Raw genomic sequence first — 62,598 nt, 5'->3', positions numbered from 1 at the left:
ATATCCATTATTTTTTATTGTTCTTTTCCTCCGTCTATAGAATCCATCTCTCCTTACTATCTCCGTATTATATTTCTCTTCTTATTTTATGTTAATATCACATTCTCTTCCAATTCTACCGATCTCCACTGCATCCCAACAAACATGATAACAATTTAAAAACTTATTACAAATAACAACCAATAAAAAAAAGGAAGCTGATAATTGTACCCCAAATAAAATACCCACGCGCGTCCTCCAGCCTTCTAGAATGTCGGTGACAAACCGAGTAAGTTTTACTTCATACAGTGCAATAACAGTACGAATATTTCTTTATTGTATAGCATTTCACTGCATAAAGCGAAAAATACTCTGTTCAAAAAGTTAACAAAAGTAGCGCCAATTGCAGCGAAACAATCGTATAATTTAAACATGTAAACAAAAGCGTTTCGTCAACTACGTTCTAGTGTTTAACTTTCATTGTAAATGAGTTAAATTTTTTTTTTTTTTTAAAAAGACGAATCCCCGAATTCGTCCCCGAGCGCAAATTTTTCTTAAACATTCTAGAATGTTGACAACTCTAAATTTCAACCAATCCCCGAACGCGTCCCCGAGCACAAATTAACAACTCTAAATTTGTATCAATCCCCGAGCACGTCCCCCAGCACAAAATTTTTTCATACATTCTAGAATGATTACAGCTTTGAATTTCTAAGCATGCAAACTTTTATTAAATAGCAATGAAACTAGTACTTTGAAACAATCATTCTTACCATACTCATCAATTATTTTAAGTTGTCAAAATTACAGCTTTTCACAATAATGACAATTTGTAACCAAGGAAACCTCTATCAAATAACAATGAAACTACTACTTTGAATGCTTCGAGCACATATTAAAAAAAAATTATCACATAAACAATGTAAATCTAACTCATTATCCACCCTGTGTAAACAATTAACTATAACAATTTAGAAACATTGAAAGCTAAACTACATAACATTGAAAGCTAACTCATAATCTCCGTATTTAGACCATTCACTATAACAAATTAGAAGCATTGAAAGCTAACGTAAATACCATTAAAAGCTAACTAATACTCCACCTTTTTAAACCATTAACTATAGCAAATTAGAAGCATTCAAAGCTAACGTACAAACCATATAAATCTATTCACTTCATAATTTAAACATCAATTAACAAACAAAAGTGAGGAATAAAAGTATTCAGTAAAAAATGCTCAAACTTACTATGCTGTAAGGTTTGAAACATCGATCAACGATGGAAATCACGAAGAGAAAGAAAATAGAGAGAGAAGAAACGAAGCAAAACAGAAACAAAATGAAGTTTCAAAATGGAGACTCTTTTTTTAGTTATTAAATATCAAAAGCAGTTAATTTCCATCATTAAAATTTGTGATTATCATTAAAATTAGAACCAATTCCCGGGCTAGTCTCCGAGCTAATCATTATAACTTGTACTTTAAAGTACACTAAAGTACTTTAAAGTACTTATAACTAGTTAAAGTACTTAAGTAGTTAGCAAATGATTAGAGGACCGTTAACAAGCTGGAGGACTAGCTCGGGGATTGGTGATTACAACTGCTCCTAACAAACTGTTCACGAAATTAAAACACAGTACAAAAGCATGCAAAGCTAACGTTTAAAGCAATCAAATTAAAACAGCGTTGCGTTAAAATAGCGATGCGTTAATTAATGACAAATTAATAAATTATCGTTATTAGCGGACAGTTAAACTCAATTAAACCAGTTCAAGAATAGGCTCGGATTTGGTGGCTCGGAGTACCAGAACATTTCTCTAAAAAAAAATGAGAGGGGTACTACTCCAGCGGAGAAAGATACCACTACCATTACCATTTTAGTTTTGTTTTTTTTATAGAAAGATACCATTACCGTTTTAATTTTTTTTATTAAAAGTTGTAGACAATTATATTGATTTAAAGAATTACAAGTTAGTTGTTACAAAATATTAGATAATGAGTGTCTTCAAAAATATATAGCTATAAACAAACTAAAAACGCACAGGAGATATGTGCATCATGTAGACACAAATTTGATCATCCTTGCTTGATTGTAAATATAGAAGCCTAGTGATTGTTTCATCTGTGCGCAACCGAGAAGGCATTTAATCAAGCCAGACCGGAAACTAAATCAACCGAATTAGGACTGTCACCACTCAGAGAAAAAGAAGGCATTGAATCAAACCAGACTGAGAACTGAATTAACCAGATTAGAACAATCACTACTCAACTGAGAACGAGCTGAATCAAACTGGAATGGAAACTGTATTAACCGGAACAGGACAATTATCACTCAAAGAAGAAGAAGAATGAGAGAATGAATGAGACAACGTCTTTGCATCATCGTAATCAGCAACAACCACAAAACACGTACCTTGTTCGTATATAGCTATAGGAGATACTACGGAAGGAGTGAGACGAATTCACAACACCCTTATTTGAATCCAGAGAGTCGAGACGGATTAAAAAACAGTGACCAGATCCGTTAGATACCTACTCGGTTTTGATTGATTCATGATAAATATTTGTATTATACTATTATTTTTGTTTCTCTCTTTTGTTCTTCGTTTCATTGTGAAAAAATTGAAAAGGATCTCGTACAGTTGTACTCTGATTTTTCAGTTGCATTAAGAGGCTTCTAACCAATTCTGCTCCAGGTCCGAGCTTAATCAAATTACTTTTATTTCTATTAGAAAATCGACCAGGTACTTGGTACTTTGAGATTGGTATAGTGGAGTGTCAAGTATTCCTTTTGTTCTGTTTCTCATTTATTCAACAACATTTGAATTATGGTGAAATTCGGAGCTAAAAAACAAAGAAAAGCGCTGTTATAAAATTGCTCGTAGAACTCAGTGTTCTTATTTTCTTTTTTTGTTTCCGAAAGAATTGAAGTGTACATAACAAGAGACCGAAAAGTTGAAATTAGAGTAGAGCTAGGGTGTTCTTAAGTTGACCAATTGTCTTGGTGAATTCAAGTCTAAAACTCATTGAATCGATCTTAAATAACGAATCTAAACCGTTGAAACCTGCCTACCTTACGAGTGATGCGTCTACATATAATTTTTTTTAAGTTTTTAATTAATTTTGCATAAAGTCAAGTGGTAAAAAAAAGTTCAAAAAATGAATGCATTAAAATTAATTTATTAACACTCTGATTTTGACCGCTTGACTTTATACTAAATTAATTCGAATGTTTAAAATTTTCACACATAGACGCATCACTCGTAAGATAGGCGGATTTCAACGGTTTGGGTTCGTCATTTAAAACTAATTCGATGAGTTTTAGACTTGAGTAATTTTATATTTAAGTTCACTAAGAAGCATGGTAAACTTAAGGACACCCTAGTTCTACTATTGAAATTATATAGGAATTTTTGAATGATTAGTATTGAAATTGTAAAGACATAGTATGACCTTTATACTCAAATCCAAACATTCAACATTCAACATGACCTTTATACTCAAATGTACTTGGATGGCAAATTTTACAAATTTTTTACTAATTTTTTGAGACATACAAAATCACACTATTTTTGAATGGTCCATAATTTTCTAAAAATAATGATTTTGTACTTGTCTTAAAAAATAGCAAAAAAATTTAAAAAATATATAAAATGCTGTATTCAAGCACATTTTAATATGAAGATCGTATTAAGTGGTTTAGATCGACTGTTTAAACTTTGAAAATAGAAATAACGATGTTGGGGCATGATAGAGCACAAAACCAATGAAGCATGTTGACCCTACTCTTCTTTAACATATTTATAAAATGAGGAGGGTTCAAATGCCTCCATGTTTTTGTGCCTCCATCATGCCTCCATCTCTCTCCATCATTTTCAAAGTTCAAACAGTTGATCCGAACCGCTCAATCTAACCTCCATACTAAAATATGTTTGGAGACCAAATTTTATATTTTTAGAAATTTTTTTACTATTTTTTTAGATAGGTACAAAATCAGTAAATCTGAACCATCTAAAAACAGTATTTTTGTACCTATCTAAAAAAATAGTAAAAAAATTCCTAAAAATATAAAATTTGGTCTCCAAACATATTTTAGTATGGAGGTTAGATTGAGCGGTTCGGATCGACTGTTTGAACTTTGAAAATGATGGAGAGAGATGGAGGCATGATGGAGGCACAAAAACATGGAGGCATTTGAACCCTCCTCTTTATAAAATAGTGTATGGAATCATCAACCTTTAGTACGGGATCAGTAGAATTGAGAGATGAGATGATATTAACATGGCACAAGAAAAAAGACAGTGCAGAGATGGTAAGATGGATTTCATGGCGGAAGATGGAAAGAGGACATTAAAAAGGAATAGAAAAATATTGTTAAATTGGAATGGAGATAGTAGATATTGTGATTTTTTTGATAAAAAAAATAACTATTTCAAACATTTAGATTGGCACACTAGAAATTTTCCTTTTGTGTGTGTGTGTGTGTGGGGGGGGGTTTTTTTTTTTTCCGGTTAAACGCCTTAAATAATATAAAGGAAAGAATCTTCACTGACGCGCATTAAATACATCACAACTTTATTCAAGTTGTTTTAAAATCACCGGCTCACTAAAAAATAATAGATAAAAAAAAAGTCACGAGAGATGGTGTCAGTAAGTTATTTATAACGTATCATTATTCTCATAAAAAAATAACAAATAATTATAAGATTATAAAAAAATATGAATGTATGGTTAATTGGTTATATATCTAAAAAGTACTTAATAAGTTACCTTTCACAAAAGTATTTTGTAAAATGTTTATATATTTCATTTTAACATGTATAATTATGATACATTTCATGATATGGAGGGATTCTCTTTGTACTCCGTATCAGTGTTGTAAATAACAGTATGCAGTCGTCGGACATATATGATACTGTCAAGCAATTAATCAGAAATAATTAGAAATAATTGGTAATAATCAGCCAATTAGTTGGAAAAATCTATGACGATTTGGTCATCGCCAAAGACTAATCGGCCGATTAATCGGTCGAAAAAACATTTTTTACAACACTGCTATGTACCATCACCAAATAAGTTTTGAAAATTAGGAATATAAAAATATTTAATATAACTGAATGTAATATTTTAAAAAATGTTATAATATTTACATGATATAAAATAATTTAACATAGAGTTACTAAATATTCAAAGAATAATATTTTATTAAAAGTAATTAATTTAATGTCAGAAAATACAGTCATTGTTTATTTATTATGTATTAAAAACAGCTAATTAAAATTTATGTGTTCCTGTTAAGCAATTTAATTAGTCAGATCACCACATTTCTCAAAATAAAAGAAAGAAAAAAAGAAAGAAACACTGAGTCTCTGGTCGATTCTCTTTGATCCCGAGTAGATCAGAGTTTGCTGTTCGGAGAACTGTAGCGGATGTAAAAAGTCGTCAGAGAAATAAATGCTTGTCCGCAGCGGACTGGTGAGGGTAATAAATGAAATGATCAGTAAAATTTAATTATCACGACACGTGGCATGATTACAGTGGTCGACAGAGGAGGAATGCTGTGTCAGTTTCCCAACACGACGATTGCGGTCTCTCCCGGCAAAAGTAGTTGCGTTTAAACATCCCTAGCTATTGCCCTTATTCTTATAACAATTCACGAAATTGCCATCTAAGTCGGTTAAATACTTAGATGTGATGTTAACGGTCAGTTGACTCAGTTCAACTTCTTTTGTTGATTACTATATTTGAGTATTCATAAATTTTATTAATAAAAACTAATTAATTTTAGATCAATATGCTGCAAAAAAATGGCATATCTTAATTATTTGATAAAAATAAACTCAGCTTATATAGTGAGTGAAATGACCAAATATTATTATAATTAGAATAATCTGTGGTAGAGATTTGTTCCCGGGTAGGGTACGGGTACCTCGGGTAAATCCGAGACGGGTAACGGGTAGGACGGGTAGGACGGGTACTCGGGTAGGCGGGTACTCGGGTAGGACGGGTACGGGTAGGCAGTTTTTTTTTAAAACTCTACCCTATCCGTTTCATACCCGTGCCCGTCTCGGATAGGGGTAACGGGTACCTCGGGTAGGGTCCGGGTATTTTTTTTTTTTTTTTTTTTTCTTTCTGTTTTTTGTCTGAACTGGCGGGATTTTTTGAAAAATTTTGAATTTCAAATTATAACGGGTTAACGGGTAAAGGGGTGCGGGTACAACGGGTAAAAGGGTGAGGGTACAGGTACAACGGGTCCGGGTAGGCGGGTTTCGGGTACGAGTACGGCAGGTACGGGTTGGGCGGGTTTTATTTTCAAATGATGGTGTCTGGTCCGTCTCAAACCCGTACCCGTTTACCCGCCTATACCCGGGCACGGGTACGAGTACCTCGGATAACGGATACGGGCGGACCGGGTTCGGGTAACCCGTTAGGGGTTTTAGCAGAACTCTAATCTGCGGTACATCATATTTGAGGAAGGAAGAAAAAATATTATAAGTTAATAATTTCAATATTCAATTTATTATTGTTTCTGGTGAGAAATAATACATAAATTAGATCATACTACGACTAAAAACTAAAAATTATATTTTCTTTGTTTAGTATCTCTAAAATTTAATATTAATGACACTTTTCACTTTTAATATTTGCTATTAAGTTATTTTTTTGACAATTCTCAATTTTAATATTTGCTGATATTTTCTTCTCTTCTTCTTTTTAATTATAACCTTGCAAAAAGTAAAAGCAACCTTATTCTTAGTGTGCTTTTCAAAATTCTCAAACACATGTTGAGAGCAGTAGCGGTGAGCACACTCCCCTTTTTCTCCACACCAACCCAAAACATCTTGAACAAACACTTTTTTATGCCCTTGTGTCGGTCAGATATCACACACATGTATCTGTTTCACCTAATTACAAACTCCTGCACCCACTCCATGAACCATCCCCAATTCTCAAAATCCTCGTTCTCTACCAGTCCAAATGCTAACGGGATTAACTGGTTCTCTGCATCATATCCGGTTACAATTAACAGCTTACCCCTGTATTTGCCAGACAAGAAACAAGCATCGATACTGATGACAGGTCTGAGGTGACCGACTGTGGCAATACATGGTCCCATGCCCGTGCTGCTCTCATGAAAAAATGATACCCTGGCTTAGTTGTTGGTTTTGAAACAATTTTATATTGGGTTTCCGGATTTGTTCTTTTTATTGCCTCCAACAAAGGGACAATCATGTTGGGGTTTCGGGGTGGTATAACCAAAACCCCTTTTAGGCTTAAGTTGCGGAATGACCGTAGAACAAAAATTTCTACGGCCAACTTAAGCTCAGGATTAAACGGGGTATGTCAGGAAACTTTCCAAGGCGGTCCACCTTCAGTATTCCTTTGGCATCAAAATCCAATTTAATCCTTTTACAGATCTACTCCATGATTGATTTCTAAAACTTTAATTTACTTACAAATTAAATAGATTAATATAACATATTTATACCTTGTTTCCAAATCACAGTTGGAATGCAGACCGAGCGAGTAGAGCCTCACCAGGGAAGGAATCGACTCGGAGTATCACACGTGTGATACCTCTATCGGTTATCCACCAGGACTAACCGGAGAGCGGTTTATTTCTTCTGCCAGAAATACCGTAAACCGCGGAATTCTGCAAAAACACTATTCACGGGGAAAAGACGAAAACCCGTAAACACGAATTTTCGGTTGCTCAGTTTCATCAATATGCAAAACTGACATACCGCTAAATTCGGTAAAACACTATTCATCGATCCCGTAAATATTCTCCACAATAACCCGCAAGATTATACATCAACTACGTATGACTTTCTTTTCTCAACCGAAACACTATTTGGGAGAGAAACCGAGAAAGAGAGAAAATACCGATTCGTTTCTGCACGAAAAGATACATGTGAATGTGCATATGTATATATGTGAATATATCTTTCTCTCTCTACCCCTCCACCCCTATTTATAGTGTTTAGATTCGGTTGCAAAAGACCAAAATGCCCTCCAAGTTCGGCCTATTTACAAGATATGCCATTGACACCTCATCCTTTTATATGTGAAATGACCAAAATACCCCTTCCACACCCTTCCACATTCTTCTCCATGCTTCTACACATGCAAGGTGGCATAGGTGTGAAATGACCATTTTGCCCTTGTGGATAGGATTGATGACATGTCATCTGGATAGGATCAATGACGTGTCATGCGGATAAGCACGAATCTGAAAAGACCCGAATGCCCTCGGCCCGAACACAAATAATATTCGTATAATTATTCTGAACAATTATATATATATTTTTCTTTCGGTTATTTGTTTCGGTATCGATGACGTGTCATCTGGATAGGATCGATGACGTGTCATGCGGATAAGGACGAATCTGAAAAGACTCGAATGCCCTCGGCCCGAACACAAATAATATTCGTATAATTATTCTGAATAATTATATATATTTTTCTTGCAGTTATTTGTTGTTTCGATAATTTATACAATGTGTCCTGCACATTTATAAATTAACCGGTTAACTTTTATACAACGTGTCATACACGTTTATAAATTAACCAATGTTTTTGCTTGTTATTTTTACATAACATTTATAATTTAATTATAACACGTATAATTAATTATAACCATCTTAATATTAATTATAATCAATTTATAATTAATCAGTAAGATTCTCCGAGTAGCTCCTATATGGTGTGACCCAATAGAATCTGTGTTATGTTGGTAAACAGAGTTAAAACTGTTTTAACTTCTGTTAGTCATGGGTGGCATCTGGCAACACATCATGACCATCCAATTACACAGATGATGCTGTACTGTACAATATCACGATCCAGTAAACAATTTACTTGTGTCTGTTCTTCTGTCTCATAGCTATCAGATTAGTTTCAAGGTAGATGTGTGTCATCCTTGCTAACTTAATCTTTTCTTGATCTTGAGCAGATTATCAAATATAATTACTCTTGTAACTATACCGCTAGCAGATAATCTTACTCTATCAAGGGGCCCAGTGATGCTATAGCTCGTATAGAGATACGAGGGACAAATAGTATTCTTGGTAAACTATCACTTCCTCAGCTAAGCTATACATATGGAAAAGCTACCGTTATGACTGCTTTTTACGGACAGCGGTGGATAACAATCACACATACATATTTCTCAGTGGGAACGATAAATACCTCATACTGTAGAACGTGACACTGAATGAAAACATAAATGACACGAACACAATTCTATTTAATGTTTCATTCGGGGTCTGTCAAATACCATGTTCCTAGAACATGTATCTATGTGATTAAAATGACATCTCGTGTCAGGTGGTTTGTAAAACTTAACCATCTTTTAATCCACATACTAACCTTATAGCGGTAATTAGTGTTCCTGCTAATTACCTTGGTCAGTGACCTTTTAAGAGTATATATCATCTATATTATGGAGTTTCACAATTTCAGTCATGAACTCGAAATGATCCATAAATTCAATAATACTCAAGGCAACAAAATGATATTAATCATCCAATTCATGAACAAAGCTTTATGATAAATTATCGTATTATTGACTTCTAGATTATTACAAACTAACAAATCAGCCAGTAAGACCCCTCCCAACTACAAAAGGCCCGAGTAATTGCTAACTCCTTACCACGCTATAATTTGTTGTACTTTGGAACAATGCCCTCATACCTTTCAGCTCATAAGTCAGCGACTGCCCGGATAGAAATATCAGCATTTTTTTCCAATGACAATTTCATACAGTTGGCGACCATAGCGGACGTTAACTGTGCATGATCTAACCTGGATGCCAATGCGTGGCATGTGTGCTTAGACATATTCTTTGTGATGGCCCAAGTATTACTAAAGCCTGTAGCCCTCGCAACCAACGCCCACCTGCACCAGGCGCTAACACATTTGTACCTTAGCCTGGTGATATCGCTGTGTGTATTTTTTATCTCCTTATTTTGTTTGATGTGCCAGTGGTTAATTGCATCTTTCATCTTATCCTTGCTGTCATATGTCATCTCCTTAGACAATTCATGTCTTTCTCCCTTTTAATTTACAAAAGAAACAACAAAAATTAAACAACATCAATTTAATAACAATAATTTAATAATTAAATTAAATATAAATATAAATTAATAGCATACCTCACATGTCCCAAAAAAAGAGCTATCGGCCTCTTCAAACCCTGATGTGTCTTGAAATTGCTTAAATGGATGTCTTTCCCCACAACCCAATATAGGCCACTTCTGCCTACCAAGCACAGGAATACCAGTATCCTCATCACTGTGATATGATACCCCACCGTCCCTATTATCATCCCAATTAGCCTCTACCTTCCTTTCTTCAGGATCCTCGTCCGTATTGTCAGCATAATAAAGCCGTTTTGGGGTTTCAAATCGGTCCCTTTCAGATTGGACTTGGCTAGATGACGAGGATGGAATCTGAGATCGACCCCTGTCAGATTGGACCCTACTAGGACCCGCTACAGATGGGGCCCGGCTAGGACCCGTTACAGATTGCTCGAGCCCCAAACCCTGAGTCAACTGCAACAATTGTCTAGTGTTCTATCTGGAGTTATGTCTAGGGTTTTGTCTGGGGTTGGCTACCACATATAACTCTAGGAACTTGAAAGGAGTGGTCATATTCATTGTCATTTAGACATATAACCCCCAACTGCTATCGTCTTGTACCGAAAGCTGTTGGAACCATGTTTGGTTGCCTTGACCAATATTGATCTTTGTGGTAATTACCAGTTTATAATTACAGTGGCCAATATCGAGTTGTTGGTACACTTCCCTATTTATACCTCTAAAATTCAAACATAAGTCGATATTGGCGAGTCGAGAAGAATTAAGGATGCAAATATGCAATAACCCAATGGCAAAGGTGTAATTTTTTGCCATGTCTTAGTCCGTGGTTTTCCACTTTTCCTCCATCTCCATTTTATTCTTCACGCATGTGCTACCAGAGGGATTTAAGTCCTCTGCATTAACTCAAAAAGGAATTTTTTTAGTTAATGTATATGAACCGTCCAATCAGATTTAAGATTCGTGCTCATTAGATCCGCACTAATATTAAAGACCCCTTATATTATAGGCGGGTCTGGATGGGCTCCATTTACAATCAGACGGTAACTCAAAAGATGCTCTTTTGAGTTAATGCAGACGATGCGGGCTCGAAGCCGGAGGTAGGCCGTACCAACTAAAACATAGTAAACGGAATCAATCTCCTTCTCGTCTCTCTCTCTCTCTTCTCTCTTCTCTCTTCTCTCTTCTCTGTGACTTAGACTAAGGCACGGACCTAGTTACAAGTTACAGCACCCAAAAACGAATGTGAATCACTTCACTTACACAATTCACACCACCCTCTTTTTCTAAAACCTCTTCTCCTCAAGACGTCAACCCTCAAAAGAATTCACTATGGGTTGTATCCTCAGCACCAAATTTAACCTCCATCCGACCAAACACAGCCCCGCCACCGCCACCGCCTCTGCCCCGACCGTCGCCGTCGTACCTCCAGACCTGACGACCTTCCGTCGGTCACCTGGAGACCCTGTTGGATGGCCTCCGTGGCTTCTGACCTTTGCTGGAGAGGCATTGGCCGGCCTCACCCCTCGCCGTGCCGACTCATTTAAAAAGCTCTCTAAGGTACTTGTATATTTGCAAAAGTTCACAGAGGAAAATTCTATAGTTGTGGACCCACAATTCAGTGATTCGGTTTTGGAAATTATTCTACTGTTCTTGTAAAGGAAATTGGAAAATAATGCAAAATTCTTAATCTTTGTTATTGCGAAGCATGCATGTTTAGTCGGTAACTGTCGAGATACTTACAGTTAGATTTATAACTTTAGTTTGTTGCATGATATAATATATTATACTGTTGAGTGTTGTCTGTGTTGAGAACCCTTTGCTTGTACAGTGTTATACCAGTTGGTCCAGTACTAAATTCTGATCACATTTTTCTTGTCCCTGTGCCAGATTGGTTCTGGTACATATAGCAATGTATACAAAGCAATGGAGATGGACACGGGGCGGATTGTGGCAATGAAGAAGGTGCGGTTTGAGGCGGGAGAGAAGGAGAGTATTCGATTTATGGCAAGAGAGATAGAGGTCCTGAGACAATTAGGGGACCACCCTAATATTGTAAAATTTGAAGGGGTGGTGGTATCCCGTGTGTCACAATCACTGTATCTCGTTTTTGAATACATGGAGCATGACCTTGCTGGTTTAGCCGCTGCTCCAGGTTCAAATTTCTCTGAACCTCAGGTAAATTTTGGAGCATCCGGCTGTTTATATAATTCTACTTGGTTTATTACATGCTTAAGTAGGATTGCTGGTGTTTGTTGTATTATGACAACAATGGGATTGCTGGTGTTACAACTCTAATTTTTTGCAAATCCTTTAAAATAACTCTTCATTGTAGCATTCAGTTACATGATTTTGCTGTTTTTTATGATCATTAATGGCCAAGACCAGTAACAAGCATGTATTTGCTTCAGTAATATTGTCATTTATTTTACTTGGTTATTTATTTTTTTATATGATGAAAACTTATTAACAGATAAAATGCTACATGAAACAACTATTTAGTGGCCTAGAGCATTGCCACAAACATGGGGTGCTACATCGGGACATAAAGGGCTCCAATTTGCTCATAAATGATGAAGGGGTCCTCAAAATTGCTGACTTTGGGTTGGCTGTTACCTTTGAGCCAGATGGGAAGCAAGCCATGACTAGCCGGGTTGTGACCCTCTGGTATCGGGCACCTGAACTGTTGCTCGGGTCAACCCGCTATGGTGTTGGGATCGACTTGTGGAGTGCTGGCTGCATTTTAGCAGAGTTGCTTACAGGGAAACCTATCTTACCAGGTCGAACCGAGGTATTTATCATGCATAAATACATAATAGTTGTTTGTAGTCTTGGTTGGGGTTGGTACCAGAACAATACCAGGAGACATGGGCAATACATCCCTAATTAGTGCAGTTTTGATCTGGTAGGCACTAATTATATTTTCCCCTGTTTCTTTTTTGAGTTCAAATCAGAATCAAATCTACTTTCGAGTCTTAACCTTCAAATCTAAATTCATACTCAAGCAGCACTGGACCAACATGGTAGTTATGGTACAGTACCAAAATTCAATAAATATCTATTATTATTTTCCCCTTTCTTCCCTTGGTTCCATTGTTCTTTCTTTTTTCCTCTCGTTTCTTTTTGTTTGTGTCTGGTTTCACTGTTTCTTCTTCTCTAGATGATATATCTGAATCAAATTAATTGGCACCAACAAAATGCAATATATTGGTAATAGATGTAGCCAGCACCATGGATCTCCCTGATATCCCAAGAAAAAAGATCAATCAAAGAGAAATCATGCTTTATTAGGGCTATTATTTGATAATCATACCCATGACAGGTAGAGCAATTGCATAGAATATTCAAGCTATGTGGGTCCCCCTCTGAGAAGTACTGGAAAAAATGGAAGCTGCCGCATGCAACTATTGTTAAGCCCCAAGAACCTTACAAGAGATGTATATCCGACATATTCAAAGAATTTCCTTCGTCTGTCTCCCTCATAGATAAGCTCCTCTCTATCGATCCGTCAGATCGTGGGACCGCCACCGATACTCTAAGTAGTGATGTATGTCAAGTTTGTTCTCTCTCTCTCTCTCTTCTCTATATCATTAATCATCTCGGGTTTTAAATTCGCTGATTATATCAGAATGTTAGATAATCTTGGTAACAATCTGTTCGGTATGTAGATACCATAATTAGGCCTCAATTGTGCAGTTGTGTCTTAGGAAAACATCAGTAAATGCAGAAGTAAAGCTGCAATTACCTTCAACTTCCAATATGTAACCAAAATAAGTTTCATTTTTTACCTTAAATGGTGCCATTTAAAAACTGCAGTTTTTCACAACAATGCCATACGCATGTGAACCGTCAAGCTTGCCAAAGTATCCGCCAAGCAAGGAGATGGACGCCAAACTGAGGGAAGAGAAATCTAGAAGGTCTTAGCAACAAATTTTACATTTAACTCATCATGGTGACACGCAATGTATAATTTCCTTATTGAATAATGCATTTATGTTTGTAGGCAAAGAGAGCTTGATAAATCAGGAAACAATAGCGAAGCTTTTGGAAAGCAAAGAGCTCCCCGCTACAGGCGAAGCAAGGCAGTCCCTGTCCCAGAGGCAAATGCCGAGCTACAAGTCAACTTGCATGTAAGTCAACCCTCCGATACCAAAATATACTGTGATATCCTCTCAAATATAATAATGTTTTGTATTGGTACCAATTGTATCTGTTAGGAGAAAACATTTTTTCGGTTATTAATTCCTCTTAATATTATTTTGTATGTAGATCAACTTGCTTTTGCTGTGTCGTAGGATTACTATATACATGTCCTTCCCATATCAAGGATTGTGATTATCCTATAAATACAACAATCTCTTGCATTGGTACTAACCATAGACTGAAAGGAAATTTTTTCCTGTGATAAAATAAAATAGCCCCTTTTCTTCTTGGTTCAGATCACGAAACTGCTAATTTCTTGTTTAATTTATCTTCCATGCCTAGTGTCATGTTGGACAACTTGCATCCGGAACTCCACTCCACATTAGTTCCTCTGACAAAGAACTCAATTTATGGCAAAATTACCCTTCAACTTGGTTTTTTTTTTAATATTTCCTTTTCATTTGCAGAGACAAATGTACCGTGTTAACGGTACAAGCAAGAGTGAGAAGTTCCCACCACCTCACCAAGATGGTGGGTCAGGGGTCAAATTGGACAACTTACATGGCGGGCCACTGTCCTTTATTGCTAGCAATGCATCTCTCATCTCCACAGATTTTGAGACAAAAATTGGGAAATCCAGGAAAGTTGGTCCTGATTCACATAATTTGATGAAAAGTTTAATGTTGGATATAGCTAGAAGCGGTAGATTACATATGAGGGGTAATCCAAAAGAATTGAATGTGTCAAATGAAGGCAAATGAGAGTTGTTTTTCAATTTCAGTGTTTTGCGTTTTGTAAAGTCAAAAGGTTTTGTACAGCTTATCAGAAATCTATGTATTAACTGGTGAGGTTAGCAGGTATTATAGTTTGTTAGGGATCTGATGGTTGAAAAAGAAACTGCAGCAGTTTCATTTGCATTGTTTACTTAGTGATTGCTTTTGCGAACTGCTATACCATTTGGAGGAGTAAAGAAAACCCCAATACTTAGTTTGAACTCACAGTCAGAACCAATGTCTTATATATTCATATCAAAGTTAAAATCTCAAAAACATATATTACAATCCCATGATGACAGCAGAAACAGATCCAAAGCAACATACAAAACAAACACTAACAGAAGCACTAACAAGCCAAATATACAGAAAACTAGAGTATCAGCCTAGCGAGATGAAAATGCCGTGGCACATCCTAAGCAACATCTTTGGTTGTAGCATTGTAGTTCGCCACAGAATCGTGCAGATTCTTCACGGCTTTGTCATAACTGACAAAACCCATGAACCAAAATTCATGCCCGTCGACCGTCACAATATCTATATATTTCTCTGGTGGCGTCTCTTTCATTGTTATCGGGTGCACATGTGCTATTTTCTCAAGAGGCACCACTACCTGACCAATAGAACATGTGTCACAAACAGAGTCATTTGAAAATTGAACTTAGAAATGGAGATGCACAGCCATACATACCTTGTAGTAGCTCCATGAGACCTGGCCAGAAGGAGCGGTGAAGGAGAGGGGGCGGTCGCTACAAAAGGCAACATTGCGATTGGTGAGGTAGAGAGTACCAGCAACGGGGCCAGTAGAAGTGGAGAGGTAGCATGCGAAGGTCTTTTTGAGGTGCTCAGACGGGTCAGAATTGAAGGTTTGTTTGTATAGGGATTCAAAGCCACCTCCACTCAATGCCTTGGCAGTCAAGCTGAGTTTTCCCATTGCTGCCTCTGGGGCCGATGGTGCGATTTTTACTGAAAGGGAAAAACTAAAATTAGATGCAAATATCCTGAACCACTTGTTTTGACCATTTTTTATCCATTGTATTAATGCATAAACATTGTAATGTACGTGTATTGTTCTGTATCATGTTATTGTACATTCAAAGAAATTTTTTGTTATCCATTGTATTAATAAAGCATAAACATTGTAATGTACGTGTATTGTTTTGTATCCACTTGTCATACATTTACAATGTAACACCCTTGTTTATATAGAAATTTTTAAAATTTTACATAAACAATTGAATATCACTAAAGTAAGGGTGCAAACGAACAAAAATTAATCATCAGCTATCATTATATTGTTAGTCAAAATGTATCAAGAAATTATAAATCTTAATAAAATATTAAAGTAGATAATCACTTTTAGGTTTGTAATAACTAAAATTTTATATTATGCTTCAAAGTCCAAATCAAAATAATATATGGACCTCCGGAATGGATAATTATCCGAATCCGTATCCATTTTCACAATAAAACCATATTCGTATTCATATCTAGATATAAACAAATAATATCCGAACCATTTACACCCCTACACCAAAAGCCTGCAACTAAGATTTTTTTTTTTTTCAAAAGGAATGTTGCATAGAAAAGGGAAGAGAGTTGCATACAATTATGCCAAATGTTGGTGGCGAGTTCTTCGGCACTCTTCGTCCAAGTGTTAAAATAGTCTAAAATGTGCTCCATCGGGCTTAGATTCGGCTTGTAATTCTGTTGCAATGGTTCTCTCAGTACATAAGATGGGAGCTCCTCGTCAGACTCTCTCGCCTTCCACTGTGCCGCCTCCTGTTTTTCATGTTGTGTGGTATTAGTAAAACATTCATTGTAATTTATTTTATTTGGAGTGGAATTCATTCAAGTATATAGACCTGATTAAATTGTATTCTTTCTCTTTCATTTCTGATTGGTACCAAATCTACACTGTAAATTAAATTAATTCTCATCTAATCTAATTAAATAAAATACCCATTGACAAACTCTCTTGACACCTTCAAAGAATTGATAACTACACTAATTTCTCTCTAAAATAATCAAACAAATGATTTAATTAACTTTTTTATAACTCATCATATATTCAAGGGTAAATTTCGCTGTAGGTCACTAAACTTTGTTATTTGTCACGAATTGTTCACTCAAATTTGATTTGTCCCTTTTGAGTCACTCAACTTTGTTATTTGTCCCAATCAAGTCTCTCTATTTTTTCCATCCAAAATTTTAACGGAATATGCTAATTCCGTTAGTATTTTGGATGGAATGTGCTAATTCCGTTAATATTTTGGAGGGAATGAGTATATTCCGTTAATTTTTTGGACTGAATAGGAATATTCCGTTAAATTTTTGGATGGAAAATTATAGAGGGATTTGATTGGGACAAATAACCAAGTTTAGTGACTTAAAATGAACAAATCAAACTTGAGTGATCAATTCGTGACAAATAATTTAGTGACCTCCAGCGAAATTTACCCTATATTCAATTACTTAGAAGGAAATCATAATTGCCTCAAAAATCAATAACAAAATTAGTAAAAAGCAACAGTTTAGAAGCATGCCTGATTCTGCGGGTGGGCCATCGGTGCGGCTGGTGCACCCATCTCCTTGGTGCCCCATTTTTGTGTCTCAGTGCTCTGTACTTCTTCTTTCTTCGTTACGTCTTTGCCCTCCATTTGTGCTGCTTCTTTCTTTGTTACGTCTTTGCCCTCCATTTGATAAAGTGATAATAAATGACTTAAGACTAGAATGAATTGAGGAAGAGGGATTTGCAGTGTTGGTTCTGAGAGAGCAAAGGCAGGGGAGTGGTGATTTATATGCAATACGGTAAACAGAAAGATTACAGCGCGATTTGGATTATGTATTAATTAATTATTTTTATTTTTTGCAGTCGGCAACTGAGAGCGGTCTAATGCACCGACGAAGCATAGAATACTTCCAAGTATCCGACCTCCGCGTTTTAAGAATTCGTACGACGTCTTTACGTTTCTTTTATTATTTTTCTTACGACGTGGCACCTGGAGACTTCCACTGGAAGATAACGTGTCCAAATCAGAGTTTTGCAATTCAAAACGACCTGCTACAATTATCAAGAATCAAGAACCTTCTATTTCTATCCTGCTAATTCTTTTTTGAAAGATAGTGATGAAAGGATAAATTGCAAGTTAAGAAATTGATTGGTTGATGCGTCCTTGATTAGTCGGCGTTACACTTAATTGAAATTAATTGGGCCTGATTAAATCATTTGGGCCTGGCTAAAGGAATATACATGAGGAGTAAGGCTTGGGTGCTATGGATAGAATAGAGGGCTACGTGCTACGGTTCAATATTTGAGTTTTTAAAATTCTAACGGTTGATCCGAACTGTTTATCTTGTTCTCTATATTAATATGTGTTTGGAAACCAAATTTTACATTTTTTGAAAGTTTTTTACTATTTTTTTAGCTAGATAGAAAATCACTTGATCTAAAAAATTCTGCACCATTCAGATATTTGATTTTCTACTTATCTAAAAAAATAGTAAAAAAAAATTTCAAAAAATATAAAATTTGATCTCCAAACACTTATTAATATAAAGAACAAGATGAACGGTTCGGATCGACCGTTAGGATTTTGAAAACTCGAATATTAAGCCGTAGCACCATAGGCCTCTATGCTATCCATAGCACCCAAGCCTTACTCTATATATAAGTTAAGAAATTGGAGGTAACAACTAACAATAAGTAGGCCTGAGATCATATAAAAAGGACAAACTTGGTTTGTTATGGATGGTGATATTTTCACTGGAAATTGTTTTTAAGTTCGCTTTTTTCATGCCTCCAAAATGTCCAATAATTAATGGAAGGTATTGTTGTTTTATACAGCTTACTGGTAGTGGTATGTGTCAGATTCTCAATCAATAATCCTTGGCCAATTCCATGCAAGTTACAACAAATTTCCTTGCCTAAATAAAACCACTTTATCCATAATATGCTTATTCCAAAGGATGAGACCTCAAAAAAAAAACGAAGTTCAAAATATCTCACCCATAGTTATTGCCTTATTGGAGCCTTGGACAAAAACATACCAGATTGACTAGATTTGACTCGAGAACCAGAGATGCATAACTCAGATTCGAACTCAACAAATTTGCACAAACTGGATAAACGACAAAAATAGTCTGTGGCATTTCCAAAACCTCTTGCACAAACCAAATTCCGGACAGGCTTTTCAACCTCTTGCATTTCCTAAACGACTCGAAAAGCCTACTGATTACTGAATGATTGTGTGTCAGTGTGTGGTTCCAGTCAACCAGTTGTGGGGCCAGCATGAGGATACGGGAAAGGCACTCGATTGAGACAGACCGGTTGACATGTAGGGCCCTGAGATTGGGGCACCTGGTAACAAGCCGTTCAAGCGTTACATGTTGATCGCACGCCTGAGCCCTGAGGCATGTGAAATTGAGAGATTCAAGGCAGGTGGAGGAGTCAGGGAAGCACTCCAACCATTGGGACCCACGTTCATCCACCTTGTTTTCCTGTAAGTCAAGTTTATGCAAATGCCTCTATCCTCAAGAGAACATATAGCAGAAAGAAACAGTGTCAAAACTCCATGTTGGATGCAGAGAAAGGTACATTGCTAAATTTCAAAACTCCATGTTGGATTTGGCACAAAAGATTAAGCCAATAGCATTGACCTCTGTGTGTGCGAGTGTGTGTGTGACTACATATATTTCATTGCCAAAGTTTATGCTCATTCTCTAGTTTCTCAAATCAGAAAACAAGGAATCAGTGAAAATAGTATTTAGACTGGATGGAAAAAAATCAAGTGTTTCAATAATCGAAATATACAGAAAACTACAGTAGCACATACAAAACAAACAATAACAGGAGCACTAACAAGCCAAATATACAGAAAACTACAGTATCAGCCTAGCGAGATGAAAACGCTGTGGCACATCCTAAGCAACATCTTTGGCTGTAGCATTGTCGTTCGCCACAGAATCGTGCAGATTCTTCACGGCTTTGTCATAACTGACAAAACCCATGAACCAAAATTCATGCCCGTCAGCCGTCACAATATTTATATATTTCTCTGGCGGCGTCTCTTTCATCGTTACCGGGTGCACATGTGCTATTTTCTCAAGAGGCACCACTGCCTGACCAATGAAACATGTGTCACAAACAGAGTCATTTGAAAATTGAACTTAGAAATGGAGATGCACAGCCATACATACCTTGTAGTAGCTCCATGAGACCTCGCCAGAAGGAGCGGTGACGGAGAGGGGGCGGTCGCTACAAAAGGCAACATTGAGATTGGTGAGGTAGAGAGTACCAGCAACGGGGCCAGTGGCGGTGGAGAGGTAGCATGCGAAGGTCTTTTTGAGGTGCTCAGACGGGTCAGAATTGAAAGTTTTTTTGTATATGGATTCAAAGCCACCTCCACTCAATGCCTTAGCAGTCAAGCTGAGTTTTCCCATTGCTGCCTCTGGGGCTGATGGTGCCATTGTTACTATAAAGAGGAAAACTAAAATTAGATGCAAATATCCTGAACCACTTGTTTGGACCATTTTTTTGGTATCCATTGTATTAATAAAGCATAAACATTGTACAGTACAATGTTCTATTATATTACATTATAGCATAAACCACTTGCTGTCATACATTACACTGTAACACCCTGTTTATTTCATAATTTTCAAAATTTTACCAAAAGTAACAATTGAATATCACCATGATAGGGGTGCAAATGAACAAAAAGTGATCACTAATTATCATTTACATTGTTAGTCAAAATGTATCAAGATTATAAATCTTAATAAAAGATTAAAGTAGATAATCACTGAGATTTGTAATAAAATTTTATATTACGCTTCAAATCAAAGTGATATATGGACCTCCGGAATGGATATTATCCAAATCCATATCCTTTTTCGAATTAAACCCATATTTGTATCTGTATCCGGATACATACTTGAATACGAATACCGATCCGGATATAAACAAATAATATCCAATCCATTTACACTCCTACACCAAAAACCTGCACCTAAGAAAATAAATAAAAATAACAATGTTGCATATAAGAAAAGGGAAGAGAGGTGCATACAATTATGCCAAATGTTGGAGGCGAGTTCTTCGGCACTTTTCGTCCAAGTGTTAAAATAGTCAAAAATGTGCTCCATCGGGTTTGCATTTGGCTTGGAATTCTGTTGCAATGGTTCTCTCAGTACATAAGGTGGGAGCTCCTCGTCAGACTCTCTCGCCTTCCACTGTGCCGCCTCCTGTTTTTCATGTTGTGTGGTATTAGTAAAACATTGTAATTTATTTTATTTGGAGTGGAATTCATTCAAGTATATAGACCTGATTAAATTGTATTCTTTCTCTTTCATTTCTGTCTACACTGTAAATTAAATTAATTCTCATCTAATTAAATAAAATACCCCTGATCAAACCCTCTTGATGCCTTCAAAGAATTGACAATCCACTAATTTCTCTCTAAAATTGTTGGAACTTTATTTGAAAACTCAAAATTCCAACTCAATATTTTATATTTGATTCAAATATACAATTGTAATATTTCCAAACTTGAGGGTTCAAATGTAAATCTCATGTCCATTCATTTCATTTCCGTTAATTACTCTCTGAATTGATTCATAATAAAAGGAATAATAATTAGCCCAAAGGACACTTGAGCACCGTTTAACCTTTGATTAATTATACATTAATATTCTTTAATAGCCTTATATTTTGGATCCGTTTCTTTTTCTTATTTTCAATTTTTAATTCATAGTCTCACTCAAACAATGGGAAAATAACTCTCTCATCCCTTGATCTCTTGGATTCTCTTGGTTTTGAATCCCAACAAAAACAAGAATGATATAATTCTCCTATTCTTCCATTCAACCATTTTCATTTATCTCAATAATCAAATTCTGATCTATGCTAGATATTGCGAAGTTATCGTCAGTTGCTTCCATGGTATGCCTAAGAAGCAACAACCCCGGATTATCTTGGTTGCGGTTCCATCTTGCACGATGAGACGGAATACGCTTAAGGAAAGTGTTTCGTACACGATCCGGGTAACTCTATTTCAATTTGATTTATTTTAATTAATTTATAACTATTCAAATATTTTGAAAATTTATACCAACAAAAATAACCAGCCAAATGATTTAATCAACTTTTTCATAACTCATCAGAATATCAGATATTCAATTACTTATGAAGGAAATCATAATTGCCTCAAAAATCAATAACAATATTAGTAAAAAGCAGCAGTTTAGAAGCATGCCTGATTCTGCGGGTGGGCTGTCGGTGCGGCTGGTGGACCCATCACCTTGGTGCCCCATTTTTGTGTCTCGGTGCTCTGTGCTTTTTCTTTCTTCGTTACGTCTTTGCCCTCCATTTGTGCTTCTTCAGTCTTCGTTACGTCTGTGCCCTCCATTTGTGCTTCTTCTTTCCTCGTTACGTCTGTGCCCTCCAATTGTGGTTCTTCTTTCCTCGTTACGTCTGTGCCCTCCATTTGTGCTTCTTCTTTCCTCGTTACGTCTCTGTCCTCCATTTGTGCTTCTTCTTTCCTCGTTACGTCTCTGCCCTCCATTTGTGCTTCTTCTTTCTTCGTTACGTCTTTGCCCTCCATTTGATAAACTAGAATGAATTGAGGAAGAGGGATTTGCAGTGTTGGTTCTGATAGAGGAAAGGCAGGGGAGTGGTGATTTATATGCTAATGCAATACGGTAAACAGAAAGATTCCAGCGCGATTTGGATTATGTATTAATTAATTAATTAATTAAAATTGTTCTTTATTTGTTTATTTTTATTTTTTTGCAGTCGGCAAGTGAGAGCGGTCTAATGCACCGACGAAGCATAGCATACTTCCAACTTTACAAGTGTCCGAGTTCAGAGTTGGCCAGTTGGCCAGTTGGGTCAACAATGCCTGTGCGCCAAGTCTTTAATGTGTAAGATTACGAATTTTCATGAGTCCGCATCGTCTGCAACTCTGCATTAACTCAAAACAGCATGCTTTGAGTTAATACATATCCATCGTTCGATTATAGATGGATCTCATTCGATTTCGCTTGAAACAGAATTCGTATCTTCTCCGGTATAGTAGAGGATTATTCTCACTTTACGGTTTGAGATTAAATCTCAACCGGTTTGAGATTCGAGTCGCAGTAGAGACAGAATTTTTGAACTTTGAGATTCGTGTTAAGTTAAAAAGAACGGTTCAAATCTAGTAATTGTAAAAGATTTCTTTATCAGATATCGGAGAGGATGTGAATTAATATTAATGTTTAAAATTAATTAAACGGTTTACATGTATTAACTCAAAAGATTCTTTTTTGAGTTAATGCAGAGGATACGAATTCAATTGTCGGGTCCATTATTAGGAAAAAAAAATTAGAATTTTAGTGACGGGTACAATAAAAAACAAAAAAAAAGAGAGAGGAGACATGATACGTGGCGCCTGGAGACTTCGACTGGAAGATAACGTGTTCAAATCAGATTTTGCATTTCAAAACAACCTGCTATTATCAAGAATCAAGAACCTTCTATTTCTATCCTGCTAATTATTTTTTGAAAGATAGTGATAAAAGGATAAATTGTATAGTTAAGAAATTGATTGGTTGATGCGTCCTTGATTAGTCGGCATTACACTAAATTGAAATTAATTGGGCCGACTACTTGGGCCTGATTGAATCATTTGGGCCGAAAGGGATATATAAGTTAAGAAATTGGAGGTAACAATAAGTTGTCCTGAGATCATATAAAAAGGACAAACTTGGTTCGTTATGGATGGTAATATTTTCACTGGAAATTGTTTTTTAGTTTGCTTATTTCATGCCTCCAAAATGTCCAATAATTAATGGAAGGTATTGTTTTATACGGCTTACTGGTAGTGGTATGTGTCAGATTCTCAATCAATAATCCTTGGCCAATTCCATGTAAGTTACAATAAATTTCCTTGCCTAAATAAAACCACTTTATCCATAATATGCTTATTCCAAAGAATGAGACCTAAAAAATAAAACAAAGTTCAAATATCTCACCCATAGTAATTGCCTTATTGGAGCCTTGGACAAAAACATATCAGATTGACTAGATTTGACTCGAGAATCAGAGATGCATAACTCAGATTCAAACTCAACAAATTTGCACAAACTGGATAAACCGCTGACAAAAATAGTCTGTGGCATTTCCTAAACGACTCGAAAAGCCTACTGAATGATTGTGTGTGGTTCCCAGAGAAGGTTCCCGTACCCAAGTTGATCGCACGCCTGAGCCCTGAGGCATGTGAAAATGAGAGATTCAAGGGAGGTGGAGGAGTCAGGGAAGCACTCCAACCAGTGGGACCAACATTCATCCACCTTTGTTTTCCTGTAAGCCCAGTTTATGCAAATGCCTCTATCCTCAAGAGAACAGATAGCAGAAAGAAACAGTGTCAAAACATGAGATAGTGGATTATCAGTACATGTTAAAACAAATTGTGGATTCAGTGAAAGGTACATTGCTAAATTTCAAAACCCCATGTTGGCAAAAATGTTAATTCCGATTTGCAAAAATGTCAAAACCCCAGAATTGAGATTACAGGCCATGTCAGAAGCCTAAATGATCCTTCTTTATAGCCCAAAGCCCCCAATACACAACAAGTCTTAATTCATTTCTCATTGCTGGATTTGGCACAAAAGATTAAGCCTATAGCATTGACCTGTGTGTATGCGTCTGTGTGTGTGACTACATATATTTCATTGCCAAAGTTTATGCTCATTCTCAAGTTTCTCAATCAGAAAACAAGGAATCAGTGAAAATAGTATTTAGACTACATGGAAAAAAATATCAAGTGTTTCAATAATCGAAACAACTTACAACACATGCTCTAGCAGGGACAAAGAGGTAAATGTTCTAATTATTACAACAATTAACAACATCATCTATACAATTATGAAAACAAACTACTGTTAAATGAACAACAAAGTTGTTTAGAATTTGACTTGCACATAAGCCGGTTATTGTTTGACGGTCTCTCCTCTTCCTAAGCCTCAGAATCTTCAGGGCAATTGTAAGACCGCATGAATTAAATTTATTTACTCAAGTTTGTTGTGGTTTTGATTCAAATGCTTAGGAGGTTCAGCCGGGAAGTATTTGACTCCAATAAGATCTCCAACTTTGCTGATAACCTGCAATAAGAGATGAGTTCATGTTAAATTTTGGCTTTGATTAATTATTTTTCCTTTTGAGATATAGCATAACAAGAATTTCTGTTTCCAAAAACTATGGAGGCTTATTTTGGTACGGCCCTAATCAATTGTACAGATCAAATTGGTTAGTCATAGCCAGATTTGGTCCCCATTTCGGATTCAACAGTATATATTGGTTCTGATCCTTACTAGTAAAATCAGACAGCACAGACAGATACTAGGCAAGTTATACTCACACCTAATATGGACTTTGGGACCATATATGGACAGATCTATCTGGAACCAACCAATGAATTCAGTACAATTGGAGATGAGAATAACCAAGTTTACTTCGGATTTTGATCAAAATAAGACATTTCAAAATTTTCAAGGTGAGGGATAATTGGAGACATAGTGTGGGTGGCAGGGGTTAAAAAGTGAAGTCTTCCAAATTCATAATCAAATGTGATATTTAGATGTTAGCTCATAAAGATTAATAGTTGAAAGAATCTGAAATTCCTCTAACGGACCTCAAGAGCTTTGATAAGGTCTTCCCGGGTGTGCGAAGCAGAGATGCATATCCTGGCCCTTGCCAAGAGAAGAGGAGTAGCTGGAAAAGCAACGGTTACCACAGCCACCTGAAACAACAAGTGATGCCGATGATAATGAATAATAGTCTAACCAAAAATGGAAAAAGAAACAATGTACTACTTAATAGTAGATATTGGTATCTGTAGCTTCAACCAGTAAGGATCAACGCCTGCCAGTAGGCAGTAAATTAACAACACAAGGCATCACTGGCATGGCAACAAAACTGATTCTAAACTTGTCAATTAAAGAAACTAACATTCTGCCGGAGGCACTCGCGAGAAAACGCTGGAATTTTCGCAGGGTTGTACAGCATAATAGGCATGACAGGTGAGTCATTATCGCCCAGCACCTCAAATCCCATTTTGTGTAGCTCTGACCTGAAGAAATTGCTATTTTCCCTTATTCTTGCAAGCTTTTGTGCACCTGATTTTTATTCATTACACGTGTTCATAAAATCAGAAAAGACAGTACTGGGGTCTCGTTTGACTTGCAATCAGTAATTAAATTAGTACAAACAATTTTTACATATAGAATTAGTTAATTTACCTCGACTGGAACCGTCCTCTCCAAGGATGACTTTAATTGCAGATATTACTTGTTGCACAGCTGGCGGTGACATAGATGTTGCATACAGATGTGCTGGACATGAATACTTCAGGTACTGAATTATTTCCTGAGCATTAAAAGGTATATCTGTAAACATCCTTTCCTTTAATTCTTTACGTTGTGATTGTTATCTAACTGATCTCATCGTCGCACATATTTATCATATTTTTATAGCTGGATAAAGCCTTTACTTTTGAAAATTGCTTGATAATATGAAAATATAATTAAATTTGACAAGAACATTTTTTTTTTTTTGTGACAGGTATTTGGTTTAATTTGATGCCTCTTGATCTGACAATAACATGATATAATTAATAAGGATTAATTTGAAGCACACACCTTAGAGGCAGCAATGTAACCACCACAAGACCCAAAGGATTTGGTAAAAGTACCCATCATGATGTCCACATCAGCAGGGTCCACGCCCAATAGTTCGCATACTCCCCTTCCCGATTGACCCACTGCACCAATGCTGTGTGCCTCATCCAAGTATGTATACACCTATTCCAAAAAACAAAAATAAATTAGTCCAATGGAGACGGGAACAGTCAAAGGACAAAGGACAAAGGACAATGGGAAAGAACCTTATATTTCTTGCAAACAGCAATGATTTCTGGTAGTTTGCACAGTTCACCTTCCATGCTGTAGATGCCCTCCACAATTACTATTATTTTCTTCCATGGTCGGTGGGTCCGTGGCTGCCCCTCTGCTATTTGCTCTCTCAACACCTCCTCCAAATGTGAAGGTGCTAAACAATTTACAAAAGAAAAATGCCAATGTAAAATATGTTTTCTTTGTTTATTTTTGCTATCAATCATAATTTGCAATTCTGATAAAACCTTCTAGACTACAATATTTAAAGGCAGGTCAATAGCACAGTGACTTTCTCAAAGCCCTATTTCTTGTTTCTGGCATATATATATATTTTTTATCGACAATTGATAGATGTAATATCAAGTTTAATTAAGGCTTAACAGAACTTAGAGGATTGTTTCCCTGTTGTTCTGATATTTGTCAATGGTAAATGCAGCAATACAGGTCACTATGCCAAAAGTGAGTATCCATCATTTTCACACTTTTGCAGTAACTATCAATTCATGCAAAAAGTAAGAATAAAGACTTACTATTATGCTGGAAAACCCGTACTGTGGCACCAGATCCCCTGGCACCATTGACAATGGAATTATGGTTCAATGAATCACTGATTATGAGCCCTCCCTAAATCATTTAAAAATAAATAAATATTACTACCAGTCAATAATCAATAGCCAAAATACATGGTGGCAAATCAAGTATTAAGTAGAAACCTTTCCGATGAGGCATGGAATTAGCGCCGAGTTTGTGACATAGCCCATGCCAAATAGTATTGCAGCTTCTTTTCCCACAAAACGTGCCACTAGCTCTTCTAGCTCAACATGCAACTTTGTCGTTCCTGATACCAAGATAAACACACAAATCCAATTTATATAACTAGTTAACCAAGGTGTATGTTTAAGATTACAAATGCAATTGTTCCCAACCGAAATAGAACTAGAAAATTTTAACTACTTGTTCAATCTGTATTCATTGATCTTGATGTTTCAGGCTAAAGAAAAGGCAACAAGTTTAAATGAATGAAGAACACTAAGATGTTTAGCCAATGTACCTCCATCTACGCGAACACTGCATGTACTAGAAGAGTACTCTTTCAGGGACTGAATGACACGAGGTGTGCAGTATTCATCTGCTGCCGCAAATCCTAGGTAGTTATATGAACCTAGATTCAAGCACCTTGTTGTTTTCTCAGTACGGCTGCGTGAGATTTTTAATTTGTTATTTCCATCACAATAAATCAAAGCACTGAGTAAACACACCGTTTCTTTTGTATATCATGTAGTTGAGTACCAGTTGTGAATAATGCAAATCTTAATTTACACACACACATAGAAACCAAACATATAATCAAATTATAGTTTTTACAATTCAAAATGAAAATAAATACCAAAAGATAGATAGATTTATGTTCTTACTGAAGTGTCTTGTTGTAATCATTGGAGTAGCGCTCCACCACATCAAACCAAGCATCTGGGGAACTAGAAATAGGTCGCCCAAAACAATCCTACAAAATTATATTATACACTATCTTACTAACCAGATGTTGTATATAAGTGGTGATATGATTATATCCAAAAGTCAAAACAAAGCATCAGTGCTACACAATTGGTTAACACTGTTATGCTCTAAGGCATCAATTCTTCTAATGCTAACTCTGATTTCAGCATGAGTAGTGAATCAGCACTATTGTATGGCGTATATACACCTATATATGAATTTTGGACTGTAACCCTTCTACCATGCGTAGAATGGTAAATTAGAACATCTATTAATGGTAATTTTAGGGACCAATTTGCATGAACATAAATTGGTACCTGAATGCGAAGGTAGAGGCGACGGACATAGAAATCTTCTAAACCCAGGCAAATCGGCGCGTAACCCTGTTACCATGGCATTCCAAGCAAACAAGATTTCCCCAAATTAGTATCGTATCATCAATTTGAAAATTCAAATCGAAATCAACCTATTTCGCATATTTGAAAACACGAAACACAATGACATGCCTTAAGTAAGTCTTTAGGCTTGCGGATCCAATCAAGAATCTTTCTGAAGAAATCGCGAAGCTGCCCGAATGCGAATAGGAGGCCATAGCTAAACAAGGTCGTAAGAGCTGTGGTATACGGTAACCTCACCATCTCTCTCTCTCTCTCTCTCTCTCTCTCTCTCTCTCTCTCTCTCTCTCTCTCTATCTCTCCTCTGATTGTGCACGAGCGGCAATAGGGCAGTGAGGGGGTGATGTGAGGTGGGGAGAGAGAGAGAGGGGGGTTTTAAAGGTGGAGAGAGCTCAGGATTGGTCGTTAATGGCGTCTCGAGACTCGAGAGGAGAGCTTAGATTGAACGTACTCGTTGGGTTGATCTTCAATTCACATAAAGTAACTCAAATTTTTATTTCAGATCTGGACCGTCAGATCTATTTTGCACGAATATTAAAGTACTGTATGCATTCCACATCGGGCCGGTTTGGACCGGTTCTGAACGGACGGCCCATATCTTTACTCAAAATTTAAAATACTTCAGAGGATTCTTACTTGTTCATATTCTCTCCAGTTCGACAACGCGGCAGAGATACTTCACATGATGAACGGTCGAGATGGATATGAAACTTAATACTTTTACTACGTGTCAGCATTGAATTTGTTATTGGATATGTACAGTTATCATTACTGGAGGTGATTGGATCCTTGTTTCAGTTGTATTTTAGCGTACTTGACCTGTCAGGAGTGCACCCTGGTCTCCTCTCTGCTCTCTTTGGATTGAATTACTACGTTGGACTTGGTCTCGCTAAAAATTAAAAAAAGGATAGAAATACAAATCACCTCATAAATGGTAAGTGTACAATTGTCATCTTTTGAATTTCTGTTATAATTATTTGTCGAATATTTCATATTTGACGACTATTCTCTTTTCTACATCTTCATTTCTTTGATTTGGTTGAACCGTTCATACTGTCAATTGTCAAATGTGGTTAGGCCACTAGGCTCCAAATATATCGTGCTCAAACTGCTAAAATTTTATAATGTGCATCTCTGTGATTGGAGGATAATCTCTCCTTGATTAAAAATTCAAAACATAACAATTTTAAATTTTAAATTATATAACAAACTCGAACTTTAAATTTTTAGTTCATTTTATTCATGAGCAAAAGATATCAGTTGTTAGAGAGAAAGTGAACGAATCTTATATTATTTATGTTGTGTAATTACAACAATAATCAGACTGTTTTTAGAGTAGGGTTCACATATTTCATGTCTTTTATAACTAATTTGTGTCTCACGTCATTATATTCGTTTTCAAAATTCAATCAGCCAGTCTGAACTACTCAATATGATTTTTGTATTAAATTGTACTTAGAGATCAAATTTTATACTTTTTGAATTTTTTTAGATAGATACAAAACAATTATTTTTAAGAACATTCTTCACCATAAAAGAATGATTTTGTACCTATATTAAAAATAGTAAAAAAAGTTTTCAAAAAATTTAAAATTTAATCTCACACATTTTAATATAGAGATCATATATAATGAGTGATTCACATTAGACTTTGACAACAAAAATAAAAATGTCAGCTACCGATGAGGCATTTGTACTCTACTCCTGCGTATTTATAGATTTTAACTCTATATCGATGTTAAATATCTCCAAATAATAATTTAGTACATTATTATTTTCTTTACTGATATCTAAATGATAGTAATACATATATCTCGTACCTAATATCTTTAATATTTCTTTCAAGCTCACGATACTTATGATAAACTTGTGTTGTAAAATAAAAATAATGTTAATATTGTAAATGTTTTGATGTTAAAAAAAATTCTTTAATTCAGTGACAAAGACAATATTTTTTGTACGAAAAGTTGCAAATTTAAACTTTCACTATAAGATTCTTTATAAATATTAACAAATAATTAGATGTTTTGACCCGTTTAAGTTTTTTATTTTACTTATACTCTTTCCTTACTCCTGAAGATAATGGATAACAAAATAAATAATGAGTAACGAATAAATTAAAAATTAATCTAAAAACATAACAACTAAATAAATATATTTGCCAAGTCTGCATACTTTGTGAGATGGTCTATGCAACATTTATTTAACCAATGCTCATGTCTAATTTGCGTTCCTGTTAATAGCAGATCTAAAATTTTACTAATATCAGATTAACTCTGATTCTTTATATATATATATTCCTCCGATTTTTTTATTTATATCCAAAAAAATTTATAAATTAAAAAAACTAATCCGGAATCTATCCAAACCGGAAAAAAAAATTTCGGTTTCAATACCAATTTCCGGAAATTGGATCCTAAATCCGGAATAATTTTTTCCGGATTTAGGATTTTTTTTTCTTTTTTTTTCCTAAATCCGGAATAATTTTTTCCGGAATTAGGATTTTTTTTTTTTAGGAATTTTTTTTTTCCGAAATTTTTTTTTCATTTTTCAGTTTTTATTTATTTATTGTATTGAAGTATTACAAATATTTAATATATTTTTTAAAAAATAGATGGAATACTTTATAATTTGATTTATTCGAACGGCTGCTACAAATAATCCGGATCAACATTTTTCATGCCGAATTTTTTACGGCCGTAAGAAAAAATAATATAATATAATATATGTATATATAATATAATATATGTATATATATGTATATATAATATAAGAGGAGGGTTCCAATGCCTCATTTTTTTCATACCTCATCATACCTCATATTTTATATTTTCGTTTTCAAAGTCCAAATTGTCGATCCGAACCATTCAATAAAATATTTATACTAAAATATGCATGGAGATGAAATTTTATATTTTTTGGATTTTTTATTTGCTATTTTAAAATATTTATACTAAAATATGAACATTTTAAAATATACATATAATATAATATATGTATATGTATATATAATATAATATATTTTTTAAGATGGGTAGAAAATCACTGTTTTATGAACGGTTCAAAAACAGTGATTTTGTACCTATCTTAAAAAATAGCAAAAAAAAATCCAAAAAATATAAAATTTCATCTCCATGCATATTTTAGTATAAATATTTTATTGAACGGTTCGGATCGACAATTTGGACTTTGAAAACGAAAATATAAAATATGAGGTATGAAAAAAATGAGGCATTGGAACCCTCCTCTTATATTATATATACATATATTATATTATATTATTTTTTCTTACGGCCGTAAAAAATCCGGCATGAAAAATGTTGATCCGAATTATTTGTAACAGTCGTTCGAATAAATTAAACTATATAGTATTTCATCTATTTTTTAAAAAATATATTAAATATTTGTAATACTTCAATACAATAAATAAATAAAAACTGAAAAATGAAAAAAAAAAAACCTAATTCCGGAAAAAATTATTCCGGATTTAGGAAAAAAAAAAAGAAATCCTAAATCCGGAAAAAATTATTCCGGATTTAGGATCCAATTTCCGGAAAAAAAATTTCCGGTTTGGGTAGATTTGGAAATTAACAGGCAGTTGGGTTAGTTTTTTAAATTTATATATTTTTTTGGATATAAATAAAAAAATCAGAGTTCTTGAGATTTGGTGCTACCAATTCGTTTTTCAATTTTCAAAGTTCAAAACGTCGATCCGAACCGTTCAAGTTGTTCTCCATATTAAATTATTCTAACTTAAAAAAACTCGCCTCATGACTAGATCTAATTTCTACTGAGATCCCTTATCAAGTGATACATTTATTGAAATACATCAAAAGGCTTTAACATTTATTGTAAAAAAAAAAAAACTTAAGAAAAAATTAGAATTTTTTTTTAATAAGATAACCAATTATTTTCGAATTATACTCAAATCTATATCCCATGTAATTATCTTTAAATTTTAAATTTAACACTACATAAGTGAGAACAAAAAATCACATTGCCTAATCGATCAGGCGCGAGTCCAACATATTGTTGTCCCTAATGGCATCTAGAAGGGGAAAAAATATATATAATCTCTTAAAGAACCTCATACATTTTTCGTGAAAGTAAAAGACTAACCACAATTGCAATCAATCAAGCAATGAAAAGTAAATAGATAAGAGTAAGAGAGATTTACACGCGGAATGTTAATAGAGTTGGCGTAAAATACCTACGATTCTGGAATAACGCAAACCTTGTTGGTGCGCCTTTCCTATTACCAAAAAAGAAATGATACAACTTGCGGTTCGTGAGTCCAACACACGTGGAAAGTCACGGCCTAACTCGTGTACAAGGTGAACCTAGAAGCTCGAGTTGGAGAGTCCTAACAAAGATGATCGTCAAATAACTATGGCTATATGCTAGTACAAATGCTCGAGCCGGTGATCCCTTAATGACCTACAAACGAGATGTCACACGGCTATTCGAAGGGAGCACTAAAGTAGATCTCCACTCTATAAAATAATGAACCAACTCTCTAACTAAATCTAAAAGATCGAGAAACTTGATCTAATCGAATTGTTCTATGAGTTTGTTTTCTCCTCTGGCCGTCGCTTCCAGATGAGATTTTTTTTTGGGGAAAAATAGGCTAAAAAGCCTTTCCATTAGAATAATATGCATATTACAAAGTTCAAGGAAAATAAAGTGCAGAAAAACTATCCATAGAAAACCAATGCCATGATAGGTCTCAAAAAGCACACCCGGCATTATCAATTGGACACTGAACCCCTGAAAGGGCATTATCAAGGTTCTCGGCCTTTTATTTATTGCATCATTGACCATAAGGCAAAACTCAAGTACAACCAACCAATCCCATCAGAGCAAAATCAAAACCATGCCAAGCAAACATAGAGGCATGAATAAAACTGTGCCATTGCAACAAGCCAAACATAAGGCACTAACAAAGTGTGCCAGCATAATAGGAAAACATCCCTTTATTATATGAAAACAGAAAGCATGCATAAGTGTAGTAACAAGCAACCAGTAGCAACACATCAAGTGATCATCAGGATAGGTACCAGTGGTACAGGGGACATAGGAGGCATCTCCAAGGCAGGTAAGGGGGATAGAGACTGGATAGGTACCATGTCAAGGTCCTCTGGAATCCAATCAAGAATAAACTGCCTCACAACTCTCTTTTTATACCTTGTCCAATAATTCAACAAAGAGCAAATAAGCAAAATCACATTTCTAATTGTAGGAATAATATGATTATCAAAACAAATATAATTTCGTATTCTCCAAATACTCCAATAGATAACACTGACTACCATTAGCATAGCCCCTCTTTTTTGAAGGGGTAAGGATTGAGCCAAATGGATAATATTTTCTAAAGAAATCCAATCACCATAAAAGTTTTTGAATTGGCCCATCCAAAACTAAATTTGACCAATATATGGACATTTTAGAAAAAGATTCAAAAATGATTCTACTGTACAATTAAAAAATAGATATTGGATGTCCACCTACCATCTTTTTGAAGTAAACACATCATTTGTTAGGATTTTATTTTGAAATAGTAACCACATAAAAAATTTTATTTTCAAAGGAACATGAGTCAACCACCATATATCAGCAATTGGAGGTTGAACACCTCTAAAAGAAAGGAAAATATACAAAGAAGCTGTAGTAAATTTAATTTAGTGTCCCATTTCCATTGAGGACAATCAGGAGTATCAGTGAGATAGCATGAGGAAATGAGACTAAGTATTTCAATCCATTTAGACAGACGGTAGAACTCCATGTAAAGTCCTTCTAAAAATTATCAATAAACTTCTTGATTCAATAACATATTGGACACTAATATTGGGGTTATTACATAAGTCAAATAGCTGGGGTTAAGTTATTGCTAAATGACACATTGAATGCCAAGTATCAAACTAAAATCAAACGGTTTGACCATTACCAATCTTAAACCAGCAACTTAGCTATCCTATATGTTGTAGTTTACAAATTTCTCTCCAAAAAAATGAGACATTTGATTAAAGGGGGTGCTTGTATTATATTTAATTTGGATTAATTGTTTTCAAAGCCCCTTAAAGTGGGGGTTATTCATTTTCCACCACCATTTTAGAAGAAGGCCTATATTCATGAGGTTTTAACTTTTTACCCCGAGACCCCCATATTCTTTAGGGTAACAAACTAAGTCCAATTTGATGGGCTCACCCTCGCCAATTTGATGGGCTTGCCTCGCCATGCCTTCCAGCTTGAGACCTATTTTGGCACAGGTTCAATGACCACCTTCTCCCACTTTCTTCCTCCGGTCTGATAGCTCTGCATCTACTCGCCCTTCTTTGAGTTACGATTGAGATAGCGATTCCAACACCTGCTTTCAGTTGGGGGGCAAACCAAATGTCTCCAGATAATGGGCAAAAACTACAGATGAAGGTTTTGGTACGAGCCATGACCCTTTTCTACATTACTCTGCCTATTGGTGGTGTTGGGTGTGCCAAGAAGGTTCTCAGGGACAAAAGATATCAGTGAGGTGCACGTGCCGCATAAGGAGTTAATGAGGATTACAAGGAGACGGGATCATATAGCCTATATTGATATCTTTTCAAGGTTTGTTAGTAGCAAAGTTTTACCTTCCGGTTACATCTATTGCTGTTTGTGCATCTATCTCGAGCTTCAAAGAGAGTTTTGTGATCCTACAAAGTTTATACAACGATAGCTGAAAGTGGGGACAGTGATGAGTTAGACGCCATTATGGTAGCGATGTTTAAACCCTCCAAAACCCCAGACGAACAACAAATTGTTAAGATTAACATATTCTAGGTTGTTTCATGAGAAGTCAGCTGATGATTGATTGTTCATAGCTCGATCCAGCCTATAGAATCTGTCAAATGCAAGATTTTTTTGGAGTTCACTTCAAATATGGTTTCTTCTTGGTTCGGGATGTGATTAGGTTTTTGACCTAGCACGAAATAGGTTTGTTAACAGCAAAACTTTAGCTTCCGGTTGCATCTATTATTGTTTGTGCGTCTGTCTCAAGCTTCAAAGAGGTCTGTAGTAGTGGATGTTCAATTAGAAAATGTAAAAGTCAAGCGATAAATCGATTGCATATTAAACATCTACAAAACTAGTAAAAAGAGAAGACAAATTCTAATGGAAATACAAAGGCCTGCTTAATATTTGATGACGGACAGTGCTGCTTTTAACTTCTCTAGTATATCTTTTTGTTGATTTGGCACATTTGATAACTTTGATTTAGTAGACCACATCCTAATGAGCTCCTCTAGTTCTTTTCCAAACGGTACTATATTTTTATTCTTCATAACATTGATAAAATTCTCTCGCACCCTCTTAAACCTTGTAGATTCACATATGAACAAGCACATGTTATTACAAAACTCTTGTGTTTTGTGGTAAGTGATATCTCCATATTATATCTAAATTACAGCCCTGGTTTACACTAAAACCTGTGTTTTAAAGCCTATAAAAGTGGACTTTGTACTTATATTTCGATGAAATGTGGTACTGCTATGCTTTGTTTGGTATTTTGCAGGAAAAATGGCAAAAAACTGGATCTGATAATTTTTCATACGGCCTGTATGACATTCCCTACGGACTGTACAAGATCTGCCCAAGCACACAGAAGGTTCCACAACAGAGGCACAAAGTCTCCAAGACAAAGCACAGGCATACGGCCCGTACGGGGTCCCCTACGGGCCGTAGGACGCTAATTCGGACAATCCAGCTGGAATCTGAAATGAGCATAATTTAAGAAGGCTGAAAAGGAAGCCTCTGGGGACGTGATCTGGGGCATTAAATGAGATATTCCACACCAAAAAAAGGGGATTCATTCACTGGAACTGGGACAACTTTTCTGGGAGCAAAAGACAAGAGGAGGAGAGGAAGAGAAGTGAAAAACGCGAGTTTGCAACGGATCTTCGGATTTTCCACTGTTTTGTCATGAACTCTTTCATCTCTTGTTATTTGTGTTATATTGTGAACATGAGTAGCTAATTTACTTTATTTCTAGGGTTAAGATGTAGTTTTTAGTTTGGTTTTGTTTGCATGCTACTTGGATTTTGTGTTGAATGCTTTGTTTTTACCTTGTTGAGTAGTATTTTGATTGCTTTATTTGTGCTTGCTTGAATTGATTAGTCATCCTGTTAGATGAATACGCACATCTAAGTGTTAGGAGCCAAGTCTATGACATTTAATCCAACCGAATAAAGTATATGAAGTAGGGTGAAACCAAGGAGTACCCGAAAGGTGAAACTTTCCTTGAGGCAAAAGTCCTTGGATACTTTTAGTAAACCGACAAGTAACTTAGATAAATTAGGCCAAAATGCGAAAGTTGAGGTTAGGTATCTAGATCTGGTCGATAGAAACCCTAAACATTAGCATCAACGCAGAAAACAGTAGCTGCAGCATTAACTCGGGGTCCCCTACGAATCGTACGGGAATCCGTACGGGCCGTATGCCTTGGGGCTGAACAGAAATGAAATATGAATCCTGGAAACGCCTTTTTATCAATTGAAAACAACTTTAATTCTTTTTATTGTCTTTTAAACTTGTCATAAATCATTAGAATTGTTAGAACCAAACCAAACCAATTTTTCTCACTTCTAGAATCTCAAGTAATTTTAAGACGAGTCCGGTCATTTTCTTCCGTCCCTGTGGATCGATACCTGAGCATACTCATCGATAGGATAGTAGACTTGCTATCTGATTTGACAGAGTATAACAAAGGTTTAAAAGGTATAGCTTGCTATACCGAAACTTTGTAGCATATATTCTGTGCGAACAACAAGGTACATTCATGAGTTGTTTTTTTTTCAATTTTGAATGTCTTTAAATTCAGAAACAATCCCTGCAATATGTTATTATTGATAATCCTAAACGATGCTTATTTTGTCTACTCAGATAATTACAATCAAATGACAAATTTTTTGATCCCATTATAAATTATCTCTTATGTTGTTATGGCATATATTCATATCATTTCCCTTTATCAGATTTGAATCCTATAAAATATAAGTCATACTTCATAAAGAGAAGTGGCAACAATTTTGGTTTTTTGGTTTTATCATTTTCATTTTCTTGATGCACTATTATCTTAAATAATGGCACAAGCTGCCCCTCTGCTGGAGGTGGTGGAAGTACCACAAAGTCATTTACTACCGTGTGCTTCAAGTGGCCATCTAATGCACCAGTGAGTTTTTCAATTGAGGTGTAGTATCGTACAGTTTCATCTTCTACATCTCTAGATGCATCGATAAACCCAGCAGATCCATTGCCATTTAGTGTGAGCCCGATTGTGAATTCTGGATGGTCTGAATCCACAAGAGGGCGTGGAGATTCCATTTTTATTTCTTTTGTCTTTCTTGCAATAATATTGCAATACTAATGTAAGATTATATAAGTTGAGTCATTGAACAGATGTAATAAATACTGATAGCCTAAACCCTATAAGAGATAATATTGCAATACATTCATATAGGGGATAACGGCTATCAGTTTTTATTTCTTTCGTTCTTCGAGCAGATGTAATAAACACTGATAGCCACTATCCAGATTGCAAAGAAGGGGTTGGACACTGGTCAGTAGATGTTTGTTATGCCAAGCACACATGGAGACTATTCAGCACTTGTTTGAAGAAATAAAGATTATGAGGGTTCAAATGCCTCCATTTTTTGTGCCTCCATCATGCCTCCATTTTTAAAAACTTAAATAACTTAAAGTTTAAAACTTAAACGTCAAAATAAAACCGTTAGATGTAATCTATGTTATTTTCTCTATGTGCCCATAAAAAATTATCACATTTTGATTTTGCTTTTATATGAATTAATAAGTTGAAAAATCAACGTCTATAAATTATCCATATTTGTATACATTTTTACAAGCTTAAGATGACAATCAAAACAAAGTTGAAATGCCATAATTTTTTACATGTGCATAGATAAAATGATATAGTTCATATCCAACGGTTTTATTTTGAATTTTAAGATTTAAATTTTGAGTTATTAAAGTTTTTAAAAATGGAGGCATGATGGAGGCACAAAAAATGGAGGCATTTGAACCCTCCTCAAAGATTATACACAAGACTGAAAACATTGACACAGCTAAACAGATGGCCGGTAAAGCCGACAGTTGAGGTAACTAGTGAGGAAAAGGTAGGGACACTAAATAGGAAACAACAAACAATGATGCTGATAATGCAATTCGTAATGTGGAGAGAGAGATGTGCACGATGTTTCACGGATAAACAAAAGGATATGGATCATTTAATGGAAGAGATAATAAGGCAAATGAAGTACTATCATAACGTAATGAACCATGACAGAAGATGGCAGCTACAGAGGAAAAAACATCAAAAATGGCACTAATTCCAACACCAGTACTGGTACACAGAACCAGGAGGGCAAAGGGAAGCTTCTACGGCAGGGACGCATATCGAGACACATACTGATAGGGGACTTGGGGACTTCGGTACACTTACTGGCATGGAGCAGAGCCGCATGACTGCTGGTACAGTAATTGGTATGGAGGTAGGCACAACACATGAATATGGGGAGAGAGCTGGTATCGGGTGAAATTAAAGCACTGATGAACATTTGAATGAGGAAGGGACATTTCAAGGGAAAAAAGATTTGGTTGAAAAGTTACAACTTCTTGTTTTTTTTTAAGGAGAAATATGAAGGTCCAACCCCCAAATTCCATTAATGCTTACACAAATTGTGTAAGGTATAGTACAGCTTCTTGTTTTATTTTAAATCAATTCTCTTTTTCTTCTGTGTTTTTCCATTTTAAATTAAGGAGTTTTCTCAACCTAAGTTTATTTTTGGAGGTTAAATTCTTTTTGGGAAAAATACTTGGTTCATGTGGTAATCATTTGACCCGGATGAATACTTCACATTCAGATTCATAGCCATTAGTGTTTAGTTCTAGAGTTATTTCATTTGAAATGCTTAAGGATCCACTCCTTGAGATCTTCTTGTTCCTTGCCCTAGTTAATTCTCGGAGTATTTCAATGGCTAGTTTGTCGGTGATATTGTTTTTCACAATAATCTCTTTCATGTCCACTTCGGATTCTTCATCATAGTTAGCCATCAAAGCTATGTTGGTTTCTTGGTCATCGCTTGTCCCATCATTGGATTCATCTTCACAACTCGTGTATGAATCTTCATTGGTTATTGCCTGCAAAGCTTTCAACATTTTCTTACCTTGAAATCTATTTGATGAGGATCTTGGTCTCCGATCTGGCCTCCCCCATTCAACCCCGTCTCTTGGATGGAGTTTGTAGCAGGTCTTCATGGTGTGTCCTTCTTTATGACAAATTATGCATAGGATGCGTTTGTTCTTCTCTTCTCTTATTATATTGCTGTTCGAATTCAAACATTCCCTGAATGATTTTGGACATGACAAGAGGGTCTGTGGAGGTTTCTTGGCTGATTTTGGTTAGAAATGGATCACTTGAGGAAGATAGATTTTGAGGGATGTGTGGTTTGTTTGATTTGAATGTTTGTTTTTGTGCGGGAAGAGCAATGTTTTTGGTTTTGGGTTCTAGGTCAGTAGATTGTCGAAGTTTTTCTTCACAGCTGTGAAGATGAGCAAAGAGCTCTTATGGAGAAAAATGTTGTACTCCCGAGAGAACTTCAAGTGCACTTACCATTGCCATCCATTTTGATTTCCTAAGCATCACACGCAAAATCTTTCCTACAATTTTATTGTTAGAGATAGGTTCCCCCAATTCTACAAAATCATTTTGTATTTGCATCATCCTATTGAACATATCATCTATATATTCATTATCTCCAATGTCAAAGGTTTCAAATCTAGTTTCAAGACCCGTGAGTTTGGTTTGCTTAATTTGGGCATTTCCCTCAAATTTGTAAATTATGGCATCCCACATATCCTTGGCAATAGTCATATTGCCAAAGACCATTGATATAGACTCATCAACAGAATTATATAAAATGTTTACAGCATTATCATTTCCCTCTTATTTGCTTTTGATTCATCTGTCAGTTCAGTGTAATTTTCTTTAACAATGGGAGTGTATCCGGTAGCAATAATATCCCAAAGGTCAATTATATTTAGATAGGTTATCATTTGTCTCTTCCAATTACTAAAGTTTTTGGTCGAGTTGGTCAATTTAGTTGGTTCTCTTACATAATTGATTGGTGTCATTTAGAATCTAATTCAATAATCAAATTAAGTGTTCCTTAATTTGAATTACTCGCTCTGATACCACTTGTTGGTCCCAAAGGCACCTAGAAGGGGGTGGATAGGGTCTTTTTAAATTTTAATCTAAGTTATAAAGTTCGAGTGTGTCCTAAAGTTATTCTTGGCAGAAACTTAGAATAACTTTATCCTAAACTAAAAGTATAAAATAAATAAAGTAAATAGTAGAGTTTAGAGACACTTGACACGAGAGTTGTTTACGGAGTTCGGCACTAATGCCTACGTCTCCGGGGCCCGCGACCTTCGAGATGACACGCCTTTCTTTACCCAATGAGAAAGAAATACAAGGTGAAACCGGTGAGCCCTTACAATCTTCTAGGAAATCACACTAAAGGCTCAGGTTGGTCAATCCGATTTGCGAGGACTCAAGTATTGCCGGGGTGAACACTACAGCTCAAAGTAGTAAATGGGTTGATCACGCAGGATCACTCTAGGAGTTGTGCAATTGATTGAATAAGCTTGAGAATGATTGTGAGTATTGAAGCTTAAGCACACAAGCAACAATGACTTTCTCTAGATCTGAAAATACAAAATATTAAAGTTGGGGGCAGCTAGAGTATCTCTCCAAATCTTGGAATAGCTTCTATTTATAGAGAGCTGCCAAAAAAGAAGTAAGTGATCCCAACTATTGCAACGGTTCATGGACCGTTATAACGGTAGGGTAGTTCGAACAGTTTTGGATATGCAATGGTAGAGGACCGTTGCAACGGTTCCCACAACGGAAGTTCTCTGACTTATTTTTTGGTTGGGACTGCGTGAATTGATTTAACGAGGTGTAGTCATTTTGCGACCTGATTTATTCCGTTGCAACGGTTCATAGACCGTTGCAAAGATAGGCCTCACTTAGTTCAGTCTCAAGCTTATTTTACCAATTTTACAGATTAATTGTCCTTAATATTAAGTTATGTTTTTGTCATCTATACTCTTGTGCTTCATGACCACATCCTTGATGTTATATCGCAGTTCATTAATTCATATTCGATGTGTATTTATTGTATCTCCTGTTGTCATGAACCTACACATGTCTCAAGAAGCAAAACTGTAAAATACAATTATGTATGTTTTGCAAATCCAGTCAAACGAGTAAGTCGAGGGCTCCAAAAGCCAACATAAGTAACATGATGCAGCATAACATGATTATATAAGTTGTATGATGTGACATGCTATGCAAGTTTCGGTCGAAAAAAAATACATCATGTGAATAAACACGTTACACGATTCAGAAGTTATCTTATGTGACAAACAAAGTAATATTTAATTCAAGAATAAAAAAAATCTTTCGATTGTTGGAAAAATTTGGCATATAATTTAGAAATCATATCACTGGTGTCATTTTATTATATGTTCTAGCATTATTTTAAATTGAGAAGAAGGATTTAGTCATTTAGACGAAGAAAGATCGAAGACAACAAGCCGAGAGAGCAAAGAGAGGGCAACGCATCATCGCTAAGGACCATCAGATTAGAATCAAACGGATCAGAGACAAAGTGGTATTATAATCAACAATACAAAATCTATCTAAAATTATATATAAGATTATTGTTTTTAGATCATTCTCGACCATCTAAAATAGTAATTTTGTTTCTATCTTAAAAAATAGTAAAAAATTTCAAAAACTGATTTGTTATAACGTAGCTGAAATTATAATGTTATGACATTAGTCGGACTATATAAAATAGATAACACCGTTAGTTTATTTGGGGTGCCAATTTTTTACTCGATCGGACTTGACTGAATGACTAAATGGATCGGGTATGTGCACAAACATTTTAATCCGTCTATCGGGTCGGATTCAAATCAGACCAGCATTAACCTATTTAGTGTTATGTTAATTTTTACTGCCAAACTAAAAATATTTCAAATAACATTACGTCATTATCACATCCTTTTTCAACTAGTACTTTTTTCATCATACATTTTGATCGTCACTGTTATTTACTAATTCGTTTTTTTTTTTTCCAAACCCACCCATAGTTTTATGAATTCAGATCTAGTGCAATAGCTAACCAAATAGAATGAAATTTGAATCGTCTATTTTATGACACAAATCTCAAAATAAATCTTTCTATATTTTAGATGGACATTAAATTAATTTTAAATGTATAGATAATTAATTTTAAATTTAATGGCAAAAATAATCCTTTTCATATGAAAGATTGCAGATTCGAAATTTAAATAAATATTTTTTTTATAAATATTAAATAATTAGATAGTTTGACTTTCACTTTTATTAAAAAATCTTAACTAAAAATATATTACTCTCTCATGTATGAAATATGGACCAGTGTTGTAGATAACAGTATGTTGTCATTAGACGGATAAGGTACCGTTAAGTAATTAATTGAGAATAATCGGTTATAATCAGAAATAATCAACTGATTAATAAAAAAATTCATAACAGTTTAATCACCATCAACGACTAATCACCGATTAATCAATCTAAACAATCGTTTTTTACAACAACACTGATACAGACGAGTTTCATAACGGTAAGTTGGCAACCGCCAACGGATTGAAAGGATGGGCTCACTGAATAGGATTAGGATTTAACCCAGCGTGTCGAGGAAGAAGTAATCTTGAGTTCTTGACTTTTGACCAAATGGTCTTGGCCTCTTGGGTAAGAATATTGACAGAGTGTATTTGCTTCATGTACCGCAGGGATAATAGAGTTAAAACGGGAATAAATCTGCTACGATCCTAAGGAGATTGTAGGGTCCTACAATTCTAAATCTAACCTTTCATTTTTTGAACTGTACGAATTTTTATAAAAGTTGTTTTGTATACACAAATCTCAAAACAAATGAAACGTTGGATTTAAAATCGTAGGACCCTACAATCTCCTTAGCATCGTAGCAGATTTATTTCCGAGTTAAAACAGCACTGTATACAACTCCTGAGTTCACGAAGTAAAGATTACGTTGTCAATATCTTTACCCGTGGTACTTCACGGACAAGTATCCTCTCCAATATTGTAAAAGATTCCCTTCACTTTACAGTTTGAGATTAACTTCCAGTCACTTTGAGATTCCGTCTAGAGAAGGGGTCAGTACTATTGGGCTCTGAGATTCGTTCCAATTTAAAAATAACGGTCTAGATCCAATAATTCTAGAAGATTTCCTATTACGGTACCGGAGAGGATCTGATCTCGGTTCTTCACTCCTTAATCCTTATCACCCGTTCCACTCTAGTGTTCAGTCCACAACCCAAAGTACCACCGTCCTCTCTCTCTCTCTCTCTCTCTCTCATCGCCGTAGTGGGCCCCGCAATGGCCACCAACGGAACCTCCGGCGAGGATACGGCAACCCCACCATCCAAGCGCGAGCGCAAGCGGAACATTCGCCTCAGTGACCTTGGCGAGACCAAACCCTCCCCCAGGAAAGTGCGTGCCCTCAAGCCCCACTCCACTGAACCCTCTCCCGATTCCGGTACATCTTCTCATCCATCTCTGCTTCTTCTCCATCGCCTTTCTTTGTTACTTTTGAGTTAGGACTCACTGTTCTTCTCATTTCTTTTGGTGTTTTTTTGTTTTTTCAGGGAAGAAGAAACGAACGGAGACGCCTAGTTCTGTGCCCAAGCGCTCCAGCCCCCGCTCCGTTGACCCCTCTCCCGGTTCTGGTACTTTCACCTCTGCCTCTGCTTCTCCATCACCTTCCTTTGTTACCTTTTGACTGAGAACTTACTGGTTGTCTCTTTTCTTTTGGTATGATTTTATTCAGGGAAGGAAAAACAAAAGGAGACACCTGAGTCTGAGCTCAAGCGCTCCAATAAATCAGCCATCCTCAAACGCCGATCCATTGAACCCTCCCGCGATTCCGGTACTTCTTGACATCCGCCTCTGCTTCTCCATCACCTTTCTTTGTTACTCAAAATGTGCTCATGTGTGATTATAAAGGAGATTCTGTGTCGGTTTACCAGTAAATTATGTTTAAAATGTTAAATTTGCATAGCCAATTTTATTTTTTCAATTTTCATCTATATGCAAAAGTTATGTGTTTGGCCAAACTGGGACTGTAAACTAAGATATCATCAAAAAAGACCAAAATAAACCTTCTCAAAAATGGCTTGAAAATGGTGTTTATCAGGGAAATGAGGATTGAGAACTCACTGGTTGTCTCTTTTCTTTTGGTGTGATTTTATTCAGGGACGGAAAAACAAAAGGAGACGCCCGAGTCTGATCCTAAGTGCTCCAAGCGATCAACTAAACCCTCTCCCAATTCCGGTACTTCTTGACATCTGCCTCTGCTTCTCCATCACCTTTCTTTATTACTCAAAATGTGCTCATAAAGGAGATTCTGTGTCGGTTTACCAGTAAATTATGTTAAAAATGTTAAATTTGCATAGCCAATTTTATTTTTTCAATTTTCATCTATATACAAAAGTTATGTGTTTGGCCAAACTGGGACTGTAAACTAAGATATCATCAAAAAAGACCAAGATAAACCTTCTAAAAATTGGCTTGAAAATGGTGTTTATCAGGGAAATGAGGATTGAGAACTCACTGGTTGTCTCTTTTCTTTTGGTGTGATTTTATTCAGGGACGGAAAAACAAAAGGAGATGCCCGAGTCTGGTCCTAAGCGCTCCAAGCGATCGACTAAACCCTTCCCCAATTCCGGTACTTCTTGACATCCGCCTCTGCTTCTCCATCAACTTTCTTTGTTACTTCCGATTGAGAACTCACTGGTTTTCTCATTTCTTTTGGTGTGATTTTATTCAGGTAAGCAAATGAAGATGCCTGATTCGGTCTTTAAGCGCCCCCATGGCAAACCCCCTGCTGATAATTCAGGTTTTTATTTTTGTGTTATCTGTTTACTGTTTGTGCTTCAATCCTGTTTTAGTAATTGATCAGACTGGATTAGCTGTGGTAAATTGATTCCATTCTATACATATACTTTTGGAATAACATAATTTCATTCCAGTTCAAACTATTTTGGAAAATTTACCATTGGCTATGATTTCTAGTACTGTTGTAGGATTTGACAAGACAAAGATAGATCTTAAGTAAATTGCAATTGATTTTATTCAGTGAGAACTCACTGATTTCGTTCCAGTTTTAACCTTTTCTTTTAGTTTATTTTCAGTGCGAACTCACTGATTTCCTCTTTTCTTATGGTGTAATTTTATTCAGGGACAGAAAATGAAATGGCGATGACTCTTTCTGAGTTGAAGCACCCCCGTGACAAGTCCCCCACCAAAAATTCAGGTTCTTTATTTTTGTGTTATCTGTTTACTGTTTGCGCTTATTAATTTCTTATGTCCATCCTTTTTAAGAATTAAAATCCTGTTTTAAAAGTTGTTCAGGCTGGATTAGCTGTGGTGAATTGCTTTCATTCTATACATATATTTTGGAATTCAATTTTCAAGTACTGTGGAGTACAACAATTGACAAGATAAAGATAGATCATAAGTAAATTGTAATTTTGATTAGCTAGCTAGCTAATTGTGTGATTTTTTCAAATCAGGTCCTAAGAATCAACAGGAGAGCTCAAATGGCCCAGCTAGGGCTTTGTTTTATGGTTCAATTAGGGACATAAATGTATCCGAAGAGGCTCATGATGTGGCTGCCAAGGCTAACGATTGCATTAGTCAGAATGGAGGATCTCAATTGGCAGAGATGGGTGGGGTCCACGGCTGGCTTGAACGGCTTGGACTGGCAAAGTACAAGCAGACATTTGACTCAAGTGAGGTGGATGAGAAAGCGCTGCCTTTGCTTACGGAAATGGATTTAACAAATATGGGGATAACTGCTGTTGGGTCCAGAAGGAAATTGATTTGTGCAATTGAAGAGCTGAAAAAAGGGCTGTAGATGCAGTAGAAGTGAAGAACTAGGTTAGCACTGTCTATACTTTTTTCTAAGTAGGGATAAGTATATTTTGGTCAAGTAGAGGTATATATATTAAGACTAGCTCTCATGAGAAGTGTTCTGTGGAAATTTTTGGTCATGCAACATAGGGATTTGGAAGGGTTTTTATAGGAAATTTTGGGTTGTCAAGATAATAAAATTTTGTATGTTTTGTGAACTCATTAATTGGCTGTTTTCTGTTATGATTCTCACTTTTTATGGCTGCAAAGATTTTGTGTTTACTACGGTAATGTCTTCTGGTTTCTTGTCGCAACCTAGTGACGAGAGCATGGTCTATTTTGGGATTACATTTATTTATTTTGTTATTGCATGATACAAGAAGTTGGGAATTTAATTGAAAAACAAGATAGCTGGTGAATTGTATATATTGCCAGAGTACTAGTTTCCTGAATAGGGATGGTATTTTTTTTTTTTTTTTTCATTATTCTTTTGTAAGCTCCAGAAAGGTTATTATGGATCAAGATTGTATAAGAATAAGGCTCAATTTTTATTTTGGACTTCGTTTATCTAAAACATGATCACAATTGAGTCTAGATAGTTCCATTTGAGCTAGAATATCTTTTTAACCCTTTTCTGGGCACTGAACTTCTATCATTGTAGAAATTAGGCAGGACTGAAATTGTAAGATGCAAATTTTTTAGTATGTGATAAATGAGATTTGAACTCAAGTCTCTATAACCAATGAGAGATTCTAGCCACTAAACTATGAGCACACATTCATAAAAGAAAAAAAAAAAACTACGACCACACATTTAATATTTTATGAGGGGTTGAAGTATATAAAATCTTAAAGAAAAAAAATGCAATGAGATTTCAATATATATAATTAAAAAATTTAAAATCATAAAAATAACCAAGTTCTCTTTGAGTTTGCATTAAGTTAAGATCCGTCGCTAAAATTAGGACTTAAAAATACCCCTATTTAATTCTGGGCTTTGGTTATCTAAAACATTTTTCAGATTTGGGCCAGTTAATATACTATGACTTGATTGATATGCGAGAAATATTTTAGAAAGTTAACTACTGTTAGGTTTCCGATTATTAATTGTTTTTACATATGGAGGTAGGGGTGCAAACGGATTGGATATGGATCGGATACTGGTAAAACAATATCCTGTTATTATTTTTCGGATATATATACAAATCAAATGCTAGACAGATACGTACGGATACGAATTGGATATCGGATATCCGTAGATATATACATAAATATTTTCATAATATATACTAAATTATATGATATATATCTACTATTCGGATACAGATAATTAAAATTCAAAATCATATCCGTATCTGTACGGATATTCGGATATCGGATATCCGTATCTAATTTTTGGATACGGATACGGATATAGTCGGATATTATCTGATCCGTTTGCACCCTATATGGAGGCATCCGATCTTTTTTGTTTCTTTCATTCTTCTAGCTTTTTTTTTTTTTTTTTTCGGTTTCGGGGAAAGGGAGGCGAGTCCGAACCCTATGACATATCTCAAATTTGAGTTATTTGTGCAGGAAGGATTTAAACGGTCGGATTTTTCACATATCAACTAAAAATATTGAGATATCTCAAGGATGCAAATTCGAGGGAGGCCGGGGGTTCAATTTTACAATAGGGCATATGAAGAAATTGACTATCAATTGAATATACTTTAGTTTGTTGCCTTGAAATAAAACAAAAGCTAGAGACAAGATTTTTTTTTTGAAAGACCTAGTCTAAACGTAGGTTTTGTTGAGCATAGCTTCTCACGAGATAGGATGACTGCAATGGCAAGCCAAATCTATACTGTTTACTTTTTTTGTACTTGTGCAGATAATTTCGCTGTTCCTAAACCTTTGATTAAAATTAGGTTCCATAACCATATATAGAGTTAGGCTGGGGTGCTATGGATAGCATAGTGGTCTCTATGCTACGGCTCAATATTTGAGTTTTCAAAATCCAAACGGTCAATCCGAACCGTTCATCTTATTCTCCATATTAATATCTGCTTGGAGACCAAATTTTACATTTTTCTGAATTTTTTTACTATTTATTAATTATTTTACAAAATTGTTGATCCAACGGTGGCTGCACAAAACAGTAAAACCGTTGGATTAGCGATTTTCAAAGTGGCTTAATAAATAGTAAAAAAATTCAGAAAATTATAAAATTTGGTCTCCAAGCAGATATTAATATGGAGAATAAGATGAACGGTTCGGATCGACCGTTTGGATTTTGAAAACTCGAATATTGAGCCGTAGCATAGAGACCACTATGCTATCCATAGCACCCCAGCCTAACTCCCATATATATATATATATATATATTTTGAAATTGCTTGGCAGTGGCTACCAAGTTCATAACCATAATTGCTATTGTTCTTGGGTTATCATGACATCTAAATTTATTAAAAAAAAGTATTACAGAGGTTTAGCTAATAAATTACCAGTACTGCAAATCATAATTGCTTTATGTTGTATGTTGGTATTGTTAACATATCATTGTCAGAAGTATATAGTGAGAGTAATGTAATGGTTGCACACTTTCCTTTGTTGGGATCATAGACTTCAACTTCAATGTACATCAACACTTGTCTTTCCCTGATGCAGACCCTCTACTGGCATCTCACTGTTCATAGTGTTCCATTTTCATTTTGAAAAGCTCTTGATGCCTTTCTTAGTGCTGTTTAGCCATAACTTGTCTTTATATTACCAAAAGAAGAAAAAAAAAACAGTTCTTTGGTTGGAGAATAAACAAAACTACAGAAATTAATGCATGTGTGTCAAAACTTTTACAAGGTATAGACTTCTTATTTGGTTGCAAAATTTGCAAATATGTTAATAAATGTGTTCCTAAGAGGTACAGATATGCAAAGCTGCAGAGCGAATAATGTGTTAAATTTATAAAGGTATTCAGAGGACTAATTGTTTGGTTCATTATTGTTTATAACAAATGGTCCAAAGAGTAGAACATTTAGTTTAAAAGAGAGCATTTGAATTAGGATCTAGTTTTGGATGTGGATAGTACCAATAGGTAATAAACTGTTATTACTAATTTAGGTAAGATGAGAAAAGTATTAAGCCAAAATGACTTGGAATTACATCTGCTTTTCACCCCTCATTTCTGGACATGTTAATGTATCTCCAAGCTATTTCCTCAATGAATTAGACAATGAAAACGAAACATGAAAACATGATCTTGTAGGGTTAAAGTAAAACAAAAAAACCAAAAAAGTGAAAAAAAAGAAAGAATCAGTGTACTGACTAGTTATACACGGGACGTAGAATTCTACGCACTTCTACCATACTCAAGTGTCATCAGAATATTTGTGACGATGCTCGATGGGCTGGGAACGGACGGGCCCGCCTCTCTCGAACACCATATGTTATCTCGAACATGTTCTAGTGTCATGGCAGGATGAAGACTTTGCCCTTTACATGTTATTTCTACCTGTATATCAATACAAAAAAAGATATTCATGGTTTTTACATCATACTTCAGGGAAATTATATAAAACACTTATGAAGCAAGTTTAAAAAGGAGATAGTACTATATATTCAACAACCGAAATGATAATATTAATCATATTTATTATCCAATAAGTTAATGGTTTTGAACTCTGGTTCTGGGTATGGGTATGGAAAGTGATGTTGCTGGAAGAAATGCAAAATACAAACATGCATGGTAGCTAGTCTGAAATTGGAATTGATATGAAAACTGATATCGATCGATGTTTAATTAATCTCTTAATTAAGGTCTAAACATGATTAATTGTAAACTTGACTATAGAGTAATCTAATTAAGCTTGATTTATTGTACTATATCTAGTCATTGTTGTTGATTTAGGTAGTGGGGGTAGTAGTAGTTAGCATTTCAAACCTCAATTAAATCTAGTTAGCTACAAGGTACTGTGATTAAATTAAATTAAATTGAAAGATCATTGAAATAATTCGGATTATTTGGTGTTATGTAGGGGTTAAAGTACGCTTAATGGTCCTTTCATGTGGAGTGTGGTCCAACAATGGGATGGTGGAGTAACGCCTAATGGTTGTTACATCATCATACAATGCAAGAGCAATAGCAAGAGGAATTAATAGAATACATGTCGGTCCATCTTCTTTGGAAAATTACTCTAAATCTAAATATAAAATGTACAATTTAAGAAAACAAATTTAGTACCTTAAACCTCAAACAATGTGTCACACAAGCATTCTTAATTACAAAATTATCAACAGTTTAATTAAGATGGTATTTATTTAATTAATTAACCTTTGTTTATTTATTTGACATACTAATATAATTTAGTATGATTATTTTAAATCGGATTTAGATCATATATGGGATAATTTAGCTAAAATGTTTGAAATAACATAATATATACATGTATGATAAAAGTACAATTAATTAAAAATATTGATTTTAATTAAACTAACTCATATGATTAATTTTTGTTAAATTCTTTTAAAATAAATGATATATAGTCTCAGAAATAGCTCAAACATATTTATTATATTAGACTAATACTATTTATCAAACTCAAAGATATATATGTATGGAACTCTTTCAAAATCAACACGTGGCACAACACGTGGCATTTGGTTATAGGCTTTTGAACAGTGATGTGTACGTACATGTTTTTTTGTTTTGTTTTTAAATAATTGGCGTATGGAGTTGAAGTGCATGCATGTCAATGTTGATTTGATGTTGCAACAAAAATTGAAAGCAATATTAGCAAAGGTAGCTAAGATTTCCCTACCATTGATGATACTATAATCTCATCATAGAATACAATAAGAATAATACCCTGACATTTATACTACCGTGTACCTACCGTATAATATATAGTTACCTATATAAGAGGCTAAGACTAAGAAATATATATATAGATAACATGCATGTATACTTTTGCTAGTTAGGTCAGATTAATTATGATAGCTTTAAAAAAATATACAAAATACCTGTAATAATTTAATTGACTCCTTATTTAATGCAGGGTGGTTAGACGGCACTGTTTAGACATGGGGAAAACAATTCAAATGAAAAAAGTGAACAATTAAGCTCAAATGTCCTATTCTTTTCTCAAGTGCTGCTAATAAGAAATTACCTGAAATAATTGAGTTGATTGCTTATTTAATGCAGGGTGGTTAGACGACACAATTTAAAGAAAAAGAAAGTGAGAAACAAACACACAAGTATTATTCAGCTATTATTGCAAAAAGTTACTTAACATATATTAGAATCATCCAAGTTTTAAATAGCGCGCTATAGCGTTTTTGAACCATAAAAGCTATGGCACTATTGGCACTATAGCAGTGCAATATGGGCATAACGTTATTTTTTTAGCTGTTTTGTTATAACACCATAAATGCTATTTAAATCTTTAGAATTATCTATGATCGGAAAAGCCTTTAATGAAATTAAATATATATAAGAGATGTATTATTCTAAAAAAGATGTATTTTATAACTACATAATTATATATACACGAAAATTAATCTTTTTTTATTTATTTTAATGATTCTCTAGAGGCTAATGACTGAGTTAAGGTGGAGACAAAAAGCATGCACGTTTGGAAATGTGTGATAATTTCCAACCAGACCTAAACCTTGGCCTTTTTTTTTTTTTCTTCCAATAATAGTTAATTATTGCACTGTTGCTCCTTTACTTTATTGTTATTTTACATTAACATCTAGACCACCTAACACTAACACATGAAAACAAAGAAATGCATGCACGTCCGCGGTTAGTTTTGTCCCCATTTGTAAGCACACACAAGCCTCCCTATCTATTGTATTACTTATTTTATTTATTTATTTGTCCTGATCTACTGTGGCACTAGCTCATCTAGCTCCTCTTGTGTACAATGACAGTTCAATTTTATTGGCTAATAATTAAGAATAAATCTTTTGTGTCTGTCCCCAACATTTATATGGTGCACTTAAGATGATATTGATTAGGAATCAATATCAAAATAAAGTTACATATAGTCAACATAAATGTTTCATCTTCATCTTAAAATTACAATATTAATTAAAATATTATAGAATAAACATCAATTAAAATAAAATTTTCTACCGACCTTTTTTTTCTTCTTGTAAGTTTTCAACCTATGTATATGTAAATTCTAAGTTTTCAACCTATATGTAAAACATGCAAGTATGCAATATATTCTAGCTAATTTGAAAGATCTAATATGAAATTATTAAAATTAAAATTTGACAAACTTTAGTCAATGATTCGACACATTTGATTCTAGTTGTTATTACACGTGCCGTGCTGTAATTGTGCCATTCTATGACGGTGACGGCTCCACCATACCATTTTTCCACTCTAAATGTGATGTGTGCATACACTATATATTTAGACGTTGGTATTTCGTATCTTAACAAAGAATCTAAATGGATTAAATTAACAAAATGGGCCAATTAACTTTGAACTCCAAAGCACTTGAAGAAGCTAGAAAGAAACCCTAAATATAATATGATATAGTACATGAAACAAAGTTAATTGATCTCTATATATTAGTTTATTTTGGTATAATTTAAGTGCGATTCCTCTTAAAAAAAATCTGACAAGCTGTCCCAAACATTATATATACGATGATATATATTAAATTCCAATGGATTGTTAACTAATTGTTTTTCAAATTAAGCACAATAATAGGAGGCACTGCACGAGTTGTTGTAGCTAGGGTTTTAGTGCCATAATTGTTTCAGATTCCTATGTGGATGCCTTGAAGAGAAAAAGGGCTAAAAGATGGGATTGATATATTATTCTGTTGTTTGCGTGGACCCCAACCACCGAATGATTATGCACCATGTCTAAAGCATATGCAAATTTACAAATTGCCTCGTCTTAGATGACCTATATATATATATATATATATATATATATATATATATATATATATATATATATAATATCATGAGCTAATACATAGGTTGACTATTTATACTCGATAATTACTAACTACAACCGGAGAGGAAAGTTGGGTCTCATTTTGTTTTTTTTGTTTTTTTTTTGTTTAAAGCTTCCCAATCTGTTAAATTGTTTGATGTGAGCTATGCCTAACTTATTGATTCTTTCAAATTTTTGTGATTGGGTCACTGTAAATACTGTATAAATTTCAAACGTCACGCGTAAGCAACTTTATTAATTTTTGCCAAATTAATTATGGGGGTATAGTATATCTCAAGTCGAAAAAATGATCGATGTTGACTTTACCAATATATATGATGTTAATTTAATTAAATATATATATTCTATTAGTCGCCTGATGTTGCAACTACTTTATTTTTTTATTTGACTCAAGTTACAACAAATATTAACCGTTGATATTGTTCCATGTTACGAGTAATTAATACTGTCAAAAATGTTAAATCAAAGTTTGCTTGTACAATATTGATAAGGTGGAAAGAAAGTCATATATTTCACTGTCAGTAATTTGGTGCTTTGTTTTTTTCACCTCTTAATTTTGTAAAAAAAAATGGAGATGATAGGATACAACAGCAAATATGTTATTATAATTTTTAGAGAAAAATATTTGTAATCAAAAGGAAAAAAAGGGTACCAGTATACCATGAAGAAAGGCCAATTTATAATATAATAAATTATTATAAGTATATTATAAACATGTAAGTATGTAACCACACTTTTAATGTTAGTAATTAGATTCTAATTAATTAATTAATTAATCTTTATATATGATTTATTACATGAATTTGCACTTGAGATTTGTTTCTTCATGCTTGTCAAGCAAGAACCAATTAAATACGTCAGAAATATCTATATTTTGTTAAGAATTCAGAAGACATAGGCAATGAGGGGTACATATATGTGTGTAAATTAACCTAATCTTCAAAAAAGAGTTGCTAGTAAGCTATATAAGTTGCACCCACTTAATTCTTTTGATGGGTCCTAAGAACTACTCTACACTAAACTAAAAGCTATATATAACCTACGAAAGAGCAATATTATATATGTACATGTGTAGGGTCCACCATGAAAATGAAAATGTAGGGCCTAGCTTGCCTTTCAAGAGGGGAAATTGAGTTTGAGGTGAGCTAAGCAAATTGAAAGCATGACGATTATGGATCATACATTCAATTCAATCAAAGAGAGACCTCATGAAAAAACTGCATGAGATGCACGTAACCTACCAACCCATGCACCATCTATTTTAGACAAAAAAAAAAAGGAAAAAGAAACAAAAACTTCCTTTCTCAACATATGTATATGCAAAATAGGTGAATTTAATTATCTATTGACGAGGGTTCAAATACTTTTTATTTTTGTGCTTTTATTATGTCTTTATTTTAGAACTATAATAACTTTGAAGTTAAAACTTAAATGTCAAAAATAAATTACAATTAGATATGATGTATTTCATTTTTTCTATTCACAATAACAGATCATCATGTTATTTTGATTTTGTTTTGACTAGTATCAAGATCTTGCAAAAATACACTGATGTGGATAAATTCTGAATGTTGATTTTTCCATTTATTTATTTATCTAAATCAATATCAAAGGTGATAATTTTTATGAGGATATATTGATAATATAGATCATATCTAATGGTTTTATGTTGATAATTCTGAAAGCATCATTGAGGCACAAAAAATGAAGATATTTGAACTCTTGACTTAAATATTAGTGTTTTGATCAATTAGAAAACTAAATATGCAGTTAATTAAATCGGCGAATTTAATTAATTATTAGTGTTTAAAATACGTCAATGCAATTGCAAATAAATTACAAACCTAAATTTGCACTTAAGTAAAATTAGCTACTACATAAGTATGGAAAAAGAGAGAGGTAAATATTCCTCAAAAGGATAAAAATCAAATAATATATATTTAATCTCTAACTAGTGGATTGGTTATTTTAGGCGGTCATGTAAAACAAATTTTAGTTCATAATAAGCAAGCTGCCAAATGAGTTTAAAAAAATATCTTAAAAAAAGGTTCTGTAATCAATAGATATATTTTCATGAAACACGTGTCATGCATGGTATATATAATAGTCTTATAGCACTTTTATTAAATTATTTAATCTCTTATCTTCTAGCAGGAAGCTTTCCACGAACAACCATATAATGCTCTCATAATATATAGTATAGTTTTAAAATTTTGGTGTTCTAATCGTCACCTCATCCAACGGTTGTTTGAGCAATATATGTTTGGAATCTCATCTAGTTATTTTTCTTTTTGGCTAAAATAATGGAATGTGTCAGAGCACTACCTCATGAATTATTTAATTTGTAATATCCTAGCTAATCCATGAAGAGAAATGAGGGTATGATATTTTCATGCATAATGGCTATAACATTTACCAATTTCAAGACTCAAGAGTTAAAAAAAAAATTGGAAGGAGCCGTCCCTAAAAAAAGAGCATTATAGAGAGGAGAAACTCTAGCCGATGTTGTTCTCTTTTTTACCTCTTTCTATTTCGTTTGTTTCATTCTTAGTTTATTTTTTCGGCATAGCGATATTTTTCTCTCTCTTGTCTCTATCTTCTTAAGCAGAAAAGATAATGATGAAGAGGGAAGAAAGCTGAGTCAAGCGGAGCCGATCGGTGCCGAGAGCGCGATATCATCAGAACTCAAAGTGTAGAGCCTTTAACCCCCCCCCCCCCCCCCCCCCCCCCCCATCTTGATCGGAGCGCGACAAATTCGGCCATCAGAACGCAGCGACTATCGAACGAAAGCGGATCTGATTGTAGATAGAGATGGAGAAAGATGTAATGGGGTGTTTTTTAGAGTAGATAAATATGATTAGTTGATTAGAGTAGTTTACGTAATTTTATAAGAATAAATGAGTTTAAATCTAGAAAGAAGAGTTTGTAAGTCTGTATTTTATCAATGAAATTGTTATTGTACATTTAAAGCCAATACCTTGAAAAAAAACATTTAGCAATTTCAAGCCTTTTATTATAACATATTTAGCAAACATTTATTTATTTTTGCAAAACGGCTTTCCACTTGCAAAAGAAAAATAAGCGTGGTACATAATGATTAAGTTTGTTGGTAGGCATTTATATAACAGTCTGAGAGTTGACCTTTAAATTGGAAGTTTACAAGATGATGCAGAACTTTTAACTAAATTCTAAAATTTAGTTTTGTCCTTTGTTTTGTCTCCTAATAGACCCATCTAAAATGTATGTATGCACTAGACTATTATGAAATTTTGTTTTTGAGACACCCTTTTTCATATGAAAGGACCTCCCTTTATATAAATTAAACTGTGTCTAGGAATTAAAGGACCTCTCTTTTAAATTCTAGCTCTTCTTTTTCTTTCCTTTCCTCATATCATAGCACAGGAGAAGTCTGAATAGCTATGAATTTTTAATCTACATGGGTGCAAAATTTGAAAGGTTTATAAAATTTTCATAAAAAATATTGATAAAAAGAGGGAAAAAGAAGTAATAATTAAGAAGCTGTTTTTTTTATGAATTTAAATAACTATTGGGTTAATAAAGGAGCTAGTAGTCTAACTTTCAGGTACCACAAACAAACATATACTCAAGTCAAAAATATAGTACAATAGAAATAATGAATGCATATTTATTGGTTTTAATAAAAAATAATGGGACCTGCTGTCATAATTATACATAGTTTGATATACACAGAGGCGCATGCAATATAGCTCAAAATAAGGTCCACTTGAGTTTCAGGACTGGAGAACAAAATCGACGTGTCATTATTATGTGATCTTTTCCACTAATTTTTAGAGAGAGAGAGAGAGAGGTAGTCGCCTTTCAATAGAACAATCCCAACCCGGACAAGTGGCTTAATAGATGGTGCATAACTTTCATTCATGGTAGGTGAGTAATGCCTTTATAGAAGCATTCACAGGTACCTCTATCATGTCTATTTACTCTTTTACCCCTAGCTTTATTTTATTTAGTTTGATAATTTGTTTTTATTATCATGTCATGGTTCTTTATGGTAATTAATATTTTGGATGAAGAACCTGAAAAAGGCATGGATTACTATTGGAATAATAGTTAGTTGTTGTAACTTTTTGTACTTGCAATAATGACAATTCAAAAGTAACCTTGTTGGTCAATAAAAAAATCTTTAATTTATCTAATTAATTTAAGTTGTAATTAGGTAAGGTTCGATTTCTACCATGAACTGGAAAAATATCTTCTCCTGTTCCCCTGTTGCTTCTATATATGCATTGCATGTTATTAACTGAGATATCTAAGCTGCATTGCATGTGTTGCATCGAGACACGCATCTCGAGGAGATCCAATGGATGTGCCTAATTGGTGCATGCAAGCAGGTTAGCTAGCTTCAGGTTTGCAGCCTATATAACAGGCTACAACAGTATTATTTTTTCAAGCTGTATAACCGTATTAATTGACTAGCAAAAGATATTCTCCCACCAAAAGCATAATGCAAGATGCTTTGAAAAAAAAAACTTATATATTATGTGTATTTAATGCAATAAATAAAGTGAAGAACGCTACCTAGCTAAAGGTTGTTCATGTGCATGTTCTGAGGAAAGTATTTATACATCTTTTACTATGTGTTTCCTACTTTCCTTTCTATCCATTTATGGTAATGTTTTAGCATAGATGAGAAATAAAGTTCATTTTGCCATCATGGGCCATGAATATTCATCCTTGCCTCGTTGTTTTTCTGTTTGAGACAGAGAAAAGAGAGAGAGAGAGAGAGAGAACACATCATGAGAAGACTATCTAATCATGACCTACACTGTTTTGCTTCTTCGTCCTTATAAAAGTCATAAATAGAACAAACGCATAGATCCTACGTACCGTACTGACTATACATGACTGTTCATCTGCACAAACTTTTACGCGTGCTACTTTGCTTAAGTTATGACAGCGGCGTTAACTGTTTGGTTATTTTTATTTATAATAATAATGAGAGGAATAGTTGATATTTAGTTTTGAAGAAGGATTAAAGAAAAAATAGAAAAAAAATATGGAGATGAACGGAAGGAGTAATTTTGAAAACAAAGGAAGAAAAACGACCCTTTTGACTAGTGTGAAACAAACAACTAATAAAATGCAAAGGCTTAACCAATAACTTAACCCCTTGTTTAACTTGAATTAAAGAAGCCTTTATCAAAGGAAAGCAATGATGCGCCACTTAGACATTCACATCCTACCTACGACAAATGCTACTATATATATATATATATATATATATATATATACATAAAGCTAGAAATAAGAAATCCTCTCTATTTCAAAACTATTATGGAATAGAAAAATAGAAATTCCCTTAGCTCCAAAGTTCCTTTCATTAACCACCATAACAAAATACCAACAAATGCACTATATAGCAACTATTGAAGCTCTGTACAAAATTCTTTTACCATTAATCAAAAGTTAATTTTACTATACATTGGGTGAGAAAATTTAATTTTGTTGTGTACCTGTGATTCATGCTCAAGCCCAAGTCTGTTAACCAAATACTTCATTACCATGCTTACAGTCATCCTTCCATCCCTACAAACAATAATATATATAAATGCGTCACATGTATATAAACAAGGAAATAAAATATATATATCATCTGAAATATATATATAGGAAATTAATATGAATATATATCTGCCAAAATTACCTAATCCTCATGAAGCTCCTTGATATTTGAGGTAACCAAGGTTCTCTCCTCCTACATTGATCAACCACCGTAAAAACAAGTATATTGTAAAATTGATCGGTGTAAAAAAAAAAAGAAAAAAAGAATTAAATTTATAAATTTAAAAAAATAAATAAAGAATATTCAACAACCAATGCAACTCATGCAGCAAAACAAAATTCAATATAACGAATGCGACATTACAGTTGACCGGATATATATAGGAACAAATTAACAGATAGTTCATAAAAGGGAGATTGTAATTCAAAAAGAAAAACAAAGTGGTAATTAAACCACAAATAATATTGCCACGCAGGAATGTAGAATCAAACAAATGAAAGTTAAACTCACTGATTCTGTGAAGCCCGTAGCACAAACCAAAGGCCGGTCTGAGGCCGTGGCGGCAATATGATGACCCTTGTCGATGCACTACCAGTTGAAGGGCCCGCCTCACTTGCTGACGGGCCAGCTTCAGCAGATGGTCTAATGCTTCCTGATGAGAAAAAGGGAAACGGTCGAATGGGATGCTCCAATGCCGGAACTTGCAGTACTGTCGTAGCAATGTGGGTGGCTGTACCGGGTGTTCCCTGTCCGGCAATGGAGACGGGATCGGAAAAGAGCTGCAGCTGTGTAATTTTTTCTCTCTCGGATTGATCTTGTGCAGAAATGGATGATGAACCGACACCCAATTGTAGCCATGACTTAGCTTCATGGTTGTTATTACTACTGCTACTACTAGTGATTTCTTCTCGTTTTTGTTTTTCTTTGTCTTGTTTTTCTTGGTGTGAAGGGTGAGAGGGATCCTGGGCCATTGAAGAAAGGGATTTTAAAGAAATGATGGGTTTTTGTGTAAAAGGGGGAGGGGCCCCATAAGAGGTGTAACAATGGTGTTGGTGGAGAAATGGAAGGAAGCTTGGGGGTTGGACCATGGTATGTTACCATGATACCATGGTCCTGTCGTGGCCTCCTCCTCCACCGTCCGATCTTGGTTTTCTTAGATTTCTTTCAGCTGCTATATATGATGCAGCTAGCGTTATACCTCACAAGCTGATCAGCAGAGCAGATTGATTAATTGAAGAATAGAAATTAGAAGGTGAGATAGTAAGTAGTAGATGGGGAATTATAGCTAGCTCAACTCTCTTTTTTAGAGAGAGAGAGAGAAATTAATAAGGAGAAGAGAGAGCGAGGGTTTTATTAATGAGGATGTTTGGAGGGGTCCGGAGATTAGAAATAGTTCCAGGACCGACAGGAGGAGAGAGAAAGAGAGAGAAGGTGAGTAGTCACAGTTCGATGTGTAATTATTTTTTGTTCTCTCATCATTTTTTTTTTCTAAATCTTCTTTCAGACTTTTGAAAAAGCTTTTTAATTAAAGAATGATTTTGGTTTATGGACTTGGGATGAATTCAATTGAGTTGCATATATATATGACGAGAACCAACTCAAGTTGACTCGGATTCGGATTAATTAAGATTCGTTTTGAAAAGCGTGCACATGTTATTAAAGGGGAATCTATTTTGAAAATTGACTATTTATATTAATAGTTGTTTATATTTTCTTTATAGATATTTATGTTTGCTTCTTCTTATGTTTATATTTCCGGAGTAGTCATTTATGTTTGTTTATTTTTGTGTTACAAATTAATTTCTCCTTATAGTTTGTAAAAGAAAACAACTTTTGGTATCAATATATTCTTGAGAGAGATTTCATTCTTGCTTTTCCTACTTAGCATTTTTGGTTTCTAATTCCACTAAACTGTGTTCGAGATCTGTCACTAGCAGAGTCGAGATCCAAAACCGAGATTGTTTTAATATAGCTCAATTGATAAAGGATGTGCATCCAATAAAGAATATTATAACACATAAATTAATTGAATTGTGAGCTGTTAATTTATTAATTTTTAAGCTACAAGTTTAGTCCTATAATATATAATAAAAAAGTGTATGTTTCGGATATTAATAAAAACTATAGTATTATGCACGTAGTTAAATAATTTTAAATTGACTATAGTTCAGAATTATAATATGGATTCGACATATTTATTATTTCATTTGACTAGAACATTTTATAGACTTTATATTGTACAGTTCGAAATGTAGTTTATGTGTTTTAATTTTTAAACATAGATCTACTTGTATAAATGCTATTAATTATAATCAGGGTTTTAAATAGCGCTATAATGGTGCTATAGTGTTTTGGATCATAAAAGTTATAGTACTATAGCAGCGGAATATGAGCATAGCGCTGTATTTTTAACCGTTCCGCTACGATCGGATAAATGCTATTGAAATCTTTGTTTATAATAACTAATTGGAACAAAGTTAGTTTGAAGAAATTTGACAAGATTCGGAGGCTAAAATTAGTGATTTGACTTCCAATTTTTATAAAAGAAAATTGTATCTGGAAATTCTCACTTAAAGGAAGATATTTAGTGAGGTTAATTATATTGTTGAATTATATATGTGAAGTGAAGAGGATTTTAATGATCAACAATTAATGGCTTTGATCAAGTAGCTAGCCTATTTCTTCTCCATCCTGTTTTCATCAGATTCCTTATTTTTCTTCTTTCTTGTATTATTATTTTTATAATGAAATCTTAAATTCAAATAAAGTTCTACGATCGAGTTAGATTTCATTCCGTACCAGAGATTCATTCTCTACTGAAAATAATGAAAAGTTAAATATTTGGTCCTTTTTAATTCACTGCAGCAACTTCACATTTTTTTTTCTATAATGTTTGTTCACAAATTACTTAAAACAAGTTAGAACATGTTTTAATTCCTGATATTAATTAATTTTGTTAGTAACGATATAACACTAACTTTCTCATAAAAAGTGTTGCAACAGTTGTTGTATAAAGAGATAAAAATAATAACCTTAATAAAGATGACCACATCCTAATTCTAATTCTAATTCTAATCCTAATTAATAATCCTAATTAATAATCAAAATTTCTCAGGGTTTTCAGCATATGGACCAGATCCACCTAAATTCTGAAGAAAGGAACAGAGTGAAGAGAGTGACCGAGCGTCGCGTTATATGGCGGTAAGTTATCACAAAAAGCCACGTGTCTTGGTACAATTGATTTTT

General features: G+C 34.6%; 6 protein-coding genes and 1 long non-coding RNA gene across 14 annotated transcripts; 2 read left to right on the top strand and 5 right to left on the bottom strand.

Annotated features, from left to right (window-relative positions):
* The first annotated feature begins 11,274 nt into the window (after nt 1-11,274).
* LOC144555807 (putative serine/threonine-protein kinase At1g54610) lies at nt 11,275-15,516 on the top strand. Of its 3 annotated transcripts, none has more exons than XM_078304239.1 (7): nt 11,277-11,640; nt 11,971-12,258; nt 12,554-12,871; nt 13,403-13,627; nt 13,897-13,997; nt 14,084-14,210; nt 14,691-15,516. In XM_078304239.1, the coding sequence occupies exons 1-7, from the start codon at nt 11,413-11,415 to the stop codon at nt 14,982-14,984; spliced, it is 1,581 nt and encodes a 526-aa protein (XP_078160365.1). In that variant the 5' UTR covers nt 11,277-11,412; the 3' UTR covers nt 14,985-15,516. The 3 variants fall into 3 exon arrangements, with proteins under 3 accessions (XP_078160372.1, XP_078160365.1, XP_078160379.1); XM_078304253.1 differs by having other exon boundaries at nt 11,500-11,803; nt 11,923-12,258; XM_078304246.1 differs by lacking the exon at nt 13,403-13,627 and having other exon boundaries at nt 11,275-11,640.
* Nucleotides 13,350-14,042, bottom strand: LOC144555845 (uncharacterized). Its single transcript, XR_013512140.1, has 2 exons — nt 13,869-14,042; nt 13,350-13,733 (listed from the first exon to the last, which is right to left on the bottom strand). It is a non-coding gene; the product is annotated as an uncharacterized LOC144555845 (long non-coding RNA).
* Nucleotides 15,228-17,797, bottom strand: LOC144555839 (GEM-like protein 5). Its single transcript, XM_078304271.1, has 4 exons — nt 17,543-17,797; nt 16,604-16,778; nt 15,688-15,962; nt 15,228-15,609 (listed from the first exon to the last, which is right to left on the bottom strand). The coding sequence occupies exons 1-4, from the start codon at nt 17,693-17,695 to the stop codon at nt 15,412-15,414; spliced, it is 801 nt and encodes a 266-aa protein (XP_078160397.1). The 5' UTR covers nt 17,696-17,797; the 3' UTR covers nt 15,228-15,411.
* Nucleotides 15,228-22,637, bottom strand: LOC144555828 (GEM-like protein 5). Its single transcript, XM_078304263.1, has 5 exons — nt 22,253-22,637; nt 21,068-21,242; nt 20,196-20,470; nt 19,879-20,117; nt 15,228-15,369 (listed from the first exon to the last, which is right to left on the bottom strand). Exons 1-4 carry the CDS (start codon nt 22,598-22,600, stop codon nt 19,920-19,922), a joined length of 996 nt encoding a protein of 331 aa, XP_078160389.1. The 5' UTR covers nt 22,601-22,637; the 3' UTR covers nt 15,228-15,369; nt 19,879-19,919.
* Nucleotides 22,638-24,754: 2,117 nt separating this feature from the next.
* On the bottom strand, nt 24,755-29,256 carry LOC144555792 (long chain base biosynthesis protein 2a). 2 transcript variants are annotated; one of them, XM_078304223.1, is made up of 13 exons: nt 29,125-29,256; nt 28,934-29,080; nt 28,745-28,810; nt 28,346-28,434; nt 27,982-28,127; nt 27,644-27,768; nt 27,461-27,554; nt 26,921-27,084; nt 26,676-26,837; nt 26,277-26,403; nt 25,987-26,153; nt 25,670-25,777; nt 24,755-25,139 (listed from the first exon to the last, which is right to left on the bottom strand). In XM_078304223.1, the coding sequence occupies exons 2-13, from the start codon at nt 29,063-29,065 to the stop codon at nt 25,047-25,049; spliced, it is 1,473 nt and encodes a 490-aa protein (XP_078160349.1). In that variant the 5' UTR covers nt 29,066-29,080; nt 29,125-29,256; the 3' UTR covers nt 24,755-25,046. The 2 variants fall into 2 exon arrangements, with proteins under 2 accessions (XP_078160349.1, XP_078160355.1); XM_078304229.1 differs by lacking the exon at nt 29,125-29,256 and having other exon boundaries at nt 28,934-29,087.
* A 15,006-nt stretch (nt 29,257-44,262) lies between these two features.
* On the top strand, nt 44,263-47,138 carry LOC144565667 (uncharacterized). Of its 5 annotated transcripts, XM_078315507.1 has the most exons (8): nt 44,263-44,478; nt 44,588-44,668; nt 44,770-44,868; nt 45,195-45,272; nt 45,589-45,666; nt 45,769-45,837; nt 46,180-46,254; nt 46,514-47,138. In XM_078315507.1, the coding sequence occupies exons 1-8, from the start codon at nt 44,319-44,321 to the stop codon at nt 46,855-46,857; spliced, it is 984 nt and encodes a 327-aa protein (XP_078171633.1). In that variant the 5' UTR covers nt 44,263-44,318; the 3' UTR covers nt 46,858-47,138. The 5 variants fall into 5 exon arrangements, with proteins under 5 accessions (XP_078171633.1, XP_078171611.1, XP_078171639.1 ...); XM_078315485.1 differs by lacking the exon at nt 44,770-44,868; XM_078315513.1 differs by lacking the exon at nt 45,589-45,666.
* Nucleotides 47,139-49,914: 2,776 nt separating this feature from the next.
* On the bottom strand, nt 49,915-60,780 carry LOC144555782 (uncharacterized). Its single transcript, XM_078304214.1, has 4 exons — nt 59,863-60,780; nt 59,494-59,544; nt 59,303-59,375; nt 49,915-50,342 (listed from the first exon to the last, which is right to left on the bottom strand). Exons 1-4 carry the CDS (start codon nt 60,438-60,440, stop codon nt 50,181-50,183), a joined length of 864 nt encoding a protein of 287 aa, XP_078160340.1. The 5' UTR covers nt 60,441-60,780; the 3' UTR covers nt 49,915-50,180.
* Between the last annotated feature and the right edge of the window lie 1,818 nt (nt 60,781-62,598).

The sequence above is a fragment of the Carex rostrata genome, chromosome 1, assembly GCF_964058835.1.
Source record: "Carex rostrata chromosome 1, lpCarRost1.2, whole genome shotgun sequence".
Taxonomy (NCBI): domain Eukaryota; kingdom Viridiplantae; phylum Streptophyta; class Magnoliopsida; order Poales; family Cyperaceae; genus Carex; species Carex rostrata.
The sequence above is the reverse complement of the archived record's forward strand: the minus strand, read 5'-3'. Positions and strand labels throughout refer to the sequence as shown.

What these genes read in the sequence shown, in the direction of transcription:
- LOC144555807 (XM_078304239.1), top strand. Translation starts at nt 11,413, where the DNA reads ATGGGTTGTATCCTCAGCACCAAATTTAACCTCCATCCGACCAAACAC. An exon ending in CAAATTTCTCTGAACCTCAG is followed by an intron (nt 12,259 to 12,553) that starts GTAAATTTTGGA and finishes ACTTATTAACAG; the next exon opens with ATAAAATGCTACATGAAACA. An exon ending in CCGATACTCTAAGTAGTGAT is followed by an intron (nt 13,628 to 13,896) that starts GTATGTCAAGTT and finishes TAAAAACTGCAG; the next exon opens with TTTTTCACAACAATGCCATA.
- LOC144555839 (XM_078304271.1), bottom strand. Translation starts at nt 17,695, where the DNA reads ATGGAGGGCAAAGACGTAACAAAGAAAGAAGCAGCACAAATGGAGGGC. An exon ending in CACCAACATTTGGCATAATT is followed by an intron (nt 15,963 to 16,603) that starts GTATGCAACTCT and finishes TTTCCCTTTCAG; the next exon opens with TAAAAATCGCACCATCGGCC. An exon ending in TCTCATGGAGCTACTACAAG is followed by an intron (nt 15,610 to 15,687) that starts GTATGTATGGCT and finishes TCTATTGGTCAG; the next exon opens with GTAGTGGTGCCTCTTGAGAA.
- LOC144555828 (XM_078304263.1), bottom strand. Translation starts at nt 22,600, where the DNA reads ATGGAGGGCAAAGACGTAACGAAGAAAGAAGAAGCACAAATGGAGGGC. An exon ending in CAGCCCACCCGCAGAATCAG is followed by an intron (nt 21,243 to 22,252) that starts GCATGCTTCTAA and finishes CATGAAAAACAG; the next exon opens with GAGGCGGCACAGTGGAAGGC. An exon ending in TCTCATGGAGCTACTACAAG is followed by an intron (nt 20,118 to 20,195) that starts GTATGTATGGCT and finishes TTCATTGGTCAG; the next exon opens with GCAGTGGTGCCTCTTGAGAA.
- LOC144555792 (XM_078304223.1), bottom strand. Translation starts at nt 29,065, where the DNA reads ATGGTGAGGTTACCGTATACCACAGCTCTTACGACCTTGTTTAGCTAT. An exon ending in TTCCATGCCTCATCGGAAAG is followed by an intron (nt 27,555 to 27,643) that starts GTTTCTACTTAA and finishes TAAATGATTTAG; the next exon opens with GGAGGGCTCATAATCAGTGA. An exon ending in AGAGGACGGTTCCAGTCGAG is followed by an intron (nt 26,154 to 26,276) that starts GTAAATTAACTA and finishes AATAAAAATCAG; the next exon opens with GTGCACAAAAGCTTGCAAGA.
- LOC144565667 (XM_078315507.1), top strand. Translation starts at nt 44,319, where the DNA reads ATGGCCACCAACGGAACCTCCGGCGAGGATACGGCAACCCCACCATCC. An exon ending in TAAACCCTTCCCCAATTCCG is followed by an intron (nt 45,667 to 45,768) that starts GTACTTCTTGAC and finishes GATTTTATTCAG; the next exon opens with GTAAGCAAATGAAGATGCCT. An exon ending in GTCCCCCACCAAAAATTCAG is followed by an intron (nt 46,255 to 46,513) that starts GTTCTTTATTTT and finishes TTTTCAAATCAG; the next exon opens with GTCCTAAGAATCAACAGGAG.
- LOC144555782 (XM_078304214.1), bottom strand. Translation starts at nt 60,440, where the DNA reads ATGGTCCAACCCCCAAGCTTCCTTCCATTTCTCCACCAACACCATTGT. An exon ending in AGGAGCTTCATGAGGATTAG is followed by an intron (nt 59,376 to 59,493) that starts GTAATTTTGGCA and finishes TATTGTTTGTAG; the next exon opens with GGATGGAAGGATGACTGTAA. An exon ending in GGCTTGAGCATGAATCACAG is followed by an intron (nt 50,343 to 59,302) that starts GTACACAACAAA and finishes ATTGATATACAG; the next exon opens with GTAGAAATAACATGTAAAGG.